Here is a 68,496-nt window from a genome sequence, read left to right as displayed (position 1 = left end):
TAACAAAAGTGAAAACAATTTCAAATATATTTTAGTTTTTAGTTTTTGTTTTCACTTTTGTTACTCTTCCCTTCCATCTCCCTTTCAATCTCATCTTCACTCTCATTCTCATTTATATTCTCCCTCTTTTCCCTCTATACTCTCGCACAAAAAATGAAAACTAAAACTAAAATTGAAATGGTTATCAAATGGGCAATTTGGACTTATACATGAAAAACTTGATCCGCGCATTTTGGAGTGGATTAGACAAGCTACTTTACTTGTTGTAAGTTAAATTTATACTATGCTCCTATTTTTATGTGATGTTATTTTGTGCTTTATTTTCCTATGAAAGAGAAACAATTCTATTGTGAGGAATACTGGAAGCACACACAACTACACCCCCTCTTTTTTCCCCAGTTTTAAATAGTTTTCCAAAATGATTTGGGCTTCTTAGATCTATGTCCAAAATGATTAGTTGTCATTAGGCTAAGTCGTCGCCGTTTTGATTTTAGATGCAAGTCCTTTGACTTTTATTACTTTTTTTGTTGTGTCAATTTTACCCTTTGAGGTAAATAAGGAAACACATTGAAAATCCAAATTTAATGCATTATTTCATTGTAATTGAATATACCAAAATCATTATGGTCATAAACACTTAATTTGTTAATTAATTATGGTCATAAACAATTCTTTCCGGTAATTATCACATAAATTACAGCTACCCGATTCAAGGCATAAGGGGCAACATTAGAATAAAAAATAATTTAAAATAAAAATAAAAAGATTACATCATAAAATATTTAAAAAGGAATGTAATCTTATGTGGCACAAAAGTCAAAGGACTTGTATGAAAGTCACCAACTCTGAGGATTAAAACCAACTTCTCAATGAAAATTTGGATGTATATCAACTTTTCTAAAATGATTTTTGTAGTGTTTGGTTTAAATAGACAGAAGTGCTTCTAGGGATGGAGAAGCACCTATATGAAGCTCTTGTAGGAAATGGCCACATTGAATATAGGGAAATAGCCCTTAATGCCACCGGTTTTTAAGTTTTAAGTGGAAATATCAGCCCTCCCCAAAAGTTTTATAACTACCATCTATATATATATATATATATATATATATATATATATTGTCCACTTATTGCTCACCTAACACTTTTTCTGAAATTTACCTCCCTCCAATCAGCTCTCTCTTGGCTCCGTCTCTCACAGTCTCTTGACTCTCTCGTCGCTCAGCTCTGACTCTCTCGTCTCTCGTCGCTCAGCTGTCACTCTCTCTTCTCTCTTCCTACCCCAGCTGAATCTATTCATCAAAGATCAACACCATCATTCACCTCAAACAGGTACTGTTCATTGACATTTTCTTACGGCTTAGGGTTTATGGGTTTGTATGAAATTGGTTTACGAGTTTGTTTGAAATTGGTTTAGGGTTTGGGGGTTTCTCTTAAATTGGTTTAGTGGGTTCTCTGAAATGGGTATAGGGTTTAGGGGTTTCTCAGAAATTGGTTTAGGGGTTTCACTGAAATTGATTTAGGGCTTAGGCATCATAGATGTATGATTGTTTTGAGGGTTATTAGGCATCATAGATGTATGATTGTTTCCTCGAATTTTTGTTCAGGTGCTGCTGTTTCTTTTGTTTCACTAGGTTTCAAATTTGGCGCTCTGATTTCATTCCAAAACCCTCTCCCTCTCTTTCCCTCAAACCATCTATCATCGTCCCTTTGTCAACCATTGTCATCTTTGTTCTCAACCTCTCACAACCTCCATCTCTTGTCAATTTCCTTCCTCCACAATCAATTTCTATCTATCATACTTAGAAACCCAAAAATCACCAAATTCCAAGACCTAAACTGCTGCTTTGCATCCATATTGGTCTCAATAGTTTGGCAAATTAAAAGGTGTGTTTTGATTGGCATTTAATTTGGTTGGTTTGCATTCAAGATTTAGAAAGAGAAGAGAGAAAACAAAAGAAATAGCAAGAGAGGTTTGAAGAGGATGAGGAGCCGTGAAGCACCTCTGTGTCTCATCTGGGTTTTTGTAGCAGTTATTAATTGGTATTTGGTGGCTTACTATGGGTCTTTATGACCAATGTATGTAACCTTCTTACAAGTCTAATCGGTATCTATTTTCTTTCTTGAAAATGATATCTAAAGTCAAAGACAATTAACCCGTGTATATCATTTATAACTTGTATGCTCCCAACCATATAATACTTTTTGTTTTAGAATAATGCTTGTTAATTTGACATATTTTTGCTTTTACTCTGTTTGCTAACTTTAGGGCTTGCATATTGGATATGGATAAGTTCTCTTTGTTTTTCATATTCTCTTGTGATTATTTGGAATTTCAGTTTGGGGATGAATATTCAATGTCTAAACAAAGCAAAGAACCATATGTGGTGTAATATGAGTTCTTTAAAAGTTTGTTGTTTTGTGCTTGATCATTGTCGACTTAAAACAAAGCAGAAAATGAGTGAAGATGGGAACATGTCACTAGCAGGTGTGGTTCTAGAGAAATGAGGCCATGGATTTTGCTATAAGCTAACTCTTTAAGCTTTTGCTTTTCTTTTTTGTGTATGGATACTTAGAGAACTCTAGTTTATGAGGTGAACTTTTAAGTGTTTTAATTGTACATGTGTAACAAACATTTTTTTACAGTTTTGATGGTTTATTTATTCATTTATCTTTGATATTGATAATGCAGACAATACATACAAATCTCTTATTTTGTTAAGAAAAATTGAAGGAATGGTGCCAATTTTATTAATTTCCTTACATTTGAAAGGAGGGCATATTGGAGTAATTATTGTGATTGCTACTGATTGATAGGATGTTCCATTACATTATACCTTGAAGTCAATAAATTGTTTCCGGATGTCTTCTTGTTGAATTGTTCTCAATTAGGCTTCTGCTACCACACATTCTTATTGTAGCTTAAGCTGTGTCATGATTATCTGGTGTTTGGAGATATGTCTTTAGATATTTAGTTAATTGTCAATGATCATGTAAGGTAAAGACTTAAATCCTTGTGAGATAGAAATTGGAGTGAGAGACAAGTAATTTGAAGGACACAATGAAAAACAGAGTGAGAGACAAGGGTTGAAAGCCAAAATTGAAATTGCCTCTGCCACTTCAATTATGGTATTCAAGGAATCTGATGAAATGGCCCAGCTGAAGCAACAACAAGTGGAAACCGGATTCAAACTATTTCGTAAGTTTGCAAAAATAGTGGATTCAAAAGGAAACTGGGACAACATCACTGTGGGCGGGGTCATGAATTTCATGGGTCGCGGTCGTTGCAATTGAAGAGTATGCAACTTTGAATGTGGCAACAGCAGCAAATTTGTGACACTTTAATATGACTTTGGACTGGCTGTAAAATGTAGTGAAAACAATATGTAAAATGGAATCATGTTCAGGTGGCCTCTTTTTGTATTAAGTAACTATGGGGTGGCCTCTACTTGTATTATGTAAGTTTGAAAAGTAGATTTTATGGAATTATGATGCCTCTTTTTGTATTTCTGCGTATACAGTTTATCCATGTCCAATACAATGGCGATATAGAGGCAATAAATCCGCAATATTCATGTGTTTAATGGCAATATGATGTTCAATAAGAGTACAATAGAGTTGCAATACGATCCTTTTGCAGTAGGTACTGCATCAGCATGGTTTGTAAAATATCTTAGACGAAAAAAATTAAAAAAAAGTAAACCAACATTAAATTAAAATTTGGAAAAGGGTTGAAGTATACATCCCTTAAAAGACAGATGGCTTATAGTACACACATTCAATATGGACTCTATATATACAAATCATGCCTTGCATCACCATCATATCCCCCCCTAAATTACATAAACATGCCACCACAAAACCTCATGCTTCTTCCTCTTTCAACCCCTAAATTCTCCATCGAATGCCCAATACTAGATGGCTGCTTGGGCGGTGGGATACCTTGCATCATCATCCTCAATCTTTATGTGCTTCCACTCATTCGAGGCCATCAAAACTGAGAACTTTAAGAAAACCATGTCTTCCATGTTTCTATTACCAATATGATGCACACGATCTAACAGTTCAGCAAATGTGATGGTCCGTGGTACTATTAAGCCTTTTGAGTCACCCCATTCGTATTTGCACATCTTCTTTGAGTTTACCCATTTTCCATTGTAGCAAACCAGAATAAGAATTGTCTCCATTTCTGACCATGACAAAACAACATTTCATTAATAGATATGAAGCCACGACCAAATCACTGCAATACAACCACAATAACCAGGCAATACAATAGCAATACAACAGCAATACAACAGCAATATAACAACAATATAACAACAACACAACAGCAATAAAACACCAATAACACAGCACTGAACAATGTATCATCACAATTACACTATACAAATCTAATACATTAAATGGAAAATCCCAAGTTTCAAGATTCACATATCCTGAGCAATCGCAATGTATTTGGTAAAAACCCAGACGGATGAGCATCAAGATTCAAAAACATTACCCAAAGCAATTAAAATAAAACCAATTTCACAGCAACCCAAGCAATCAAAATAAAACCTATTTCATAGAATCCCACAGATATTAACAACATGACTATCAACACCTCCTATTGGAGGTCAACAATGGAGTAGAGCTTCAAGGTTGCAAGCAGCTGCGACCTTACGTTATTTAGAAGACATACCTAGAAGATGGGGTCGATGAAGGGTTTCCAGATTCAGAACAAAGAGATGGGGATAATTCAGACCAAAGAGCGCTAGCGAGACAAAGCTGCGTGAGAGGGATACCTCTGCGAAAAGAGAAGGAGGCGGCATGAGAGAGATAAAGAGAGCGAGAAGAGAGAGAGAGGGAGAGAATACAGAGAGAGAGAGAAGAGAGAGAGAGAGAGAGAGAGAGAGAGAACGAATAGAGAGCTTAGAGAGAACTAAATTTCAGATAAAGTGTTATGTGGGCAATAACTGGACAATAAATATATATTTATAGGTGGTATTTGCAAAATTTTTGGGGAGAGCTGATATTTCCACTTAAAACTTAAAAACGGGTGGCATTAAGGGCTATTTCCCTTGAATATATAGGAAACACTTGGCTTTCAATGGAATTTTTTATCTTCATCTCGTAAAAAGACAATGAATTGATATTGTGCATTGCAAGGATAACAGATGTTGTTGGAGTGGATGAAATTTTGATGGAGGTAAAGTAATCTGCTGATGCAAGCATTTATGTTTCATCTTCTCTTAGGATTAAGATTCTTAATTTTGGGGTTTACCAGATAACAAATTAGTTGAAGTTAACCAATTACAATTACCAGTAGTGCACAGAATAATTTTAACAATACCGCTACATGCACCAACTTAAATTCTAACTTTTGGATACCAACACATGTGGCACATAACATGATAATACATTTCATTTGCCACATCATATTTAATTTCTCTTAAAGCTTTTGTCTTTCACATTAAAGTGAGTCAATATCCAGTCATGATTGACGGACCACCAAACCAGTGGCGGATCCACCATGGGGTCAATGGGGTCAGACGACCCCATGGCAGCCCTGAAAATGGCTTGGAGGTTCTTGGTTTCTCTTGCAACCATGGGAGACGACCCCTTATGGAGAAGAAGATGCAAGCTGCTAGGGAGAAGAAATAGGGAGGAAGAAGAAAGAGAAAGAGATGGGGAGGAAGAAGAAGAAGACTGAGGGAGAAGAAAAGAGAGGAGGGGAAGAAGAAGATGAAGACTGAGAGGGAGAAGAAGATGCGCCGACATAATTTTTTTTTAAAAAGAAGATATTTGTTAGTGTTTTTTTTAATATTATTTTAATTTTGTTGAGTAGACATATAAATACTATAAGTATAAATGAATAGCATAAAGACATCACTTACCATAGTGGTCTTTGAATAGAAATGGACCTTAAGGTTAATGGTTCAACACTCACTGGGTTTTTTGTATTTTTTTAATATTCAAGATATTTTATTTTTTGGGTTTTTTTGGGTGAGTTTATTTATTATTTAGGTTGGTGTTATTATTTTGATGAAATTTATGGCTTACATAATACATATATGAGCTTGATTTATTGAATGATGTTTTTGTTAGTTGGAATAAATTTGGTGTGTTTTTAAATTATTATTATTTTTGCATTATTTCATTTTAAAAAGAAAATCGGAACTTTAACATTATGACCCCATAGGGTAACAATCCTAGATCCGCCAATCCACAGCCACAAGTCAATTGCCCACCATACCATCACCACACCACCACAATGGAGCCGCGGTGATATGAAAGATTTGGTAAATCTGGAAATGACCCACTTTGCCTCGTTGATTGATGTTTTTTGTCTCACTTTATCCATAATTATTAAATCTATTAAAAATTCTGTTAAAAATGTTGACGTGATACTAATGGAACCCACTATTTTACTAAACTAAGTGCATGTGTGAAGAAAAAAAAATTAAAAATTAAAAATTATCTTTAAAAAAAATTTAATCAAACTATTAAAATAAAAATAATACTTTAAAATCTAAAAATCCCAAATTCCCGTCCTCCAACTCCATTATCCCTTCCCAGTCGTCATCACCACCACTACAACCAACCCCAACAGCTCCTCCCTCTTCCTCTCTCGCAGACCCAAAACCCAGCCCCCTCCCGAAGAATATGCAACGGTCATCAAATAGTGCTCCAAAGAAAAGAGGAATTGGGTTGGATCCTCGCTGGAGGTCGACGAAACGGACGGGTAGATTTGCTATCAGGTAAAGTTGTCGCAGTTAAGAGGCTTAATTTGTCGGACTCTAACGACATTCCAGCAATCAATCTCCAAAGTTAAGCCTCTTAACTGCGACAACTTGACCTGATAGCAACTCTGCCTTGTATACTCTTTCAAATCCTCCTTTTCCAATACAGTACTTCTCATGAAAACCATCTATGGCCTTTACAAAATCCCTGCAAAATAATCAAATGTTAAAACCTAGTCCCTTCAAGATCTGTTGCAGAGTGGTTTGATTTAAAATAACTCACGCCGTACCGGGTTCACCTGGTTCAAAGCTTATAACCCACATAGCAAGAAAGTGGTGAGTGTAGGTTTGAGTTCAACAATTGTTCAGAATATGAGATGAGTTTTAGAGGCAGGAGGATGGGTTAACGGGGATGAAATGGATGTGAAAGTGAAGTTTGGCTGGTATGTGATGGTGGAGAGTTTCTCCTTGAGAAGAATGGATGGAAATTTGGCTTGGAGATCTGATTTTAGGCACACTGATAGGATTCGATGTAAATGGGAATAAGGTTTTGTGATTGCTGTCAAGGTACCAAAAACATAGATTTTAAAGTATAAATAGTTACATTAAGTTTTTTAAAAGACAATTTTTAATTTTTAATTTTTTTTCTTCACACATGGCACTTAGTTTAGCAAAATAGTGGGTTCTATTAGTACCACGTCAACATTTTTAACAGATTTAATGGTGAGGGACAAAATGAGACATAAAATAAAACATCAATCAATGAGGCAAAATGAGTCCTCCAAACTACTTGCCCAACTGCCAGGCAGCACACTTGATGCCAAAAGTTTGATAAAATTTGCACTCAATTTGAAATGCTCTGAGTGGGATGACACTGCTGAAATTACCAAAAACCAGAACAGTACAGGCAAGATTCTAGGGATTTAAGGCTTAAGCTTGTAGAGTGTAGTTCTCTAACTAGGGTTAGTATTTTCTAAATCATCAGAGCACAATCAGCTAAACAAAGTATCGGAATAATGATCCATGACGTCAACTCACCCCTCTTCCGATTCTTCCTCAGCCAGGAGGGAGTCTCCTCAGGTCAGATTAGAGGAAGAGCAGAAGAGCAGAAGCCCAAGGAACATAAGAGAGAGAAGCTTGGCATGATAAGCGAAGCGATGTATTGGTTTAGGATTCTAAGCTCTTGAATATGATCGGTATTTTTAAGACAAGCTTTGGCTATATCTTGGCATTCCTGTATCTTTTTAAGCAAAACATTTGCAGTTAAAAGTTCTTTTCAAAAAAAAAGAAATGATATAAGCACAAGATCAATGTCAAAAATAACAGCAGAGGATAAGATACAGACTCCCTTTTCCTTGCTGTTCAAGAATAAACAGCAAAGGACACATCGCCGGTGTCTCATCCGTTACAACAAAAAGAAAACCCTATCAAGATGACCTCTAAGAAACATTCAAGAATTTAGGATGTGTTCATATGGAAAATTCTTGTGCTCATTTCATAATGCAGAATTGATGCGGATAACAGAACTTAACCCCCTGTTGTTTTAAATTATGTTCAATCTTTGCCAAGGACCAATATTCTTTTCATGCACATAATGCACATTTACTTATGCACAGAAAATAATCTCCATATCATTCTTCATGGGACCAGATCATTCACTCACTGGAGTTGCATATTCAAGGTAATTAGCTATCCACATAGTTATGGCATACATAACTCTCAGCTAAAAATGAAAACACTGGGCCAAATATTGAGCAATCTGTTACATGAAAGTGCCTCTGCCACTTCCTGAATATATATTTTAAGCCAAGAGCTGGTAAATTGTTCTCAGTATGAGAGAGAACAACAAAGCTACGCGTCAAAGATTTTAAAAATAGCATTAAACAAAACATAATAAAGCCATCTAACAATAGAATATCATAAAAAGCAACAAACCCCGTCTATGAGATGGCTAGAAACAATGTAAATCCAAATATAGAATGAAAAATCTACAATTAGTCTGCTTACCTGCTTAAACCATAAATTGTATTCTACTGATACATAATCATCCTAAGAGTAAACGAGTAGTAAAGTTTAGAAGCATACAAGGTAACTACTATCTGCTACTATGACTTCAGCTTGCCGCTCAATGCACGTTTACTGTGCCAACCACTCCTGTCACCAGTGACTGGATTCTTCTTGGCTGCAACTGAACATTGATCATTTCTACTGCCTTTGCTGCTATTTTCTAAATGGAGCTTACGCCGCCTCATCCGGTTCTCCAACCGTATTGCTTTTAAAGCACAAACCCTCCGCTCAATCTCCAAAGCTTCAGTGAAGTTCCAGATCCTAACAACACCTTCGTCGCCTCCACATACAATACGATCAGCACCAATGCCCACTGACATGAGATTCTTCCCAAATCCATGTAACATCCTCTGTGGGGGTTCCACGCTACTGCGGTCCACGAGCTTAACACATGAAAAACGTTTCCCTGAATCATGCTTTCTAGTCCTTAGAAGCTTTCTCACATCAATTAGTGCGAGTTTCCCATCAGCAGAAGCAGAAACAAGCCATGGAAACTCAAACGCAAGGGAATAGACACAACCTGAGTGAGGAACCCAAGTCGCAACAAGTAATGCATTAGTCTCAAGGCCATGACTAGTGATTTCGTACATGTGTATTGCACCATCATCCCCTCCGGTAAATAGAAAATCCCCTGTGTGGTTTCGTGCCAAAGAGTAGGTGTTACCAACATGAGCACTATGAATAATGGTCATCAGTCTCCCACTACTAGTATCCCAAATACAAACATCTGAACCCGATGTGCTAGCAACTGTAAGATCATGAGGAACAAGTGCCCAAACCCAATCACTATGTCTCAAAACCTTTATGCACTTCAGTGAAAATCGATCCCATACACGAACAGTCATGTCCCAGGAACCACTATAAATCCTGGTAAGATCCAAGGCAAGAGAAGTTATGGGCCCCTCATGCTCCCATAGTCGAAACTCGGTATTCTGGTTTTGAGGACCCTTAATATCAAACAAGTGTGGAAAGCCTTCCACTGCCTGCCAACACTGGATAAAGCCATCAGTACCACCAGCAACCAACAGTTTGGTATCTCCAGCAACTGCACGGATAGTGCAACCAAGAGATCTTGAAGATGCAATCAACAACCCTTCTTCCATGTTCCACATTTTTACAGTTTGGTCATACCCCGCAGTAAATATGAGCTTTGCGGAAGCCAAAAGGAAAACTGTAAGAACAGCTTCATTATGGCCATACATAACATCAATGCTATAACGTCCCATAAAAGTCTTACTCCTAAACTCCCTTTCCACAAAAAATTCCTTCCATGACTTCTCATCAGAAACTCCTGAACCCAAAGATGTTGGAACTGTTGAATTTCCCCATCTCTCACAATAAAAATCCTTCCAAACATGGTGTTCAGACGCAATCCTACAGAGATACGTTGATACACATGAAATCATACCTAGCTCTTTTGGGTCAAGGAAATTCAGAATTTCGGATAACAAGGCTGGTGGAAGGTCAGTGATTGACCTACGAGAATTAAGAACAACATCACTAGACAAAAACTGTTTTGAACCACAAGAGTCCGAGTTTGGTTTCTTGGTTAATGTAGGTTTCGAGAGTGCAATTTTTTCCTTTTCAGTATATGAATCTGATGTTTGTTCTGAAATGCCAAGGTTTTCAGCTTCCAGCTTGGAATTGAATTGATTTGGTTCCCCTTGTTGTCCAAACGAATTGTCTACGCAATCTACCAAATTCTTAGAAACCTCAGTACTCACCTGGCATTCAAATTCCATAAAAAGATATGACCTTAACCTTGAATGTAAGGAATGGAGACCCTCTTCAGCCCAACACCTTCAACAACACAATTTGATCAAAATCTTATACCTTAGGAAACCTAAAGAAGAACCCAAAAATCCAAAAATTACCTGCAAAATAAAAAGCTGTTAAAAATTGGAGAATGAACCTTATAAATCAAATTGGATCAATTGCACTAGCCAAATAAAACAAAACTAAATCAAAGAAAAGAAGAACCTGCAGTATTTAATGCAGATTAACAAAACCCAAGATGGATTTGATAGATAGAATGTTGTTGTTGGATCCAATGAAGACCCAGAAATCAAAAGAAGAAAAATATTGCCAAAAGTAAGTGTAAATGAGATATAGGTTATGAATATTGAGTTTCAAAAGTACCTTTCAAATTAACCGACGAAACTTTGACGTAGAGAGAGACAGAGAGAAAGAAGAAGGGCAGCTTTGGGACAGGGAACCAGGAGGAAGACACAGACAATACTTCGTTTGGGGACGGAGAATAGAGAAAAGGCATAGGGTGTTATGGTCCAAGAAGCGGGGATTAAGGGTTTGATCACCGTCCTATTGAGAAGGAATCGACGGTTGGGATGAGAGTCGTGAACTGCTCATAACAAGACGAACCCTACGAGTACAACGCTACAAATATCTACGCAACTCGCGTTTCGGACCATTGTGATCCAACGGTTCGTTCCATCCTCGCCCGCCTTTACAGCATCTCCAAGGAATATTGTCATGACAAATTAAAATCTTTTTTTGGTCTAGTTTGTCAAAAGAAAACCTAAAGCAAATTCACTATCGAGGCCCAAAAAATCTCAAAAAAGTTCTGTGCATATTTTTAGGCCCAATTCATTATTATGCTATGAAAGGGACACGGAGGTCCATCAAATACAACTACGAAATGTTTAAACAAGCTATGATATTAGCACTATGCCAAGCGAGACTACAATTTAGCACGTGGGGAGGTTATGATACGGGTTTACCAATTTCACATGCAAACCTATAAAGTTGAACAATGTCACATGCTCGAGCTCATTTAGCCCACTGCTTCGTCAAACATTATCTAACATAACCTCTAGTCACTGCAATACAACGTAGCCTAAGCATAAGCACGCAAATAGCATGTCATGCCAAGCGCTCCCTTTAGTGCCAAACCACTCGACAAGCATAAGTGGGCCCAAACCACATACATGTCTGGGGCTTGCTAAGCAGGTTATGGTATGAATGGGAACGAGGGTTTATAACGCCCATTGAGGGTTTAAAAGGTGGAGGTTTTAGGCTGCTTGGGAGCACCAAAACCCAAGCCCACTTTCTTGAGCCCAACACATGGGTAAGTAAGAGAGAAATTCTAGGGATCGAACTAGTCTTGCCCAATTCAAACAGAAACCCTTAAAATCCAGTTTACATAAATATATAGGCTGATGAAAGAGATAAGCCTCAACCTTTCTATTTGACCATCAAATTTACCTATCTTTACCACTATGAGCTCACGCAAGAAAAGAGAAAGGAAAGCCAAGCTGGAGCATTACGTGGAAAGGAAGCCTCTACAAGGTCCAGCTACAAGAAGGTTTTAGGGCACCAAAATATTTTATCTCAACAGCCATGGATTCAACTGATTTGAGGAGATTTCACTTATTAGGGCCATATTGGAGAAAGTGAAGGAAAAAGAAGGGAGAAGACTTGGCCAATTAAGAAGAAACCATCTAGGATTTTTGGGGTAAAGATGAATTCCAAAGCCTATAAAAGGAGGTCATGGGCTATCCAGCAAAGGGGACTCAACTCAGGCAAAGAGAGCAAGCCTTTCCTCCAACTGCTGGAAACATCAAGCCCAAGCACCATCCTTTCCATCTTGTTCTTCTCTCTCTCTCTCTCTCTCTCTCTCTCTCTCAGAAAGCCCTATATCATAAACACTCATCCTTTCAAGCCACGCTAAAATCATGGTGTAGGGGTAATGCATACCTAGGCTGCCGTAAAAAGCTAATTGTGATGCCCCTTTGCCTGAGTTTGAAACCAAGCACCAAAACACTCCGAGAAAATGTATATTTTCAGGGAATGCTCTGGTTCTTCTCACCAAGAAGGTGATGGTTGTGGTGAAAGAACTAGAAAGTTATGCTTGGCTTGAAAGGCTTGTTATGTAGGAGCTAAGTTTCCATGAGTTTAGCAAGAGAGAGAGTGAGGGTTTTTGCTGCTTGGGTTGGAACATAAGAACTTGTAGGAAAATATGAGTGATAGGGTGATATTTGAGGTTTGGAAGGATATAATCATGAAAAAGGTTAAGTCTGGTTTTTTAGGGTCTCCTCGATAGTAGATTCTTCTTGCCCTTTTATACACCTTATGAGCGCACTTCCTCACACGCATGCACTCCAGTATCAAGCTGGTCTAGCCTGCTCCTCCAACTTCGAGATGGTTGTTTCCTTTTGGTCGTTTTGCCTTCTAACTGAGATGACATGACTTCTTCAATCAATGTAGGTGTTGGATAAGGAGTTATTCTAGGTGTTGGCTAGTTAGTACGAGAAAAATATGGTAGTTTGTTTTGTTGTCCTATAGCTTTTTTTGTTGCCATACTTTGTTTTGTTGCCGTATGGCTTGTTTTGCTATCATATGGTTTGTTTTGTTGCCATATGGGTACTTCACGTGGGATATGGGTAGGTGTTGGGTGTGGGATAGATGAGACAAGTCCTCTCTCTCCGTACTCTTTTAATGACTCAAGAAAATGGCCCAAGTTTTGGTGCCCAGCCCAAAACCTCTATCTTTTGAGCCTCTAATGGGCTTTGTAAAACTTGTAACCATCCACACCACAAACCGATCAACAAGCCCCAAACATGTAATTAAGTGGCTTGGGCCCACTTAAACTTGTTGAGAGATTTGACACTAAAAGGAAGTTGCTTTGCATCGCGTGTTATTGCGTTCTTATGCTTGGGCTATATTGTATTACGGTGGCTTGGGCTTTGTGTTAGATAATTCTTGATAGTTGTTGGGGTATTTTTTTCATCAAAAGACTTATCCTGGCTTGTTCCTTTTAGGGCTACCATAGAGTGGTGAATCAAGCCTTCGTTGCCTATTTTTCTGAGTTTGCGAGAACAAAGCATCCTGAGGGATAAGCAAGTCTTAGGGGAGTACTCTGTTGTTCTTCCAGTGGCTCCGTGTTTTGTGTTGACGTTTCCAGCAGCTCTAAAAATGGGTGAAGATGATTTGCTGATGTTGAACTGAGATTATATGAGCTTGGCATGAGAGCTTAACGTGTGGGAGCTAAAGACCCACAAGTTTAGCAAATGAGAATGCTTGTGCTTGGCTTGGTGTTTGATATGCTTGAGTTTGGGTATTGAGAATTTGTTGTTTGAAACTATGGCTATGGTGATTTAAGAGTTTCAAGAGGAAGAGAATGGAAGGAAAAGTTTGAGGCTTAAAGGATATGGTGTTTATAGCTTGGTAGAGTATGAGGCGGAAGGAAAGGCTTGGATTTATGTTTGGTGAAGCTTTATAGGAGTTCGAGGATGAGAAGGTAGGAGACATGGTTGTGATGGCTGCTGGGAGTTTGCAGCAGCCGAGAGAATTGTTCGATGGTTGCTGAGATGCTTACAAAAGCCAAAGGATGGAGGTTGATGGCTTAGGAATGATTGTGATGGCTGCTGGAATGCTTGCAGCAGCTGAAGAAAGGTGAGTTCTCATGGTTGCTGATAGGCTTGCAACATCCAATAGGAGTTGGTTTTGTCTGGGCTATGCCTCCCAATTTATATAAGGTGAAGGCAGGGCTGTCCCTGAGATTTTGAGGGCCTTGTGCGAAACTTAAATTGGGGTCTCGCATAATCTAATACGAAAATACTATAAAAATTTGCCATAACTTAATGTCATAAACAATTTTTTTTATGACAAAAATTCACCATCAATAAATATGCAATGACAATTAGAAATCAAATTAATAAAAATTTAAATGTTTCCATTTGATAAAGTTAAATGTTTGGTACAAAAATAAGCTCCTTGTGCCCCTATAAGGTCATTTGCTGCCTCCAATAAGTAATTTGTGTCTAATAGGAAAAAAAAATTGGCAATCACAAATTAAAGAGTAGTTGCACACAAATGTCATTAACAAATTAGAGAAATTCATGAACAATGATGATTATTTACCAGAAAAATCAGAGTTTAAGAGAAAGAAGAAGCCATGAAGCTTTTTTTTTATGGTGTTTTGAATGAAGAAAGTTCTTTTCTTGGAGGAGAAAACCTTTTTTATTTTATTTTTAAGAACGTTTGGGGGATATATCATATATATTCCTCCTTTGGTGTGTTTAAGCTTCCACGTTGCCTGTTTGTAGAAGGCTTTAGTAGAATGACCTCAAGGAGCATCGAACTCGGGCCCTTTTGAGAAAGATACATGCGCTCCATCCAACTCCCCTGAACACGCTGTTGTGCAAATATCTAGACGCTATACTATATATACGATTCATATAATATTAATATATATATATATAATATAAAGAATTTTTTTTTTCGGGGGCCCTGTGCGGTGGCGTCACTTGCACCACTCCAAGGCCGCGTGAAGGCTCTCTTTGGTTTCCAATAGATAAAAGGAAGTGTTGGAGCTAGTCTATTTCCAACGGGTAAAAGGGAGCATTAAGACATTCTTATTTCCAACAGGTAAAGCTAGGCATTGGAAAATGACTATTTCCTATGGGTAAAAGGAAGTGTTGGAATTGGCTTGTTTTTAGCGAGTAATAGGGAGCATTGGGACATTCTTATTTCCAGCAGGTAAAGTTAGGCATTGGAAAATGACTATTTCCTATGGGTAAAAGGAAGTGCTTGAAGAATATCTCATTTGCTCATCTACATTGGAGAACTCCAAGTAATGGGCTTGGACTTTGGTGCTCCTAAGTAGATAGCCCAAAGTCTCTATTATCCAAGAGCTTCCGTGGGCCTTGTGGACCTCCGTAACCTTCCACACCACAATCCCTCGTACAAACCCCGTAAACCACATGACTTGGGTTCATGTGAGCTTGGTAGGTGATTGGCATATGAAAAATGTATTAGCGTAACATGGAGTTATTTGGCATGTGCTTGGAATGGTTGCGCATGTGTTATCAATATGCCATATTTTACTTTACACCACACTATATAGGCATCGACAAACCTAAAAACCGATGTTGTTAGTATATTAGGCATCAATTATATAAATAATCAGAATAAAAGTATATAAAGACATAAATTTCAGGCTTTGCCTACCGATGCCATTGATGCTACTTTAGCATATATGATTAAGGCCCAGTTTGGGATTGCTGTCACTTTTAAAAATGCTTTGAAAATAATTAGCTGTAATAGTAAAGCAGCTCCGTGTTTGGTAAACAATATTTTTAAAGTGCTGTTAGTACAAAAAGCAGTGTCAAAACCGTTTGGTAAGTTTTAATATAAAATTGTTGTAACTGTGAATAATGACTAAAATAGACATATGTTAAAAGTGTTATGTACTAATCATGTGGTAGTAGTGGTAGTAGTGGTAGTGATGGCGTTTGTGGAGGTAGTGGTAGTGACAGCATGGTGGTGGAGGTGGTAGCATGGTGGTGGTGGTGGTGTTGGTTGTGGAGGTTTTGAAGGAGGTGGTGGTTGTGGTGGTGGTGGTGGTGGTGGAGGTGAAGGTGGAGTTGGTGGTAGTGGTTGTGGTGGTAGGTGGTGAGTGGTGGAGGTGGAGGTGAAGGTGGAGTTAGTGGTGGTGGTGGTGGTGGTGGTGGTGGTTGTGGTGGGGTGGAGGTGAAGGTGGAGTTAGTGGTGGTGGTGGTGGTGGCGGTGGTTGTGGAGGTAGTAAATGTGGTGGTGTTATTTTTAAAATGAATGATGGTATTTTGGGAATTAAAAATTCATTAAAGTTAGTTCATCTCTGCTTCTTTTAGCACTTTGATCAAAAAGGCTTTTAAAATAATCGAGATATTTTATTTTTACCAAACACCTAAAATTGCTTAACTTTAAAGTGAAGCAGGTTTTTGGCGAAAAAAAGCAATCCCAAACGAGGCCTAAATATACCGATGCTTAAAATGGTGTTTCAACTTTTCTTAACATCACTTGCTTCCAAATGTATGTACTACTTGTTCTATTTTACATTTGCTTAAATAATATATCCAATCTCTCATAATCCCTTCAAATATTTAATTTCATCTTTATTATTAGTTTTTTTATATAATGATTCTATTATTAGTTGATAGTTAAATACATATCTTTTTCATTTTATTATTTGAGCGTGATAGGTGAGAATTATTAGCTAATAGTTAAATGCATATCCTTCAAAAAGTTGGTGACTAATTCTTATGGAGGATTCTTTCAGAAATATGGCTGCCTTGTAGAAGTATACATGCTCTGTAGGTGGGATCTATGTGCTTCTGCTTGTCAAGCACTCTGTTTGTGTTTGGATGTCTAGATTGGTTTGGGTTTTCGTGGATTTGAAATCCAGTGGTGACGAAGCAAAGAATTCTCTTATGTTCATAGGCTGAAAAAGGAATAATTTCAATTAGGAATACTTTTCGTTTATTTGGGATTGTGCGAAGGCTGAAAAAAGGAATACTTTTCAAAACTGAAAAAAAGTGACTGTCAATTATTTAACCATATCGATAGGGAACGTAGACACTTGGACTATGTTTGGTCTCTCTGCGTGTACTCGGACTGTCTTGCTCTTTTAGGGTCTGTTTAGTATTCAACTTGAATCCAACTTTTTAAACTCAAAAACAGAATTTGAGTTCAAAACAAAAAAAAACCTGTTTGGCAGCCATATTTTAAAAACCTCAAACTCAAGAACAACTAAAAAAGACCCCAATTATTAAAAATAAAAAATATATGCTTTTTCAATTTTTTTCTAACAACCCACAAATTCTCAAATTTTTAAGATTTGAAAATACTTTAATTTTGATTCATACCAGGAAATTGAAAGACTTGGTCTTTCTTTGTATACAAAATACTTAGTTGCGAATTAAATATATATATTTCCTTTTTGTTGAGCTAGTATTTTTTGTATGTTGGATTGGTTTGAGCATTCAATTCAAAATCAATTGACAATTAATGGCTAAAGAATTAAGTTCTAGATCTTTTAAAGACTGACACAACTTTCATACTTCAACGTTAAATGCTCTTAATTTTGTGACACACTTTGGAAAATTATTGTATAATTAACATCATCACGTGGTATAACAAATCAACTCAAATTACTATGTGACGGTGTTCTTGTCACAACCAAAAAATAATTCATAAGATCGTGGAAGTCACAAAGAAAGTGTTGGATGATAAGCGTAGTTACTATATATATTACACCCTTTGGGAGCCATGCTCTTGTAAAGAAACAATAAATTAAGTCATGATGCTACTTTTGGGAGCATAAACTAAAAGTTCACTTTTGATTTCCATGACTCGTTCAAGATGTTGAGATTATAGAACTTCATATTGGGGTTTTTTTAATATAAAAAAATTACTAGTGTGCATGTGCCAATTATTTTTATTTTTTAATTTTTATTTTATTTTTAGAATTAAGAAAAGATAACATGGGTAGTTATGTTTCATAAAAGTAGGACCTATTATCTGATTTTTTTTTTAATTTTAATCTTTTTTAATATGAAAAAAGTGAATTTACCATATTATCCTCATTTAATTAATAATTTCAATTCTTAATGTTTGATTTAACAAAGAGCATTTTCTGGTATTTTGAATGTTTCACCATTCTCTGCCTTTTACTTTATATATATAGATAAATAATTCATAATTGTCATTAATGAGATTTGAATATGTTAATTTTTTTTTGGTTGATAAAAAAGGGGGACAAGCCCCAAAACAAAACCCGAAAGCCTATTCAACACAAATCAAACGGCCCCGAGTGACCCCCAACAAATCATCAGCTAATGTAGAGCTAGCCCAGATAGGAGCTGAAGTAAAAAGCTGAATATCCAAGTCAAGATTCTGGCTCAAGGCAATCCGCCAAACCATTCTTCTCTCTGAAAATATGTTGGATATCCCAGCTCTCAAAATGTCTAAGCATCTGCCCACAGTTTGAAAGCAAAGCAGTTAGAGGATGGAAACAAAGAGAGTCCCTTTGTTGGAATAGATTCACAGCAATCTGAGAATCCATTTCTATGAGAATCTTGGTGAAGCCCTTTGCCACAGCTAATCGGAGGCCAAAAAACAAACCCCAGATTTCAGCATCCAAAATGCGTCCTTTCCCCAAGTTCACAGCAAAACCTGCACACCACTCCCCAACACAATCTTTAATCACGTAAATTTTAATTAATCATGATATATAATTTAACATAAGAAAAAGACGACGGTTATGGGACCAAATTGCTGCAAGGAGTTGACTTAGTCTTTCATTCATTGAGATGAGAGCATATCATCTACACCTTTCTATTATCTTAAAATGTAGAGGTGCACAAACTTCACGCAAGATCCCAAACGTGAAGACTTGGAGTTGACCAAGACAACAACAACAAAAAAAACACACAAACACACACACAAAGACTTGGAAATTAATTAATATTGGAGAGTTTGAATATATATATATATATATATATATATATAGAAATGTTGAGATCATAATTATATGCATAACTGTTTGATTTAACTAGCATTTTCGGTATTTTGAATGTTTCTTGCCTTTTACTTTATATATATAGATAAATAATTCATAATTGTCATTAATGAGATTTGAATATGTTAATTTTTTTTTCTTTAAGTTTTTTGTTTACATTTAAAATAAAATATTACTTAAATTTTAATTAATCATGATATATAATTTAACATAAGAAAAAGACGACGACCTAGTTATGGGACCAAATTGCTGCAAGGAGTTGACTTAGTCTTACATTCATTGAGATGAGAGCATATCATCTAGACCTTTCTATTATCTCAAAATGTAGAGGTGCACAAACTTTACGCAAGATCCCAAACGTGAAGACTTGGAGTTGACCAAGACAACAACAACAAAAAAAACACAAACACACACACAAAGACTTGGAAATTAATTAATATTGGAGAGTTTGAATATGTATATATATATAGAAAGCTTCCGTTGAGATCCCTTAATTATATGCATAACTGATATTCAGGATTCCTCTCTCAAAACCAAAGCCAAAATAAAGCACAGGCTATAGCAAGCTAAAACACTTTTCCTGTACAATATAGTTGGATTGCTTGCTATCACTAGCTATATATCTGGCAATGGAAGAACTACATGCAGCAGCTTATGCATACTATAACCGTGGCAACGAAGATACTCATCGTGTAGCATATGATTTCTTTCGGTCCATGGATACAGACGGTGATGGCAGAATCAGCTACGCCGAGTTCAACGACTTCGTCCAACAAAGTGGATACAACTGGATCCTCCATAATGACCCCAACTTGTTCGCTAAACTTGACCGCAATCGCGACGGTGGCCTAGATTTGCAGGAAGTACTTACGTTCTACTATATCATCAAAACGAGGTACATCACCTGCCAAGGCTGCCGAGCACACCTTTGTGGCTTGTATTTTACGTGCGTTGAGTGCTTTGACGGAGGAGCAGCTAATTATTATCATCATCATCATCATCATCAGTATCCAACGTATGACCTGTGTGCTGCTTGCTATGGTAATGCCAACTACACTCACCAGCACTCATACTTCTTGGATAACCACGTTTTGCTACGCTCCAAAAGAGGCCCTCCTCATGCTCCGCCAAATCTCGCCATGGTAATTGAATTACTAATTCTAACATCATATAACATGTTTATTTATTTCCCCGGGTTTGATTTTCGGATTCGAATTGCTATATGACTCATGTAGGCAGTCGCTCAACAGAATCCTCTAGTGATTACTAATTATTACTACGTCAATCAAGCTGCGCCTCAAATTCAAAGGGTGAGTTGAGCTTCAGATGCTTTTATTTGAATGTCGTGCCCTCTACGTTGAGATAAAAATGCATTAATTCTTCCACTGAATATGCTTTTGCTTATATATGTTTTCGACTTTTCAGAATAGATGGTACCAAGCATTTCAATCATTAGAGATGGCTCTTTCTATTTCAGCTTTGGCTTCCAACTGCACAATCATGTGATGTTACAAAAAAGGCCTTTCAGAGTTGTCCTATTTTCTTTCCATGTTGGTAAAGTTTCGTTGTCGATTGTATTAAACACAATAAGGAGTTGACTTGGGATGCAACTAGCCAACTAGCCAACTAGCCAGGAAAGAGCTTTTAATCATTAACTCCATCGAGAACGAACCTGTAGTCTCCTTGGACTCTGTCTTGGTCTTTCTGTCTTTGCCCTTTTCTTCTCCCCCGCTGTAATATTATTCTCACTAGCTGGTGAGTAAATCATTATTTAAGACTATTTCTATGTGAGTATCGTTTGTACTAAAAAAAAATAAAGAAACTATCGAATTGTTTTTCACTAAATGATGATGTCGTTATTTTACGTTTTGTCCAATCTAAAGATATTGACATGTGAAGCAACGCATCATTTGACGAACAGATTTAAAGACTCTAGCATTATTGTATACAATATTGATCGAGTATATATTAAGCTGTTAATTAGAATGCCAACCCAACAGCAATTTGATTTTATTTAAACATAAGACTCGGTCAGTACTAATATAGTACTTATATAATCCAAAATTACAAAAAGAAAACCAAAGAAGAGAAAAGCTGCCTATAGGCTATAGCTGTACTGTTCTAACTTCTATATGGAAATGGAAGAACTACATGCAGCAGCCTTAGCCTAATATTCCAATGGTTCTCTGGAACTTCAGTGTCTGGCATCGTCTTTCTTCCAATCCATGGATGCTAAAATATGAATATGGTTCTAATACTTTGGGTTATGTTTTATTCTTCTCCATAAGGAGGTATATATAGGAGTTTACATGAGTGCTTTACAATGAAATAAATACAGTAATCAATTAGGATAGTATCTCCTAATTATACAATGATTTGTCAACTATATAGAATAGAAAAGTAAATTCCTTAATTAATTAAGGAAATAAATCTTCTTGATTAATTAGGAGACTCACGTCAACACTCCTCCTCAAGTTGGTGCATATATATCACCAATGCCCAACTTGGTAAGTGAGTCATGAAATACTCTAGAACATACAACTTTTGTTAAGATATCTACCAGTTGATCTTCTAATTTTACGAACGGTAGGCAGATGATCTTCTTATCAATTTTTTCTTTGATAAAATGTTTATCCACCTCAACGTGTTTGGTTCGATCATGTTGAACTGGATTATGGGCAATATCGATAGTTGGTTTGTTGTCACAATGCAACTCCATTGGCTTTTCTGGCTTGAAGCCCAATTCTATCAAGAGTGTTCTAATCCACAATAATTCACAAACTCCATGAGCCATTCCTCAATACTCTGCTTCTGCACTAGACAGAGAAACCACATTTTGCTTTTACTCCGCCAAGTGACTAGGTTACCTCCCATGAATGTAAAGTAACCAGAAGTAGAGCGTCTATTTGTAATGGAACTAGCCCAATCAACATCTGTACATCCAACAACTTCAAGATCTCCATTTTTTGAGAACATTAATCATTTCCCAGGGGCTGATTTTAAGTATCTTAAGATCCGATCAACTGCATTCCTATGAGAAACACTGGGCGAATGCATAAACTGACTAACCATACTTACAACGTATGCAATATCTGGTCTTATGTGTGCCAGGTATATCAACCTTCTAACAAGGCGTTGGTACTGTTCCTTATTGGTTGGTTCTTGGTTCATGTCTTCACACAACTTGTGATTCATCTCAGTGGGTGTGTCAGCATGCTTACATCCAAGCATTCCTGTTTCGGTGAGTATATCCATTACATACTTCCTTTGAGACAGAAATATACTAGTTTTTGACACAGCTACTTCGATTCCAAGAAAGTACTTGGATCACCTAAATCCTTCATCTCAAATTCCTGAGACAAATACTTTTGCAACTTCAATTATTCTTCTGTGTCGTTTCCAGTTACGATTATGTCATCTACATAAACAATCAATGCAATAAATTTTCCTTCATCACGCTTCAAGAATAGGGTGTGATCTGAATTACTCTGTGTATATCAAAATTCTTCATAGATTTAGTAAATCTGCCAAACCATGAACTAGGAGATTGCTTTAACCCATATAATGACTTTTGGAGCTTGCAAACTTGATTTTTCTTGTCAGAAGCTGAATTACATCCAGGGGTAAGTCCATATATACTTCTTCTTCCAAGTCTCCATGTAAGAATGCATTTTTGACATCAAACTGATGTAGTGGCCTATCGAGATTTGCTGCTAGAGACAATAGGACTCTAATGGTGTTAATCTTAGCTACTGGGGCAAAGGTGATAAGTCCAAAAATATACTCATTTATGTACTCTTTTTACTTAGGTTTTGTAGGAGAATTAGATTTAAAAGGGGCTTATTACTTTACTTTTTTAATTTTCAACTTTTCTGCGCTCTTAGATGGTTTTTAAGGGAAAATCAACTTTTCGGAGGAATTTTAGCACAAGGCCAATTGGAGATGAAAGCTAACATTTGAAGTTCAATCTATGATTTTTGTAGAATTTTCTACCTAGCCAATTGGTATAGTATTACAAGTGAAGTTAGTCCATGTGCAGACAGGACAGTTTTGTACATGTTACGTGAATGTGAAGAAACGGAAGCCTTCCCGAATTTTTGAAGATGTGCTATATATGGTTGGAAATATAAGACATTTATCTTTATATAATATGTTTTTAATGATTTTTCTTGAAGGCTGAAGATCCCCAAATCGTGTGACAATTGGGTTGAGCTGTATTTCCCTATGGAGTTAGGAATTGTGATATTTACTTTCTTATTTGGATTCCTTGTTTACCAAGACTTCTTGGACGACTCTTTAGTCAATTTTAGGGTTTATAACTCTGATATAAGTGATATAAAAGGCCAGCCAAGGCCCTCATACAGGGGATTCACGTCTTAAGGAGATTAACCGCACAAGAGGAGAAAGCTGCCAACGAGTTCTTTCTTTTCCTTCCTTCTTTTAATTTTCAGTTCTTATGTATTTATTTTTGAGTTCATCCAAGAACATGAGTGACTAATTTCTTGTTAGTTAGGGCTTAATCTTGAAGCCCTAAACATGGTTTCAATTTTATAAACAAATTTGAATGGATTTTCAATTTCTACAAGCGTGATGATTTCAGTTTCTCTATGTTATGTGAATTCTAATACTTTGTTTCTTTGAGTAGCTAACTTGGAAGCATGTATTGGAATTAATTTGTTGTAGAACATAGGTCAATTGCCATATTGAATGTGTTCTTGTTCGCAACGAATAATTGGGTTAAGAACTAGTTATGAGAAATCGATTCTTGAATTCCTAATAACAAATGCCATATTTTAGGGTTTTTGTGACACTCATATTCTCTTTGATCTTAATGGATTCTTGATTGTTAATTTGAGTAAATGCCATACTAGATTTCAATTAAGAATACACGTATTGATGTAAATGTCATACACTTTACATACACTTAAGAGAGAATCATACAACTCGAGTCAAATGCCATGATCTTGTTGTGAGTGTCGTCATCATATGCTTGCTAGAAATTGATTATCTATTGTTGTTTATGGATTGATTGATTGTTTGGAGGTGGATAGTGAGTACTAGTTATTGCTCTTGATTGATTTTAAACCAATTTCCCTTAAACTCTAATTTGAATTCTGTTTTGTTTTGTTTTCCTTATTTTGTTTTATTCACAAAATCAAATCAAAAACCCCCTTGGTGTTGGCGTGTGTGTGGAAGTCCTTGTGGTTTCAATTTTTATTTTGTTTTCGTGTTTAATTGTGTTTTAGTTTTCATCATCTCTTTAGATCACAATCTCTGTGGGATCGACCCTTGCTTGCTTACTATCCTATCATTTAATTTGTGCACTTGCAAGGTTTTAATATTGTTGTTAAAAATTACCAACAAAAGGTCTCCTCATAGTCTATCCCATATCTCTGTATGTACCTCTTCGCCACCAATCTGGCTTTTTATCTTTCAACGGATCCATCTGCTTTGAGTTTCACAGTATAAATCCACCTGCATCCTACTATCTTCTTTCCATGAGGTAAAGGCACGAGTTCCCATGTGACATTCTTTTGGAGAGCTTGCATTTCTTCATTCATAGTTTCTTTCCATTTTGGGTTTTTTAGTGCTTCAGTTACACTGTTGGGGACAGATATGCTAGCCAACTTCTTCACATAGTGCACACGTGACTTTGATAATCTGTTGAGAGATATATAATTATTAATGAGATATTTCCCTTTGGCTTTAAGATCTGCTTCATATTGTAGTCGAGGTTTGCCACGGTTCTTCTTTTCTGGAAGTTGATATGTAGGCTCTGTGCCTTTTGAAATCAAATCATCATGGGATATTTCATTAATGTTATTAGGTTCAGGAAAAGATGTTACCCGAATGACTTCCTCAGCAAGTGATTGGTGAGATACTGGAGCGGGCAAAATCTCATAAAAAGCTTCAATTTCCTCCTCTTGATTTTGTGATTGTGGAGACAAGCTGATCGTTGTCTGCTGAGACGATCGTTTTAAGCGATTCTCTATAGTTGAAGAACTAAAGGCGACGATTGCTTTCTCTGGTGATCGGTCATTTTGATGCAGTGACATTCTAGAGAAAAAAAAAAGATATCAAGAATTGAAGCAGTGGTTGATTCTTAATTATCCTCTCGGGCTGTTGAAAAATATAAATTATGTTCTCGAAACACAACATCTATGGAGGTAAAGACCTTCTGATTAGGAGGATGATAACACCGGTATCCTTTTTGATGAGGTGCATAACCAATGAAAACACACTTTTTGGCTCGGGGATCCAATTTGCTTCGTTGGTGATCATGTAAGTGGACAAATACAACACACCAAATCTGGGGTTCCAGATTTGGGGTGTGAGGTGTTTGGATATGGTGGTGAAGTGTTTGAAGTGATGTTTGGAAATTTAGGACACTAGAGGGAATCTAATTGATAAGATATGCTGTGGAGATGACGGCTTCGCCCCAAAAGGATCGTGGCATATTGGCATCAAAGAGAGAGGCACAAATGACTTCCAATAAATGTCTATTCTTCCTTTCAGCCCCCTATTTTGTTGGGGAGTGTAAAGGCATGAGCATTGATGTATGATGCCATGATCTTGTAAGAACTGGTTAAGATCATGGTTGAGAAATTTTCGCCATTGTCAAAGCGAAGAACACAGATTCGGCATGGCGAGTCTCGACCATTTGTTAAAATGGTTGAAACACAACGACCTTGATGATATGATCTCGAGTTTTATGAATTTTCTGACCAAGCGGTTATATTGGATCGTCAGCGACCACAGTTTATTACGAAACTAGATCGAAACTGCAACTATAGCCTGGATTTTTATGAAGTGCTCACCTTCTCGCTATGCCAAATTTCACTTTCCGCAACACTACATAGGCATTGGCGAAATAAAATACCAATGCTGTTAGTATATTAGGCATCGGTTTTATGAATATTAAGACTAAAAATATATAAAGGCATCAACACAAATTTTTGGTTTTTCCTACCAATGCCATTGATTATACTTAGTATCTATGATAGAAATATACTGATGCGTAAAATTGTTGTGCGAAAAATAAATTTAAGCGCCACATTTAGCTCTGATGCCAAAAGCCTAGTTGACCACTATAGTGATTTTTCCCTAAAACATTTCAGTCCCTTGTGAATATTTCAAATTCCCTCTCTCACCAAAAATTTCCCTTTCTTCTTGATACCCACAGACAGTTACTGTAAGCTCTCATCTTTCTCACCTTCAAACTGCCACTCTTCTCTCTCACGATACCCTAGTCACCCTAAACCCTCTCTCACTATACCCACATCACAGTCACTCTCAGATCCAGTCACATCACAGTCACTCTACCGCCTTCCTCTCGAGGCTTCTTCTTTAGCTAGGGTTCATAACTCCGATCCTTTACTGGTATGTGCTTGCTTTTACGAGTCCAAGACTGTCGTTTTGTACACTTTATGTTGCATTTTTAGCTGATTTTACCGTCGTTTTTGTTCCATTTGTGGATATGATCTTTTTCTCTCCGCTTCCGCTCGTAAGTGTTTGCCTTTGCCTCTTGCACTCCATGTTTGCATTTTAATTGCTCTCTCTTTATCGCCATTGGAAATGATTGTGTGAAATTTCTGCTAGTTTCTGGGATCAATTTTTCTAGATGTTGATGGCTAGCCCTGTTCTTTGTTATGGCTCTAAGATTGCTCATGTTCTCTGTGTTGTGAATTACTTTCTATTTTCATAATTTTAGTAAAGTTAAAGTCATAGTTTGCTGATTCATACACGACATTTTTTGATTTGGGTAATTTGTTATAAATATGATTTTTAAGTTTAGGGTTTGATTATTCTTCATCTGAGATCTATTATTTTTCATGGATGTTGCATGTTGCAATTTGAAGCTTATTTTTCGGTTTATTAAGGTTTGTGGTTTTTTGACATTGTTTACTGAAAATGGCTGCCTTCTTTCAGAGATTGGGGAAGGCCACCGCAATAACCTTCAAGAACTCATTTGGAGGTCAGTTGAAGTCCAAATTTTGCATTCCTTTTGGAGCTCACGCAGATGCATTTGGTGGAGTCTCTTGTCTCTGCCTATACTGAATCTTGATAACTACAAGTAAGATAAAACATCTTCCTCTTCAATCTTGAGTGTATTTGTTTCTCACTATTTGAGTTCTGAGTTTCGTATGCTTCCATTTATGCTTTTACTATTTCTATTTGGATACCATTATGTTTAAAAATATTTGAATACTCTGGTTTGGTCTTTGAGTGTTAGTAAAAAAAAAAAAAAATTGGTTCTTTGTTGTCAACTGTGGGAAATATTGTGATGCAATTTTATTTAAATGATGGAAGGTCAATGTTGTGCCTGTAATTTCCATTGCAATGGATGGCTTAGAGTTTAAATTTGATGTTTTTTGTTTAGGGCTTTTTGTGTCTGCATGGTTTTTTACTCTGCGTGATTCATATTCTCAAACAGAGAATCCAATGGTTGGTTGATAAATGCATCACAATGGTATAGTTTTCAAATAATGGCTCACTCTCTAACATGATATAAAACTTAAGCCTTACTCTGTCTATTCTAAAACATGATGACGATAAAAGATTTTGAGCCCATTATTTTGTTTTAGGTTCAGTCACCAATATTAAAACGAAATTGAAGCTCTAAAATAAATTATTTAGTACAAATCATGCTTTTTAGGGGCCAAATTAATTATTGGCAGGCTAATGCAGATGATACAAAAATGATTATAAATGTTGGCAGCAAAACATCACAACTAATCACAACAAAATTTTACTAATTAGGGATTTTGGTCGTGCTGCCACCCAAACATGGTCAAGAAAAAATCTAAGCAATGCTGGCTTGCTTTCTTGCCTTGCCCCCTCCTCCCCTTCTCTCTCACCACCATTTTTTTTTCTTTTTGGGCTCTAAGTTTGATTTTGTGTTTGTGTCTTTCCAGCATTATATGATTTTTGGATGTGGCTCATTTTGAGAAGGGGGGGTCACTACTACTAGTCACAGTAATGGCTAATCTTTTTAATTATGTTAATCGTCATAATTAATAAATTAAGTGCCCTTTCGATCTAAAACATGACCTAATTTTCATACTTGACCTCAATTATTGTTGTTGGAGTGTAAAGTTATGTGAATGTGTTACTACTAGGTTCTATAATGTTCATTCTGATTTTGAAATAACAAGGCTTAAGTTAAATATGCATGTGGTATGTAATTCATGTAACATCATTGCAATTGAGCTTAATTGCATGCAATTGGTTCTTGCCCTTTTTGTTTTGAATATGGACTAGTGTTTCCTCTAACTTTATTATGTGTTGGTAAAAATGACGGGTTATGCAATTATGGAAAAATCTTGGATGCTTGCCGATAGGAGAAGTAAAGAGTATGAAGAAGGAGTTGAATAATTTCTAAGGATAGCATTAACAAATGCTATTGACCATGGACGCATTCGTTGTCCATGCCAGAAATGTGGGAATACAAGAAAGTTTACGATTAGAGTAATAAGGGAGCATATGTATTTTAATGGTTTTGACCAAATATATAAGGATTGGATATGGCATGCCAAGCCTATTGAAATAAATGCTAGTGAAACTGTAAATCAAGAACCACAACTGGAAGGTGATTTTTTTGGAGAAACGGTTGACATGTGCGAAGATGCACATGAACACTTCACTAAAAATTTAAAGGAATTTAAGAAGTTTGTGGAGGAAGCCGAGAAGCCTTTTTATCCTTGGTGTCATAAGCACACCAAGTTATCAGAATTGGTTAAGTTGTACAATCTTAAAGCAAGACATGGCATGACCATCAATTGTTTCGCGGATATGCTGATCGAAGTTAGTGATTTGCTCTCGATCGGTCAAGAGCTACCCTTGTCTATGTATGAGGCAAAGAAGATGTTGAATGCATTGGGATTGAAATATGAGAAGATACATGCATGCTCTAATGATTGCATTTTGTATAGGAAGAAGTATCATGATTTAACAAGCTGCCCTAAATGTGGCCTTTCAAGATGGAAGATGACAAAGAAGAACGTAGTGAAGAAAGGGGCCCCGACAAAGGTTTTATGGTACACTCCTCCTATCCCCAGGTTTAAAAGTATGTTTAAGTCCTTGGAAACATCTAAAAGTTTAACTTGGCATAATGAAGCTCAAATAAGGGATGGTCGATTGAGTCATCCAGCTAATTCGCCATAGTGGAAGATGATTGATTATAAGTGGCCAGATTTTGGGAGTGAACCAAGAAACCTTAGGTTAGCTCTTTCTTCAGATGAAATCAATCCACATAGTTCTCTTAGTAGTAGATATAGTTGCTGGCCAGTGATTTTGGTGACATATAACCTTCCTCCGGAGTTGTGCATGAAGAGGAAGTTTATGATGTTAACATTGTTAATTTCTGGCCCTAAACAACCTGGAAATTATATAGACATCTACTTGGAACATTTAGTTGATGATTTAGCATTATTACTATGGGATGGGTTGGAGGGAGTCTATGATGCTCCCTGGCAAGATTCATTCACTTTGAGAGCTATCCTATTATGGACAATCAATGATTTTCCGGCATATGGTAACTTGTATGGGTGCACTACGAAAGAGTATTATGCGGTGAATTAACCAAAGAATAAAATGGCATATGCGGAAAGGTTGGAACATGGAAATAAAATGGCATTCACTGGCCATCGAAGATTCTTATCACGTTATCATCCTTACAGAAAATTAACCGAAGAATTTAATGGTAAGGAAGAACTTGACCCGACACCAATGCCTCTAACCGGGGAGTAAGTATGGAAAGAAGTCAAGTCCATAAACTATGAGTGGGGGAAGAGAACTGGGAAGCGGAGAGATGTAGGTTGTACAAATTATTACAAGAAAAGATCAATTTTCTTTAACATTCCTTATTGGAAATCACACTATGTTCGACATTGCCTAGATGTTATGCACATTGAGAAGAATGTATGTGAGAGTATTTTCGGTATGATGTTGAACATTCCTGGGAAAACAAAAGATGATGTGGCAGCTCGTGAGGATCTTGTTAAATTGGGAGTAAGAATTGGTTTGGCCCCACAAGTTGGGGAGAAGAGAACTTTTTTGCCTCCATCAATGTGTACATTGAATAAGAAGGAGAAAATTTCAATGTGCAAAGCATTGATGGGTATAAAAGTTCCAGAAGGCTACTCTTCAAATAAAAGAAATGTTGTATGCATGAAAGAGTTGAAACTACTTGGTCTTAAGTCACATGATTGCCACGTATTAATGCAACAATTGCTACCCGTGGTTATACATGGTGTGTTGCCTAAACATGTTAGATATGCAATAACGAGATTTTGTTTCTTCTTCAATGATTTATGTAAAAAGGTGGTGGATGTACCTAACCTTGATAGGATACAATCATACCTTGTGGCAACATTGTGTTTTCTTAAGCAATTTTTTCCTCCATCTTTCTTTGATATAATGGTCCATCTAACTGTGCACCTTATTAAAGAGGTTTGTTTGTGTGGACCAGTTTTTTTTATAGATGGATGTACCCTTTTGAAAGATACATGAAGGTATTAAAGTGTTATGTACACAATCGTGTGTATCCGGAGGGTTGTATCACTGAACGCTTCCATGTGGAAGAATCTGTACAGTTTTGCTTAGAGTACATGGCTAATTTAAGTGCAATTAAGGTATCTATATCGCGGTTAGATCTAGCAAATACTATCACTGATTTATCAAGCGTTGTTATAGAATCAGTGCCGCATGACAAATGGGAGCAAGCACATCGAACTATCTTGGATAATACAATGGAAGTTGATCCTTACATAAAGTAATAAGTTATCTTTGAAAACAACTCTCTACTGTCTTTTTTTTTTTTGGTTATTAAGTCAGCTTAATAACAAAATTCTTATTTGTGCATTGTAATGTTTTACAGTGAACGACTAATCCTAGGAAAGAAGAAGATGAAAAATGGATACAAGACATGCACAACCGAAGGTTTATTAGCTAGTTTCATCATAGAGTCAGTTGTGTTTATAATACTAATTTGTTTTGAACATATTTAATTGGTATGACAAACAAATTTATTCTGTTTTATTATCGTAGGTGGGTGGTCAATTATGCATGAATATCAATGTGGTGACAGACATCGTAAAGTGGTTGGCTCAAGAACCTCGAAAAAGAGTTATGAAATATAGAGGTTATGCCATAGATGGATATTGACACCACACCAAAGCACAAGACAATGAGCGTGCTGTCCAAAATAGTGGGGTTTGCTCCGTAGCAAGTACTATGCAAGTTTCGAGTGCAAAGGATAAAAATCTAATTGTTTCAAACATGAAATTTTATGGGGCTATTGAAGAAATATGGGAGCTTACTTATCATCAGTTTAGAGTGCCTTTATTTAAGTGTGCGTGGGTTGAGAATGAGAAATGTATCAAATATGACGATGACACCGGGTTGACTATGGTGAACCTTAATGGGAGAGGTTATAGAAATGATGAATTTGTTATGGCCACTCACGTGAGTCAAGTATTTTACATTGATGACCCTGAAAACGATGGCTAGTCAATTGTGCTTCCAATGTCGAATAGAGTCTACTTTCATGGTGATGAGTTAGAAGATGCTGTACTTGAACACCAATCCTTTACCAATGGACTACCACCAGTTGAAGAATTTAAATATGTATTGGGTGAGGGAGATGTGAATTACATTCGAATAGATTGCGAGGGTATATGGGTCACTAATCGAAAAAAGGAGCATAGATGTTGGTTTATGTGTATGTGGAATTCCAAAAGTACTGCTCAATTTTCTTAAGTAAGAATTTTCTTTCTTGACATCATATTAGAATGCTTTTATAATCTGAATTTTTTTTTTCTGTCATTATAAAATTCCAGTTTGTAAGTTGGTGTTATGATTTGTTTACATGAATTAATTGTTTCCATGTTGGTGTTATGATTTGGTAAGTTGGGGCTTTTATAATTTTTCTTAATCTATCTTGCTATGGGTTCATATATAATCAGCCTTAATCTGTTTGTCTATATTTGTCTTGCTATACGTTCATATAATCTGTCCATTTTGGTGCATATATACAATTCACTAATAATGTTTTGCTTTTAGGTGTTTAGGTTTGCCTTAATCAATCTTGCTATGGATTCACCAAAGAAGACACTAGTGAAACCCTCAAAAGAGAAACTAGAGAACTACTCAGATATACCCCAGTCAAATGAAGCTTCTTCATCACAAACAACTGTTACCACCATGAGTGAAGCTAAAAGAAAGCGTGGTCCAACAGAAATGCATAAAATTCAAAAGAAAAAAAAGAAAGGGAAAAAGTTAGTAGTTGAGTTTAGCCCAAAAGGAGAAGCAATGGGGAAGGTGGGCAAACAATATGCATCATACACAGGTGTAATTGCTCGAACAATAATCCCTATTCATTTAAGCAATTGGGCAGCAGTGGATGACCATTTAAAGGAGAAAATCTGGATAGAAATGACGGTAATTTTAATTAATGTATATTGAATAATTCTTTTATACTTATTTTAATCATTTCTCATAAGATCAAGCTTTCTAGTTTCTCTATCTTCTATTGCATAATTTCTGGGCAGCATATTTGAAGCAGAAGACTGTGGCACTGAATCAAAGTCTAACTTTTTTTTTTTATACTTTTGTTTTTTTGGTGCCGTCCATCTTTGAATTACCACTTGAAAGCAAACAGTCTACTTTGCAATCTGCTTCAACTAAATGGAGGCAATTCAAAAGTACATTAACAAGGGAGTACGTACTTCCACATAGAAATGACCCAAAAGCCTTGAAGGAGCCTCCTGAAATGCATGACTTCATTGAATTATCAAATTGGCAAAGTTTTGTAATCTCTAGATTGAGTGAAAATTGGCAGGTATGATCAGATTTGTAAATGCCATCATATAACTGTAAATATGACACAAACTTTCATAGATTTGTAAATATGATATAAACTTCTTGTTTATAATGTAGGAAATCCATGAACTCCAAAAGAAGAGGGACAATAAATGTAAATACCATCATAGAACTGGCCGTAAAGGATATATTGGAGTGGTAGAAGAGTTAGTAAGTATATATATGGAGAATATGTATATAGTTGGGAAGTAGATCGAGCTCTTTTATGGAAGGTAGCATGTGAAGATAAGAACAGGAAGATTGTTGATGAAGAGGTAACTGAATTGGCTGGAACAATTGTAAGTATATATGTAAAATAATCAGTCAATTGTAAGACAAAAATATATCTTTCTAATATATATATGTGTGTGTGTGTGTGTGTGTATCTTTCTAAATCAGGAAAAATTGCTGAAGGAGAAAGAAGAAGGCCTTATAACCATATCTGGTTATAATGATGTCTTAGCTATGGTTTTGGAGACCCTTGAACATGTTGGAAGGGTGAGGGGTATGGGAGGCTTTGTGAAGCCAAGTGTGTTCTTCAACTTTCCTAGGAAAAAGAGGAAGTGTGTGTCAAATGGAATGTTGAAAGAACGAGAAGCTTTGCTGCAAGAGACAAAAAAGATTATGGAAGAACAACACAAAAGCACAAAGCTGCGCAAGAACTTCTTCAAAAGCAAATAGAGATGTTGAAGGTGGCGATTTCCGGTCAACCCTGTATTGTATCTACCTCAGCCCATATTCCAAATATTTCTCCCATGTCCAAGAAAGCATCAACAAACATACCATCAAAATTTGTGGAAGTTGTTGTTGGTAAGAAGTTTGTGAGGATGCTTGTGATGATGTGGTGGAGCAAACTGAAGTTGAGGCGAACAAGGTAATGTTTAGTTGAATTTACTTTGATATTATGCACTTATTAATATTGCAGTATTAGATTTAGGCATTGCAAATTAAAAAACAGATTTTAAACTTGATATTAAGACTGAATATATGCTTGCTGAATTTCATGTCGTTTTGTAATATGCATATGCTTAATTTGGTTTATGGCTAAGGTATGCTTGATTATTATTATTTTTTACGTGCCTTTTATATGTGTATTAGGTAAGGATTGCAAATTGGCTTTTGGCTCAAAGGACAATATTGTTGCAAGTGCCACAATTGTTGACATCAATGTGCCTCAACAGCTGCTTCATAAAGTTCCTTTAGGAGAGGGAAATATAAGAGTCTCTGTTAATTATGTCATAAATGGAGCTTCTCCACTACCGATACCAGTGAAAGGAGTGTTGAATACTGTTGAGGATGCTGTTGGATCTCAAGTAGCTTGGCCAGAGGATCTTATAGTTTTTATAGACGATATAGTGGTAAACAACCTTACTTTTGAACTTGTTTTATTTCATATTATCCCTAATATATATGTGACCTTTTGGTATATGTGATAGGAGAAGAAAAAAAAAACTACAAAGGAAAAATTAGCAAAGTCATTGTTTTAGTCTATCCCGGAAACAGTACCAAAGTCTTGCAAGATTTTATACGGCTTTGCACAGAAACTGATGTCCCAAGGCCAGACCCTCGCTTCATATATTGAAGAGGACATATTTGGTGTAGAAAAGATGATATACGTCCTAAAAGAAGATGAATTAGCTTCATTCAAATGAATGAAATAGGACAAGCTGTAATAACCACTTACATTAGGTAATAGTCACTTTGTGTTTTATAATTTTACGTTTATATTTGGATATTAATCATGTGTTTCAATTTACTGACTCTATGATAATGGCTAACAGATATTTATATAAGTTGGCAAAAGACCAAGAATGGGAAAGAATGATTGCATTTATGGACCCAAGTCGTACCACACATGATCCGAAGTCACCGGATGAGGCAGGGAGGGTTCAATACATTGTGAAAGCTTTGAACCAAGCTAGTATTGACAACATCTTTTTGATCCCATACAATCTTGGGTAAGTAAAGTGGTTTTTTTTTTTTAGAATATATATTTATGACTATTACTAATATATTTCCAATTAATATGTAGGTCCTTACTATCATTAACGAAGAGAGAGACAATGTGTATATCATGGATCCTCTTGGGGCTCGTCACCCTCATGATGTGTGGAAACGTATTGTAAACACGTAAGTCGTTCTTTTTTAATTATTTCCTTAATATGTCAACCTTTTCATTTGTATTATAGCCTGAAATCTTCTATGATTTATGTGCTAAAGTGGAATAAAACAATTTAATGCTGAAAAGGGGAGAGACCTGCGTAGACCACCAACATGGATTATGCTTTCGGTATGTGTGTATTTGACTATTTAGAAAGATTAATTTTAGAGAACGTAAGTACTAAATGCTGAACGTGTTTTGTGCATAATATAGGGTGCTCCTAGACAAGCTGATGGAAAGACGTGTGGTTATTGTGTGATGCGGTACATGAAGGAAATTTGTGAAGATTCATCCCTTGCATTTCAAACTAAGGTACTTATACAAATTATATATAGCTTCTGATTTTTTGAGTCTTTCTTATGGATTGGATGATTGGGTTCAGCTGGAATACCAAATATTTTTTATTCCTTTGTTTGATGTTGCTCCTTTTCGACTTTGGCAATGTTTCTAATGTTGAGGTGACTTCTTTTTTTTTTTTTTTGGTGTGTGGATGAATGTTAAATATAAAACCTTATTGTAGTATTTTCATATACCATTCTGTTTGGTCAATCTACTGCAGAATGTGCATGATTCTTTCTTACAGTTTCTGTTTCCTTGGCATAGTTGTTGTTTGAAGATAAGTTTACTTAGATGTTTTTTCTAGCAAATTTTAGGGGGTGTAGCTTCAGTGGTTTTTTTCTTGATTCTAGTTTCTTGCTTTTAATTAAGTAGTGTTTGCTCTTGTTGTTTAGTCGAGGACATCTTGTCCTCTTGATTATCAATACAATCGTTTCTATTCAAAAATAAAAATAAAAACAAAAAGTTGCTGTATGAAATCTTCAAACAATTGAAGTTGAATTCCCTTTTTTTTTTTAATTTTATGGTATTTTTGTTTTTCTTTAGCTTCTTGTTAAAGATTGTGCATAACTTCTTGTTAAAGATTTTATATAGTTTTTCTTAATCTTATAGATTTTATATAGCTTCTTGGGTACCTTTAGCAACGGATATTATCCAAAGCTAAAAGTCAATTTTCGCATAGTGTATAGTGACTTAGGCTTTTGTGACCAACCTTAGTGACATATCGAAATTAAAGGAATAGGTTTTTGGCATGACATGGATGCTATTGGAATTTGTATAAAAGCTTGTGTACATATTTATTTTGTCAAATTAATTCCCGAAAATATAATTGGATTTAATACATGACCAATTTATCCCTATTTTGTATGTCATATTGGGTTTGAATGTTTTTGGGCTTATCGTGACTTTTTCGGCCTCAACAACAGTGCATTGGACTAGGTGGGCTTGTGCTTGTGAAACTTTTGCAATTATTACAAGTTTGCATGTGAAAGTGGTAAACTCATACCACCACCTCCCCACGTGCCAAATAGCCTTGTTGGGCATGGCATGTATGTATCGGCTAGGCTGCTTTTATAATATGAGAGTGCATTGTGCTTTAAAATATGCGTGGGTCTTTCTTAAGATTTTTTGGGCTTTAACATTAGCCCCCTTAATTATTGGGGCCATAAAAGGTACCTAAAATGGGCCAAATAATCAATTTCAGCCCCAAAGCAAAGCCACGATGAGGTATTATTTCTTTTCTTTCTGCAGTGTTTCGAAATAATATCTTATGCAAAGCCTTTAATGCTGGGAATGATTCAAATAACCCATATGACTATTATTTGATAGTGTGCAATGACGCATGCTAAGTAACAATACAAAATTTGAAGTGATCAATATAATGCATAAAGTGGCTTGCGTATGGTTATAATGCCAACCAAGCTTGTACAACATCAATACACCATCTCCAACTCCTTCCAAAGCTGCTGGAAGCCCATCCAAACAAGCAGCATCTATTGAAACACCTATTCTAGCACCTGTTCCACTGTGTTTCAAGCAGAATCCTTCCAGCACTTGCACCACTCTATTGTGAAGCAATGTCCTTACAACAGCTGTTGTATCCTTCTCATCAAAACTTGCAATGTACTAAGGAGTCATTGAAGAAGACCAAAGCACTCCCTAAGGCTTCGATTCTTTCGAGGTGTTTTGGGGCCTAGTGCCGCAAACTCAGACATGGATGAAAGAGAGCTCAGCCTCCCTCTCAGCAATCCAGTAAGTCCATTGCAGCTCTCAACAAAATTGATCCTAATAGAAGAGTTTTGCACATGCATTAAACTGTTATTCGTTATGAGTTAAGAATTAGTGATTCCTTAATAGATTTTTAGTGCAAATAATTGATAGATATTTGATAGGTTTAAAGGGAATATTGCCCTAATCACATTTATGTTGAAAAAATTTCTTTGTTAGGTTTAGAAACTACTTTGGTATGTGTGGGAGTAAATATTCGCATGTAAATAACAGGCATGCAGTTATTCCAAAAATTCTATAGTGAGGGCCTTATCTAAAAGCCCATAGATGAGAGCTTATCTCTTAACCAATTCGATCCAACGATTAAGAGATATGACTTTAACATGACTGCAAAAGTAACAACCCAAAAGGAAACCAAATCGGACAAAATCCACCTAAACAACTATTATTTGGGATTGGTATAGTGACTTGGCCTCGATTGGATTTATGCACTTGTTTGGGATTGTATGATTTTTTTATTTTTTTTTGGACGAAGTTTGGAATTGCTTTAATACACTTATGCTTGCAAACACTTTTTCTAGAAGTACTTCAATTAGAACGTCAAATTTTGTGTATAAAATCAAAATGCTTCCTGAAAAATACTTTTCTTGTTTTATTGTCAAACACCATCAAACATGCCCTATTTCCATTAAATTGGAGTAATACTTCGACCAAGATTTGATGAACTTACAAAACTTGAGACCTTAGAGCGATTCGGTGGAGAGTGAGCCCAAGGTTTGGGTGGGAAAAAATGGTTTCTAGCGGAGCGGTTAAGCTCGGTGGGAGTGGGTCCCACAGTCGGGCTAGCCCTCGGGCAGTTCAGCCCGAGGGCTATTGCTGGCGTCATCGCTCTGATGCCCCACGTGCTCTGATTGCCACTAAAGTCCACGTGTCGCGCTCGGGCTCTTGATCGATTTTTTCTCAATCCAGCGGTAGCCAATTTGTGTGCAATAAAAAAATAAAAAAAAATCAAATTTTTTTTTAAAAAATACCAAAAAATTTACTGATTTTTTTTCTTCTATAAATACCAAAATTTTATCCGATTGAGATATGAATTTTATATTAAATATTGACACGTACGAACCCAAAAATCGTATCCGAAAATATTATCCAAATTAATTGCTTAGGTAAACAAATTTGTGAAAAAAACCAAAAAAATAAATAGTAATTACCTTTGGCCATGGCAACGGGTAGAAACACACAATACTATTTGTAAGGCAACCACTATTCACGTGAATAGTGGTTGCCCTAGCTCCCACAAATGGGTGGAGTTGCTCTTGTTAAATTGGATATGTTTTTGGGAAATAAGCTGATATAATCACAAATCAGAAATAGTGTGCTGAAATAATCAGGCTACAAATTGTATTCTAATATAATCACTTGGGGACGTGAAATGACCGAAGTGCCCTCCATATAAAAACATATCTATTGGGGAGTTATTGGCCATGGATTGGCGACCTAACACTTCTGTCTTTCTCAGCTCTGTGTGACGGTCGTCTCTTCCTCTCTGGCGGCGCTTTCTCTCTCCAGCGGCCACCACCACTCTATGTCTCCCTCTGTCCCCAAAACCTAAGCAGCACTCTCTCGTTCTCTCTCTGCCGTCAATGTTAGGGTTTGGGGAGGCGGTTATTGACGTTTAGGGTTTCTTCGTTAAATGGTATCTCCCTTAAACGATTTCTCAGTTCCCTCTCTTTTCATGTCTTGAATCGAAGTCTTTCTCTTCTCCTCTGCTCCTTCAGGGCCTCAAAAAACCCTAAATCCTGGTTTCGGTTCAGACTTAGTTCACATACTTCCTCCTCCTGCTCAATCCTGTCAGAGACAAAAATCGCGATTTTCTGTAGGTGTTGCTCGGATTTCCAATTCGGTTCTGTGCACAAAACGAGTGATTCTAAGGTTGGTTATGTATTTGTTATTGACTAGTTTGTGCATTTGTATGGTTTTCATTTGAGAAGGATAATTTCAGTAACCTGTGACTGATGTTGTGAAGTTTAGTAATTACAGAGATTGCAATAATAATGTATTTTAACTGTGAATTATTTCATGCTTGGATGAAACTTGTATTGGTGTATTGATTTTGCTCTGTGGACGATGAAGTGCCTTAAGTTGGTATTTGTCATCTGGGATTGGTTCGTTTGTGATGCGTGTTTTCACTTCCATTTGATGATGCATAATTAGTGTGGGAATTTATTCTGGTGGCAATGGCTATTCCATTATAACACAGGTTTACCTCACTAGGCCCTAAATTAGCTGTTGAGTAATAATGCATAAGTAAATTTGTTGGTATCATTGCTGTTTCAGCACCTAGTAGCATAGTTTTGCACCCTTCCAGTCTTAATGGTTAATTATGTGAATTTGAAATACTAATGTAAGTTGGCGTGGGATGTTTCTTTTCCCTGTGCTATAAAACCTTCTAAATTTTGTTCTTAGTCCTTGCTTGCAGCTTGTCATATATGTATGAAAATGGTATTTTCTTGGGCTTTAGTATCTGTTTAGAAATTTCATGTTCATCCAGCTATGTTTAGCGATTGCAATTTGATAACATTTTGCGTGTCTAGTTTGTACACGAGTCCATAACTGCCAATCTTGATGTTCCATGAGTAGACATGTATATGACTATGGTAATGAGTAGATTTTAGTACGCATTGATGCATTTGGAGTAATTGTTGTAGCCATTTCGCCAAAACCCTGTATGAAGTGGATCCGTGGTTCATGAACTTGTTTTCACACTTGGGTGGTATTTGGTTTTTGGATGGAATCGAATATAGATTTTGTAGAAGGGAATGTAGATAACAGCAGAGTGTGGGAGAGTTGGAGAGTAGAAAAGAGGCTTCAAAACAATTCTGGTTTTGTCATATGTATATACATATATTAAATGACTTGAAAGTATTAGTTTGAGTAATGTACGTATGAAATATGGGTAACCAATGATCCATATGTATGATGTTGTTGTGCAAGGAACTCTAGAATGGCTTGTAAAGCAAAGCTTATGATTCCTGAGGATGAGAAGTACGAAGGAAAGCCATTTGCCCTTTCACACGCAAGGACCGCCATTACAACAATAAAGCGAAGTTCAATACGGCGATTCAGAGGTTCGAGGAGTTGTTTTGGTCATCTATTACTGATAGAGGACCTGAAGTGGAATTCACAAGTTGTCCACGGGCTGTTGATGAGGAAGCTGATCCTAAGACAGTTACACAGGTGAACGGGATAAAATTCATTGTGGGTAACAAGTTGATACAATTCACATAACACTTTCGCCTCATCACGGGCCTAAGGTTCGGAGCTCCCTTTCATTCCGAAGGCGACAAATGAAAACTGCTCCTTGAAGCGAAAATACTTCAGTAGCAATAAACCTCCCACCCTTTTGGACCTACACACTGCCTTCATTGAGTGCACAGATGATGACGATGCGTTAAAGCTTGGAATGGTCTATTTTGCCATTTTTGTGCTATTGGGTACTGAAAAGCATGTGCTTATTGACATGCGCTATTTGAAGTTGGCCGAAGACTTAGAAGAGTTTGACAAGTATCCATGGGGTGCCGTGTCATATGCGATGACAAATGCTTCACTTTTGAGGGCAGTTTCTCCGGATTACCAACGAGTGAAGGTGCCCCAAAGCAGAAAAAAGCCCAACAAGCGTGGAAGAAGAGAGCGAGACAAGAATGGAATGCAGTAGAGCCAGAGAGTACATCATAAGGGGGTTTGGCTTCGCTCTTCAGGTGAACACATATCCAACAATGTTTTAGTTCATTTAAATACATGTACAGATTTTGATGTTTGATTGTTGTCAACAGATTTGGGCTTTTGAAGTCTTCCCAGCATTGGAAGCATTGCATTTCACGGTCCATGAAGACAATAGGCACATCCCTCGAATATTACATTGGAGGAGCAACACGGTGGCCCGTTTTCGGGAGGTTATGAGTCAGGTTTATGAAAACTTTGAGGTTAGTTCAGTTTGTATTACTCAGGTTATGATTAGGAACAAGTAAAAAGTTCACTGATTTATTAGATGTGTTTCAAATGGAGGTTGATGTGCAACTTCTCCGGCCGACTGATATTGAGAAGCAACAACCTTACTGGAGTTGGGGTGATGATGAGAACAATGAAGAAATTGTTCAATTGTTTGGGGATGAGGGCGAAGACAAAACCAGCACTTCTAGTGAAGAAAAAGAGGCGGATGTTGAGGAAACAACTACCCTTCCCTCCTCTTCTAAGGTGAGCATGACCTTTTTCCAATGTTGTGAACATGTAGAGAATACGATACGAAAGAAGTGGAAATAGTTTTCTTAGCTTTTGTAAGATTTCTAACTGTTGCATTATAACTTTATGCAGGGCAAAGGGTCTTTTAATGACTTTGGCAGGTTGAAGCATCAATTAGAAAGCACTAAGGATGAGTTAGCAAAGCTACGTAGTTCAAATCGGGGCCTTAGGAACAGAGTTCGTGACTTGGAAGCTATTGTAGACAAGAACTGTTTGAAGCATGAGAAGGAGTGTGACAGAAATAAAAAGGCTATTGGGGATTTGACCCTAACAATTGCTTCAGTGGAACATTATTTTAAATTGGAGATGGAGGAGTTAAAAAAATTATATGGTGGACAAGGGCATGAGGAAGTGTGGACTGCTCAGATGAATGAAGGAGGGCAGAATGAAATGTCACCCTTGAATGAACTTACTACTCCGACTACAGCAGGGCCTAAAATGGACGCACAAGTTGCAGGTGATGGAGTGGAAGCCTTCCCAGGCATGCATACTGAACGGGCTGAAATGGAAACAACAGTCTATGGTGGAGTGGAAGGGGCTGAAAGGGAAGCGGAAGTCCCTGCTGATGGAGTGGAAGCTTTTCTAGCCATGCATATACAAGGGGCTAAAAGGGAAGCCGAAGTCCCTGCTGATATTGTGGAAGGCTTCCCAGCCATGGAAGTCGAAGCCGCTGAAATTGACACTTCAGTTTGTAACAAACAAGTGCACCAACAACCTCACAAGGTTCCTACTTCGGAAGATGTGAAGGTTCCTAGTCTTGAAGAACCCCTCATTCCTAGTCCGGAAGATAGGGAAGGGTACAGAGTTATTTGTAAAACAATGTTAAATTTGTTAGAGGATTGGAATAAGAAAGAAATTCAGGGGGTGGGACGGAAGGCGAGGCCTCCCATGGAAACTAGTATAAATCTGGTTGGTGATGAAGGGGACAAGGAGGCTAATGTCACGGTTCAGAAACCAGATGCGGAAGGCAAAGGATGCAGACTGAAGCGGCCCTTGGCTGAAAACATTATTGAGTCCATTCACGATCCCTCCAGGAAAAAGAGGCCGACTACTGGTTTTCATGCACAGACACCTGAGGCCCGTTTTGATCCAACACAACCCGTGGCCATGGACGATGTGAAGGCTATGATACAAGTTTGCAAGGCTTGGAAAAGTGACATCAGGTTAGGAATTGTAACTTGGCAAAACCAATATACATGTTTTTTGATGTATGCAGTCATGTACAATAACAATATCTACGTAGCTAATTGTTCGTGTGTGTGTCATTGTCATATTATGCAAGGTGTCCATTAGTTTTTTTTATGGTTGAATTTACCTTTGCAAGTTTATTTTTTTGTAGTGCGGAGCTGGAGCTCGAACCATTTGTAGTTGGGGCAGATTTTTTTTACAAACTTGTAGATGAAACTGCATGGATGAGCTCGAGGGTAATACTTTTGAACCGTGCTTTATTTCGAAAAATTTCTGAATTGATCACTTTGAGTATGTGGCCATTTTTTTAATATTGAGGTCGTTGTTGTGTTGTGAAATGTCAGCACCTTGACATGGCCATGTTTCTAATACGCAAAAGACAACTCTCTCATCCTCAAGTATTTGGAACGAAGTGGACAACTGCCGAGTTTTGTCTGCAGGTATTATTGTATTCATATTATGTGTCATTCAATTTGTTGCATTGGTAGGAGTAATGTTGTTGGCTGTGTTTGGTGCATTGGATCCTGTTCATGTAACGTGTCTTTCACACTTGTTTGCAGCAATTTTTACAGCCATTTACACATAAGTGCGAAAGCGATTCTGAGAAACAAATTGCTTCAATATTGACCCTCCCTAACTACCTCAGAAATATACACCACTTTGTCTGCAGGGTTCATGGCAACATGGTTATGCACAAGCATGGGCGAAAATCCAAAGTCTATCTCGTATAATGTTCGCAGTCCCATTGGGTGGCTGTGAAATTGACTTTGTCGGTTATCTGCCCTTGTCTCGACTCATATCTTATTTTACCTCCAACACAATGCTTATCCGACAGATGGAGCCTATTACCCAGACGCTTGCAAAGGTGTTGTATGACATGAGGTTTTATGAGAAATCGGAGGTTGAAGCGGTGAAGAAAAAGGGGATTGACATGCCAACGTTTAACCCATTCACAATTTGCAGAATTTCCGATGTTCCTCAGCAAAGTGATGGGTAAGCTGTGTTCATTTAAAGCACTTTGTGCATGTTGTCAGTATGTGCACTTCTAACTTCTGTACTTCTCGGGTGGACAGTACCTCATGTGGCATTATGACCGTCAAATTTATTGAGTATCTCAGTGCTGGCATTCCTTTTAATACCATTGACCCAGCCAAGTTTGGCTACTACCGATTGAAGCTTGCAATCGAGGCTCTCAGGGGAGAGGCCTATGTATGAGGTAAAAGTCCATATCTGACCTCATATGAATTCACTGTTAAGGGCCTTCAGAATTGCCTAGTTATTTACCTACTTTGAATTATGTCGTACGTACAGAGTTGTGCTTTCAGTCTTCATTTCAGACAACTTACAGTATGTTGGCATCTTTTCCAAGTTTTATGAATGCGAATGGCGACTATTGTTAATCAAAGTTTAGGGTATTGGGGATTTCAACACCGTAGATGGTAATGTACATGTTTTGCAACTGGCATCTGATTTAAGTATGGCATATGTTCTGAACTCTGACTGTGTATCATCCAAAACTTGTATCATGTTGTTTATGAAATCTCAATAGAATTACTTCTTAAAATTGCTCCAATTATTAAGACGTTCAAGTTTCCCTTTCTATGAATGCTAACTCTCGGCACATTTGGCCTTCTTATGCAGGTGGTCCTTTCAGGTTCATACCCATATTGACATCACAGATTCTGTACATGTATGTCACAGAAGTTGCAGGCTGTTTCGTCGTTTTGTCAATCCTGAAAATGAATGCGATGTTTTGCCTTACATGGCACCATTTTTGACTTTGTGTACAGATGGCAATAAAGGGTGCTGATTTTGTACTATGTTGCAGGGTGTTAATTTGTGTAACGTAATTCGCCAGTACTTGTATTCCATAGTAGAAGGGCTGTACTCACGTTTCCTTTCTGACAATGCGGTTATTGACCTTCTGTACTTGACATGTTTTGTACAGGCATATAACAAAATATCCTTCATTTGGCCGAAGTTGCAGCCATATCAATTTTTTTGCCCCACCCACATTGTAGCCGTTTTGTTTTGTGTGGTTCGGTGTAATACTTACTTTCGTATATTAATTATTTTCATCCAATCTGGACAGAAATGTTTGGGGTTGTTAGCCGAAACAATATCCCTAACCCTCTGCTGGGGCATTTACAAAGCATTATACGATTTGATCAGGACATTTGATCAATGATTTGATCAGGGAATTTGTCAGCAAATTGGATGACTTTGTCAATTTGATGAATTTGGGAGTGGCTTATGTTAAAACCAAGAAATCTAACATTGGTTGCAAACAACTTCATTTTCTTGGCAGAGACAACTACACCATTTTGGCTAACTTTCTGAAGCAACTTATGCATATGTTTCCATTCATGTTCTATGGACTCAGAGAAGATAACAACAGCATCAATGTAGACTATAGAGAAATGACTATGCCAAAAAGCATTAGAAAGGCCATGTTTCAAATATCAAACTTCATTTGTTCTTCAAATGTTCGAATTTATTTTATTTTAAACTTAACTTATTCTTGAAGAGATTTCAACTATCGAGCTTTGTTTTGAATTATACTAACTGTTTTTGCAACAATATTATTTCCAAGGATTCTGCAGTTAGGTAACTCAAGCTTAGTTCAAAAAATCAAATTTGAGTCTTTCTCCTACATAAATAGAACTAACACCATCATGTTCAACCTAGAGCGGATATACTAAACCTATAAAGGGTAATCCTAATATTACTTCATCGGTGATGTTTTTTACTAAAACAAAGGCAGTATTAAAACAGATTTTATTTTCAATTTTAGCTTTTGGAATCTCATAATTCAACTGTAAGGCTTTTCCCGACGCAGTACTTAAAGACTGTGGATTTCTTATAATACTTTGTCGGGAAAGGCCTTCTTTAATACAGTTCAGGTCGCCTCCTGAATCAAAAAGTGCGACTCTGTGAAACGTATAAATGTGGACAACTCTTTTCACTGTACAATACCACTTTCTAAACTTCACTTGTTTTACTAATTTGAAGGGCTTGCTCTCATTAATTACATGGCTCATCTTCAAAATTGGTTGGACTTTCATATTGACTATTAGATGCAGAATCATCCTTTGCTAGACGAGTTATGAAATTCTGTTTTATTTCATAATTCTTAGTTTCAACTTTATGACTCATTTGCTTTAACTCAATGATTTCCCTGTTGACTAATTTTATCTCAGATTGTAGGTGTTGAAGGGTGACTTCTTTTCTCTTCCTAGCCTTTTCTACTGTTGTATTTAGACTTATTTCATTAGGGATAGTTGATGGACTAGGACTTTCTTGGCTAATGAGTTTTCTTGGTTTCTTTAGGTACTCCGATTTGAGCTCAGGATTTGATACGTTACTTATTAATTCTATGAATAACTCTTCTTGCTCTTCTTGCTTAGTAAGGACTCTAAGTGATTTTGAATTACAACAGTTATCTTGCCAACAAAATTGGACTCCAGCTGAACTAGACTGGGAATCAGAGGACTGGTAGGGTTCTGACTCATAATTGTTTACTACTGTTTCTATCTCACTTGTTTCAGAGTCTCACATCTCTAAACCTATAATTAAATTGTCTTTTTCCTCATCCGTGATTTTCAACTGTTGCATAGTTTCTTTGGCTTATGCACTCTGAGCCATAATGTCCGAACTTTTTACATTTTTAACATTTAACTTTGCTATTGTCTTCACTTGTCATAAAGCGACTATGTTTCGGTGGTTTGGACCTATTTTTCTTACGGTAAACTTTGTTTTTCCTATACAACTCATGATTATCTTTATTCCGTTCAAAGGCTTGTTTTCTTCGTGAGTAATGACGACTTTTCCTAATGTCACTCGGGTAATTGGACTTATTTTTCCTAGACAAGAGGTACTGACGTAAGACCATATTGTTGACAGAAGAGTCCTAACGCATATTTAGCACATTTGTGCTCAGATTGTATTTGTCGACCAATTTTCATAGGTACCCACATTTTCATACCAACTTCGTTAATTGTACTAATTGTATTTCCATAGGTTAAATTATTCCAATCAATTTGACCTTGCTCATTGCTGAACTCAGTTCTTCTTTTATGGCCGAATAAGTTTGGAAGAGCGGTAATGAATTTTTCTTTCCAAAACGGTTGATTACTAGCTTCACGAGTTATGACTCTACAACTTAAAATATGTGTATACCATCTAAAATAAGACAGATTAGAACATCTCAGATTACTTAGTTGATCAAGTATTCTAGCATTAGTATGAGTATGGGTTCCAATAAAATGCTGACTTATAGTATAGAACAAAGTATTAACACCATATTCATCAAACCTCTTCCATTACATCCATAACCTAACCACCTTTAACCTGCCAACTGTAGATGAACAAACCTCCTATTACATTTGGAACACAACAAATAAATGACCATTCCAAACATGAAAACAGAGACCCAAAACCAGGGGTTTTTCATCTTCCCTTTTCCAGCGTTTCTTTCTTCTTCCAAGCGGTTTATTTTCCTAAGTAAGCCTGGAATTATGTGCTTCGATCTGTCACACATCTCTGGGTCAGCCCATTCCCAAAATGTACATCCATTCCTCTGCATAAACGGAAACAATATTTCCGTTACAAAGAGGCGCAGCATCACAAATGGAATCCACGAAAATGCCAAATTTGGGTCAAACTTACAGAGAAATAAACTTACCCTTGCACATACTTGAAACCTCCTTCCCGGATGAGAAACCGTCCAGGTTGTATGCGTTTTGACAACGTTCCCACAGTAGCACAGCCGTGAACATACCGAACTCGCGTCTTCCATTTCCCACCGAGACCTTGAAGGCCACTCTTGAGAGTGGCATGGAGACCTCACTGACTCAGCCGCACCGCTACGGAGGCTCCTCCTACTCATCTCCTTGTTTTCTCTGTATGAATTGTTGTTCAACTTGTGCGCTATTTGGAGAGGTCAAGAGGCTCATCTTGTAGTCAATGGGTTTCACTTGCATGTGCGAAATTTGGATAATAAAACCGTGTGAGCGCACCAACATGAAACTTGGAGTTTATGGGGTGGTTTTTACACAACATATCAAACTTTACCATAGGCAAACTGAGGGCAGGGGCGGCCCTGGGGTGGTGCAAGTGGCGCTCACACAGGGCCCGATTCTTGAGGGCCCCGGAAAAAAAATTTCTTTAAATTATATATTAATATTATAGGAAGTGTATATATACTATAGCGTGCTAAATATTTGCACAGAAGTGTTCGTGGTGGAGTTGGCTTCCCGTGAAACTCCATAACAGCATACGAGTTAATTTAATTAATGCCAATCTATTCGCCCTTTTTTTCTATTATTTTTTATTATAACAAGTTAACAACAAATTTTACATAATTATAAAATTTCAACAAAAAAAAAAACCAAAACAAAAGCACACCTTTAAAATATATATATATATATATATTCTCCTCCAAGAAAAGTACTTTCTTTATTCAAAACAAAAAAAAAATATTCATGGCTTCTTCTTTCTCTCAAACTCTGATTTTCTAATAAGTAATCATCATCATTCATCAATGTCTCTTTGGTTCTTTTTTCAATCCTTTGACAATTTTTGTAATTCTTTCAATTTCAAGAATTTCAACCCCAAAAAGAGAAAATCATAATTCCTAAATTCATAAAGACCACTCAAAATCAAATAGTCAGATTCAAAGCTCATTTCAAATTCATTTCTTGCTGGGGTTTTCTTCCAGGTTACAAGGTTTTGGAATTTTTCTTTGTAATCTAAACATGCCACCTACTAGAAAATACATTTTTGGATATACAAAAAGACATAAAAAAAAATAATAATAATCGAGGAATTGACTCAATCTCAAAGAGGAGCTTTTGAATCTTGATAGATTCATTGTTAAAGAATCACATGCTACATAGATTGCCAATTTGTTTTTACTATTAAGCACAGATTGCTTAGAGGAGGTAGAAAGGGATCTTATAGGGGCACAAGGAGCTTATTTTTGTATCAAACATACCAATATTTAACTTTATCAAATGGAAACATTTAAATTTTTATGAATTTGATTTTTGATTGTCATTACATGTTTATTGATGGTGACTTTTAGTTATAAAAAAATTGTTTATGACATTAAGTTATGGCAAATTGTATTTATAGTATTTTCGTATTAAATTATGTGAGGCCCCAATTTAAGTTTCGCACAGGCCCTCTACAAACTCAGGGACGGCCCTGATTGAGGGCCTAATCCAATTGGAATGTTATTCGAACCCTTATTTTGGAATCCACATACGGCATGGTATACACTTGGAAATACAGTACATGTTAATTCTTCGTTGCGTGTATATTGGTTTTTTACTGACGTATTGGTGTTATTGTGCAACTTATTGGTTTGCTATTGCCTCTTTATTGAGTTTGTAATGGTCTTTATTGGTTTTCTAATGCATGATATTGCACGTATATTGGCATTGCAATGTAACCTGTGCATTATTTTCTGTTGGTACTGCTATTCAAAATTGTTTGTTTTATACTGTCTTCAGGTATTGGTTTTGCAATGTCATTTGACAAGTGTACAAAGTTGAACTATGTGGAAGGTAATTACGTTATAATTTGGATCTGAAATGAATGCATCCACATTACATCAACTGCTGTTTTAAAACTTCCAGCATACTTAATATAAAGAAGGCCAACAGGAACAATCAGAATACGAAGGCCTCCTCAAACGGGCAGAATACAAAATAAAATAACACCCCAGCGTGAACTTACATAAAACAACATATTAAACAAACAAAACAACACAAAAGATGACCACAAACTTACTAAATACAATGTTAACAAAGATGGCACCTTAAGATTACATTATACATATGAAAAAAAGAGGCCCCCTCAAACTTACCTAATACAAAATAAATACATAAACAGGGCACCTCATCCGCACATAATTAAAAAAGAGGCCAAGTCATACTTCCATTCCACTGTACAAAGTTTGTCCTAAACCGTTGACATGGTCATATTACAAGTCATACCTTCCGTCTGTGGATACATTTCGAGTTGCATACCCTTCACATGCGGCGACCGCGACCCATTAAATTCATGACCCTCCCGATGATGTCCACTTTCATACGCATCCACAATTTTAAACTTCTAAATAGTTGAAACAGATTGCGATTGTTTTGCTTCAGCTTAGCCATTTAAATCGATTCCTTGAATACAAGAGCTGCGATGGCGAGGCATTTTCAATTTTAGCTCTGACAGCCTTTATATGTAGGAGATGCATCCGGGCTTCATAACGCGCCCGAATTGTGCAGTTTTTTATGATACCCCACCTAGCTTGGCCCTCTTTAATTTTTAACACTATGTCTGCATGGAGATTTTTCCAGAACATGGTATTGGCTCGACATTGCTGCAGTCCTTGGACCCAGTCTTCAGTGTCTTCTGTTGCTGATTTGGCAGGTGTGTCATTCATGTCCCCTCCTTGATAATGGCAAAGGTTAGGTTGGTGTATTTGCAGGTTGCATTAGTTTACCCATAGGTGTGATATGGTTGAAATTGTTGCGCAAGCAGGGCGGGTTTTGACGGAGTAAATGTGATGGAAATGTTGGGTGGATGCAGCTGGGTTACAATTAAATAGTGGGAGGTAATAATCAGCAGGAGAAAATGATAGTCAGCAACTGGCGGGAGTTATTGGCGGGAGTTGTTGGCTCCAATTTTTGACGGGAGTGGTTGGCTCCAATTGTTGGCCAACACGTTACACTTGGGGTTTGTGTAATTAGGTTATTGGTTGGTGTTTGTTGTATGGGACCGTTGTTGTATTTGCAAATTATTCCTATTGTCCTATTTGACCAATTTCCCTCCTGTATGAGGTACAAATGTCCCAAAAGTACAAAATGTCCCAAATTTATAAGTACGGTCAATTCACAAAGTACAAATGCAGATGTTTACAAAAACGGACCATGAAAGTATATGTGTTTCGAATTTATTTGTTGCTATCTTCCAAATAACGGATGTAGATGAGTTCCATTTTTAAATATATCGGTAAAATCCGAATTGTGAATTTTGATACTTGCAAATAAGTTCATGTGTATTCCGCCCACTTGACGTTAACTTCCCCTTGAAATGTGGGTCGGGACTGTATATGACTGTTTTCATGTTATTTAATTTTCTCATATGGTCAACATATAGTATCGTCATTTGTAGGGAATACTGAATAATTTATAAACATTTATGTATATTTCGTTATTTGGATAATTAGGGAACTTGGTCGTCATTTGTAGTATTACTATGTGAAGACCTTGAATATTCAGATAGTATACAGTTTTTTAGTAAGGTTGTGTTTATTGTGTATTCACAGTTGTTTAGGTGTGTATATTTGTACGGGCGATTATTCCACCGTTGACATACCTTTATTCGTATTTGGTAAGGCTGTAATGGGCATCTTACAATGCTCTCATTAATTACAAAGAGGACAGGGTGCAGACTGAGCTGTAATGACCAATTTGAAATAAATATAAAACACACAACTTCCTTTATATAAGAGGGTTTAACGTACTCATTGAATTCCATATCAAACATAGTACTCCATATATAGCAGAGCGCAAAGCTATACTAAAGCTCACCCTATTGTTGGTTACGAAGAAAAAAAACTGCCTAGTTATTTACCTAATGTTAAGTGTTTTGCACGGTGCATGTGTGCAATTTCCCCATCCATAGTTGAAGATGATTTAATCCTCCAACGACTATGGTAGTTACCCGAGACCCGCATGGCATGTCCTTTCCCATCTCCACTGACTCCAAATAACGATCCCACGCCATCCGAAGTGAGGTCGACAACAATGATCCACTAGACAAAATTATCAAGTGAAGCAGACTCCAATATTTGTAGGCTACGGATTGGTGGGAAACGAAATGTGATATTCATGGCAGTGATGGGAAACTTGATTTAACAAGTGAACAATGCATATGCTAGAGAAGTGAAGCAAACAATGAAAGCCAAAAGTCGGAGGGCAAAGTTAGAGTGGTTGAAGGTCAAATTGGAAGAAACAAAGAGAGATGCTGTTCAAAAATTCACTAAATCTAAAGAATTTAACCATGAAATGGTTGAATCTTTTAATAATGGGTTCGAGATGTTCCAAGATTATGCTTCCGTCATCTCACCATACTACAATTGGAGCCAAATAGATGTTGCCGGTGTCCGCAGGGCCGAATAGTTGTGGCCAAGGAATGGCTGATCATAGCCTTGTGCATGCAGCGAGGAAGAAGAACAAGGACATGGATCTAATGATGGACGTATAACCGTTTGGATTTTGGTAGGATCTGTGTAGCTGGGTCAGGGTAAGTACGGGTTCAAAGCATTTTGTGGACACGAAATGAATTTTGTATGAATGTGGTGCCTTGTTTACGCCATGCTCTTATTCTCACGGTTGAGTGGCAAATTAGTAAGTTTGTATAAACGTAAAGTGTTGTGTACTGAATGTGTGCTTATTGTATGTTTATTGCCCTCATATTGGAAGCGTCAAGTACTTATATTGTTTGTGTATTGGTATATTATTGTCTCATATTGGAATCGTAGAGTACTTATATTGTTGTTTTATTGTTTTTGTATTGCTACTGTATTGTGTCATATTGTGATCGTAGGGTAGGTATATTGTGCTTGTATTGATGCTTTATTGATTGCGCTATAGCATATAGCTTTTCCAATTGAGTAATGGTAAAGAGGTACTGTAGCAAAGGTCGTAACGATGGCGGGTTTAGGAAAGTTTGGTGGTTCTGAAGCACGAAAATATCCATGGAAAGATCGGAAAGATATCGATTCCATACAAACCACGGACAGTATACATACATGCAAATTTTTACGTGGAACAAAAATACAGTTATGAAAGGAAGAATTAAATACGAAATAAAAAAGGAGGGTGTTCATTTAAGTAAACAAGCAAACAATTTGAAGGGATAGTAATTTCAGTACTTATAATGAACCTTCGAATTACAGAAGCAATAACATGAAATGGATTAAAAAGGGTTTGTAATGAATGACATCAAGTAATGAAATAATTGAGCAACAATATAGAACACTAAGTAAATAGTTGTCATTTTACAAAACAGGTTCGAACACTTATAAATACCAGAGTCCATAGTCAATAATCAAAAAGCGATGATCATGCTGTGGTTAAGTAGCTCGTAACCTAGAAGGGGGGAAAGGTTTCATCCTCTGTGTGTGTGACTTCAAGTGAATAATGCTTTTGTATTTAAAGTTCACATCACAATAGATCGCGATATTATAGATAATATCGCGATCTGTTGACCATGTGTAGTTGCATGTATACTTTCCCAAAAATTCTCTATATATTCTGTTCTGTGTCGATGAGAAGAATGAGCAATCATGAAGTACTACCAGTATCACAGTAATTGCGTAAGCTTTGCATTTGAAGGAGTTTTATGTACGAGATGCAATTGTAGTTAGCCTTCTAGGCCCTTTCATTTTGGACGCAACAAAAGGACAGCAGCATGACGATAGTGTGAATATACAGACAGGAATACATGACGTTGTCTAGGAAAGGAAAGCAATTTATGAGAATTTGACTACAATCACAATAGAGAACACCAAATCAAATTCAATTAAATTTCAAATGAAAGGTACATAACAAACGAACAGAAATGCTAATCTGAAACACACATTGGCCAGTGGAACATTGTTAATTTACAGCTGGTTTCACTGTGGTGATGGCACTGTATGTTCACCAATTTCTACTAATAATAGGCTGTCATTGCAAAGGACTTGTTACCTTGTTCCATATGCTTCACATGACCGTTGAGTGGACCGACTTCCATCCCTGCAGCATCACCGAAGCTATTCATCAACTTCAGCGTTGACCAAAACAGAGGTAGAAACTAAACAAGTGTAACATCTACGCAACGTGCTGCTTGTTGGTGAGAGGGACAGATTGTTTGCATGTACTTCGGTAGTGGCCCTTCACACCACACCTTGATCATTTTTTACGGAACTCCTCTCCTCTCGGCTATTCTTTGCGCTTATGACGGCCCGCACAACCTTACAAAGAGGAGGGAGGATTTTGACCTTCTTCAAATTTTGGGAATAACCCATGTGCCTTTAGGTGGTACAGGATAAATAGATTCAGCATATGCAGCTGCCCATGTAGCTCGTGTATAATAAGAAGAGGCAAAGGAGTAGGGGTTCAATTCCAAGTGCCGACATACCGCAATAGCGTGCTTGCACGGGAGTTGCTCCAAGTCAAACTTCCTGCATGTACAACTACGGTTTTGCAAGTGCACCAGACCGTTCAAATCACCATCCAGAACATTATACTCGACGTCATTGATTTTGACCACATTCATCCTTGACGCAGCGTCTAACCTCTTCCTTAACTTAATTTCCCCTAAATCAGGGCACAACGTAGAATGAGATTTCATTGCTAACTCTCGACGTTGCCTAAACCAACAGACAAGTAGATTTGTAATTTCATCAATCAAGTGTAGCACCGGAAGCATCCTTGCAAACCGAAGAACTGAATTAATGGACTCCACAATATTCGTTGTCATCACATTATATCGTCGTCCATCACAATGGGCCCGAGACCACTTCTGGACGCCTGCACGTAGTAAATAAGTTCGCACTCGGTCATTGTTTATCCTGGAAAAGTGACGATTGAACTCCGCTAGACGATAAGACTTAGCTGCCCTTACAAAATACCCCAATATCGGATCCCGCTGCTTCAACTTAAATGAGGCTTTGATATTGCCTTTCAAGTGATAAAAGCAAATACCATGGCTTGCCCCAGGAAAAACTCTACGCAACCCATTCTGTATGCTAACATTGCGATCTGATATGACAACGAGATTCGAGCAATCACCAATTGCACAATGTAGTTTTCTCAAAAACCACTCCCAAGCTGCATCCGTCTCCAAATCTCCAATCCCAAAGGCAACAGGATATATGTTCCGATTTCCATCAAATGCGGTCGCAACAAACAAAACACCTCTATACTTGCACTTCAAATGAGTAGCATCAACAGCAATCACGGGCCGCATTGACGACTTAAATCCTCGTATGCATGCACCAATTGCCATAAAAATATAAGAAGTGATCAGCTGCATCAGCCTCAATGTATGTCAAAGTTCCTGGATTTGTACGCTCCAATTCATAACAATAGGAAGGGAGAAGGGAATACGACTCTTCTGCAGACCCCCTAATTCTTTTGAAAGCTAACTCGCTTCTCCACAGAGTAGCTTATGCTCACATCGAATTTTGTTTCACATCTTTCTTGATATCACCGTCAGATAAATGTCGCATTAACTCAAATCTCCACTTAACACAATGTGACAGCTAGCCACTGTAGCTTGAGGATGATGACTACTTATATACGTTATATCACATTCATGAAGTGGATCGTATTTAACAACCTTAAACTCATGTAATCCAACTTTATATGCCCGAACTTTCCAAGGGCAAGGAAGCTGCCAACAGCGAACACACAACCGATGCTTCCTAGATTGGACAGTTCTCAATCGAAAGTGGCCTGTAATAACTGCTAAACTGATGGTTTTTAAAAGGGAAATCTTATTTGGATAAACTCGGCCAACCTTCAAATTTGCTTCCCAATTTATGCACGAAACGCCTCCACCATACTGAATATATTCCAAACTCTGACTATGCTTCAAATCACCCCGACTTGTATGCATTTCAGTTGAACTTGATTGTCGAGGAGGTTCGGATTGCACCGCCTACACCGCATGCTGGACGGTTCGACATTGCTGTCCTCATGAGGATGCGAATCGAGCAGATCATGTTCCTCTTCGTTGCTAGGTTCATTGAAATCAGCAACTATGTTTTCACCACTTTCAAAATTCACTTCAACCCAATCACTCCAATTAAAATCATTCCCACCATTTTCGCCATTGTCCCGACTACTTCTTTGTTCCACAACAAAGTCGCAGGAGCATTGCTACTCTCAACGCTTACAATGCCATTGCACCCTTCAATACCATGACCTTCAATATTTTTCAAGCTTGCTACTAAAGGGGTTACTTTAGAGGCCATAACATCTGTGTTGTACTTTACAAAATATTTAACATCATCATTGTCTTCAACCCTTATATGCTTACAGACGATGAGGATACAGGAACTGAATATTTCAGTGTGACAATATATTTCGTGGGATCTGCATCCATGATCTTATAAATGCGCTGAACAAGGTCGGAAAACGTTACATTCCGTGACACTATTATGCCTTTAGCCTCCCCACCTTCATAACTCTCAATGTTATCCTTCTTAACCCAACTTCCATTGTAGCATACCAATATTCCAACAGTATCCATTTCTGCAAATAACATAGATAATTACTACAACAATGAATAAAACTAAAAATGATACATTCAAACAAATAAAAACATACCACTACACGTATCATTTTATAAATCTTCCAAACTCAAATTCTAGCTGCTTCAACAAGGAACTTTTATTCATTTCTGTCTTTTCTCTGATTTTGTACATAGCTATGGGTTCCAAGTTATTCACAAACTCACATAAACATACCATGGCAGCAATATGAACCCTCTAACCTCTAAGGGTTTTCAACAAATGTAAACAACTTCAACAAAAGGCTCAGGTTGTGATACTGAACATATTATGTGGTATAAGCTCAATTACCAAATTGGAAACCAAAACACACAAACTTTACTTACCAAAACAAACCTAATGCCAATAAATTCTACATTAGCATCTACATTCACTTAAAACTACCCTAACAAACCTACTTTTAGGCCGCATAAAGTAAATAACATATGATTTTTCGTGTCGTTATTTTGCCCATTATCAAACACATTGCACTACATTATACAAGCATTCCACAATTTTAACTAAAATTCAAGTTTACCACATACATCCCATCATAGATAATAACACAAACTATGAATTTCAACATATCATAACGCTTTGAAATCAAAACTTAAGCTCTTCTCGCTCTTCAGGTGAAAAGGGGATGCATGATTTTATAATACATACACTACCAAACTAATATCCAACTCACCTCCGCTCAACGACGCCAAGTCGCACTTTCGCTTCTCCATGGAGTCGCAATATACTCGATCCGAGGTCAACATGGAGGCGGTGCGCTCACGGCCGCATACGGCCAAACTAGGGTTCGAAAGTTTAGGACATCCGGTTGTGACTATGGATGGGTTGCGAATCGGATTGCTCAGCGCCAAAATGTTCGCAACCTAGAGTTCCCCATTTTGCCAAATCAAAACATAGAAGAAAGAGGCGCTATGCCAAATCGCTAAACACGTAAGAAAGAGGCGCCAAAGGGTTGATACATCTGCTTTTATATGGAGGCACTTCGGTCTTTTCACGTCCCCAAGTGATTATATTAGAATACAATTTGTAGCCTGATTATTTCAGCACACTATTTCTGATTTGTGATTATACCAGCTTATTTCCCTATGTTTTTGGTCGTTATTAAATTGGATGAATACAGGTGTTCCATCCTAAAACCTCTAGCAGCGACGCGGTCTGAGTTTTTATCCTAATACCCTAAACCCCAAATAAGCTCTGCCTTCAGACTCTGTACAATGGCGTCCACGCTCAAACTACCAGCCAATTGTGTCGTTGTTCAGCAACAGAGGCGGGCAGTCTTAGCTGGAGCGGGAACCAGTAGATTAGATGCTATTGGTTTCAATTGGAAGCAAAGAGTTTCATCATCATCATCATCGGCTATGAATATGATCCCAAAGATGTCAATTTCAGCCATACCCAATCAAAGTCTTGATAAGTCTTTGCCCAAGAACAAGATTGACATCCCTATCATGGTATTTTGTTGTATCTTTCTGTTTCTAGTAGCTACATTGCTTGCTGCGTTCATAATTTGAGTTCTTATAATGAGCCAACGAAAATTTCGAATTTGGATGTATGGATTATTGTAATTGCTGCTGCGAAATTCATGAATTTGTGTTCAATTTATCGAACAGGTAAACTCATGTAGTGGCAAAATGGGGAAGGCCATTATACAAGCAGCAGATTCTGCAGGACTGAGTGTGGTTCCCGCATCATTTGGCTCTGCCGAAGAATCGGGGCAAACCGTCCAAGTCGGCTCAAACGAGATTCTGATCCATGGTCCTTCTGAAAGAGAAAGAGCCCTTGCATCACTTCTCGAGAAATATCCCAATTTGATTGTGGTGGACTTCACTGTGCCTTCGGCAGTAAATGGTAAATAAATAACACAGGTTTGGAACTCTATTTTGACTTATTTTTGCTTAAAATCTTTTCCATTGCATGGTTAGTAAATATTGTGGCTGGCTTTGTGTCTTCATTCATTTGGATATTTTTCTATCATGTTCAGATAATGCAGAACTATATTGCAAAGTTGGAGTGCCATTTGTGATGGGAACAACCGGTGGAGACAGGGATCGGTTGTACAAGACTGTAGAAGACTCACAAGTCTATGCAGTAATTTCACCACAAATGGGAAAACAGGTGCTCAGAATTTTGTGCTTTAATGGTTTCTAATATTGTTTACTACCGTGGGGGCTTACCTTCCATATCCTAATAGTCGTTTGGTATGAATAGGTTGTGGCATTTCTTGCAGCCATGGAAATTATGGCCGAGCAATTCCCTGGAGCTTTCTCTGGGTATTCTCTACAGGTATTCACTTTTTTCTTGTAATTTGTTACTAATGAAAACTATAGAAGTAGAGATAGTCTAAACATTTGACCAAGTTCATATTTCAGTATATAGACATTCATTTATCTGGTGTACTATATTTTTCTTTTTTTATCATAACTAGTATTTATCTTATCCTTCCTATCTACGAAACCTGCATTTCTTTCCCTTCCAAATGAACTCTTAACGAAGAAAAGGATTACTTTCATGTCTCAGTTAAACCTTTTGTTTTTCTAGCGGTATCTTTTTATTCAATGGAGAACTTTTTGTCCATTGGAACTCCAGCAGTTAGTGTTCATTCTTCTAGCGGTTCATTTTTCTGTTTTCATTTTCTGCGTGCTTTTCCCCTCCCTTGAATTGCATAAACTAATCGTGCAACTCTGCACACTTTTATTCATTGTTAATATCTTTGAAAACAGAAAAATGTTATAAATTTTCAAGGTGCTTGTTTTCTATGCCTTATTCATGTTGCTTGATGCGGCTTAATCATGTTTTTAAATTTCAGGTTATGGAATCCCATCAAGCCAGTAAAGTTGACACATCTGGAACTGCAAAGGCTGTTATTTCTTGCTTCCAGAAGTTGGGTGTGTCCTTTGATATGGAGCAGGTATGTTACAGGATGCATGGTTAATTATACCTTCGGATAATTAGAAATAGTTAACCATAGCATCTGTTTTTCTCATCCTTTTCCCTTGCGTTCCTCACTTTCTGTTTGTTCGTCTGAAGCTATTCAATGTAGCCATTAACTTGAGTATCTTTATGTCTGGCAAGGATACTGCGAATGATAATGTTATAGCTGCATTTCACTACTTGTGTTTGGGATACATGCGTTTTAATAGGTGCGATGAAGAAGAAATAATGGCATTAATGCAGGACAAAGAGGGATAAGTGTAGAAAAGATTGATTCTGGTTTAACATTAAATCTTTGAAGGCTGTAAGATTGTAGTGAGAAAGAACAACAATGTTTTTATGAAACGAAGAGAGAAAATTATAAGGAAAGGATAGAAACTACTAGAATCACAGAAGTAGGGTTCCAGGAATCACACCTAGAGGCCTTAGGCATGACACTTAGGCAGGTTGCATCACACAAACCAAGAAAGAGGCAAATCTCCAACTGAAAGCAGATTAGTAACAGTGGTGGCTATATGTATTTATATTAGTACAAGATGGGATATCAAAGAATTAAATCTAAGACATAGAAATTCAAAACAACAATAGAAGCAGTCACAAAGTTTCAAATATTTTTACTTAAATCTTATCAGTAACAACCTGTCTTGGTTGATTATCAGGCCAGTCCCCTTACATGAAATACCAAATACTTAGAAAGTTTTATATAATCCTTCAGCATTTCATTTTTATCTTCAATCTTTGACAATTTTATCAGGTCCAATTGGTCCGGGATCCCCAGCAACAATTAGAGATGGTGGGAGTTCCAGAGGAGCATTTGTCTGGTCATGCATTTCATATGTATCATCTCAGTTCACCTGATGAAACGTAATACAGAATATTCCCTCTCTCTCTCTCTCAAATTAGTTTTAATTCTATTCCATTGACTTAATTCCCCCTCATTTTTGCAGAGTTTCTTTTGAGTTTCAGCATAATGTTTGTGGTAGATCAATATATGCAGAGGGCACAATTGATTCTGTAATTTTCCTTGCTAAGAAGGTGTTTAAGCTTTTCCATCTCTCTTTTATTCTACTACTTGTTACAGTGCTTATAATGGATAAATTCTTTCTCAAATTATCATCTGATATCGATTATTTGGCAAGAATACTGTTAACATACATTTTTTGGTTAGTTATAGTACTTGTAGGACAATGCACTCCTTCACTTCTGATATGAAATCTTGCATCGATGCAGGTCCATTCGAAGGCAGAGAAGCGGTTATACAATATGATAGATGTCCTGCGAGAGGGTAACATGCGATGATAGTTGGCTTTGTATGAAGGACGTTGTCTGTATTAGTATATTTATTAGCTCACAACAGTTAGATTCTGGTTGAGTAAGATAGGGATGCAAGTTTCGGATTAGCAATTTCAACCTTATCTATGTACTGTTGTTATTTTCCTTCCAGCTTGTGTTTGGAGCATGAAAATTTGTAGTTTGGTCGAAGGAAATACAAATATAACAAGCTTTACTGATAAATTATAAGGCCCAATTGAAATTAAAGGCCAACAGAACCTTAATAGAGAAGCAAACGCAACCTTGATGGTGTGGCATTTATTAAGACATAAAATTTCTGAAATTTGTTAGAACCCAACCCAAACCGACTGGTGATGTATACAGAGCTTTTCCCCTTTCTCTCTCATATACAAAATTCTTAACTGTCTCACATGGTGGTTGATAAATGTTATTGACACATACATCAGTCCCTGTTCCTCCTCCCCGATTATCGACCAAAAAAGAACATAAAAAGGGAAACTTCCCCCTCAATTATCTCCTCTGACCATATAGATCACATCTGTTTTAACATACTTTGAAACGCCCCCCATTTAATCTCTCCCTCTCAAGCAATGTCCAACGACCCCTCCACTTCCTCCATCATAGAAGATGATCAAGATACCATCAATTCCACCACCACCTCCACCATCACCCCAACCCCAACAACTACCACTTCAGCCTCAGCCTCAGCTTCATCACATGACTCATCCCTCTCCAAATGCCAATCAGCAATCCAATCCCTCTCAACCATCCTCCCCTCTCTCCCTCCTTCCCTCTCCTCCTCCTCCAACCCCGCCCACTCCCTCCTCCATGACCACCACACAGCATCCCACATCTCCTCCCTTCTCCGCCAACCCGACTCCGGCGCAGGCGACAACAACCTCTGCCGCTGGCTCTACGACACCTTCCAATCCTCTGATCCCGACCTCCAACTCCTCGTCCTTCGCTTCCTTCCCATCATCGTGGGCATCTACATATCCCGTGCCGCTCTCCGGGTACCCGTAGCCGGCTTTGAGGCCGTCCTTTTAGCCCTTTATGCCCACGAAACCGCAACACGTTCTGGCCACTCCATAACCGTCAGTGTCCCCGACTTGTCTCATCCCAGTCTCTACCACGAAACCAAAACACCCGCTAAAAACAACTCCACAGGCCTAAACTTGGCTGTCATATCTCCAAGTTTGGAACCCTACGGTACAGTGAGGTCCACAAGGAGGGCTAGGATTGTTGGGGTTGCACTGGAGCTGTACTACAGCAAGATACATGAAATGCCGGTGCAGTCAAAGATTGAATTTTGCGAGTTTTGTAGGGTTTGGGCTGGCCAAGACGGAGAAATGTACAAGGAGATGACTGGTAGTAGCTGTAGCAGTAGGAGTGAACGCAAAGAAGAGGATGGAAATGGAGAAAAGGTGGGGAGCATTCCTTTGCCATGGGAATTGATGCAACCGGTTTTCAGGATTTTGGGTCACTGCCTTTTGTGTCCAAATCAAAACAAGGAGTTGGTTGATAAGGGCAGTGAGGCTTGTAGGAGTTTGTATGCCAGGTCTATGCATGATATCAATCCCAAAGCTATTTTGGCCACTGGGAGTCTTCTTAGGCTCACTAAGCAAGCATTGGACTCTAACGATGATTTTGATCCAACTGAGATTCCTAAATCTCGAATTATTAGTATCTAGGTTCTCATTCTCCTCCTGATAATCTCTTTATTTTCTCATTGTCAATAAATTATAAGTTGAGTTCATTTCTAAAACTTTATTCTAAAACAATATCAAATTCCAAGTTTTATTTCCCCATCCAAATGCACCGTACGTACTTTATTCTCTCTTGTAGGGTCTTGATCAGTGTTTCTATCTATACATATATATTGAGCTGACTTGGTGGAACACAACAAGATTGATGGAATAATATGGGAAAATGATTTCTGTTGACGTCTTATGATCAATTCTGACATGTTTTGGGTTCCTTGTAATTATATTTGTTGAAGTGTTCTTTTTTATTTATTTATATAAGCGATAGTCTAAATTACTCTAATTCTTGTTATTATATTGAAATGATTGTTGATTTGTTGATGTGTTTTTTTTTTGAAGTCATCTTCTAACCTTTACCTACGCTACCTCCTCTCCTGCAGTATCTCTATATATTTTCAGCAATTCCATTTTCCCTTGATCAGTTTTGGAATTTCGATGCGAGTATATGATAAACGTATATTAATGTTGATTGACATCACATATTTACATTGATGTAAACACCTCCAAGCATCTCTATTATCTATAAAGGCATCAAAATTGTACCATGGTGAGTTACCCCATTGCACATTGTTAAGATATGGATTTTGGATTATCAAGGAAGCTCAAGATCTAGAGAGTGAGAGGTAGCTAAGAGAAAACAGAATTTGGAAATGTTCTCTGGTGCGATCTACAAAACCGTTGCAGAGATCACACCTTTTGTATTCTTTCTCATTCTCTCATTACATCAGCCAATCAGTACCATTCTATTACAAGGGCCAATGTGAATGTGACACATGGCAGTACAAGGCCTAAGAGCCGTTGAAAACTAGCTAACTGCTTTACACCTTACACTTGGCATATGAGTTCTAGTCACTTAACTAACATAATGCTTAATGAAGCTAAGAGTAAAAACAAACCAAGTAAATTACTAACTAACAAGAAATTAGATAGTCAATTTACATTTCAACACTCCCTTCTAAAGTGCTAGCTGATTTCACACCAAGTAGACTTCTTAAGTAGAAGAATTTGTCTCTGTGTAGAGCCTTGGTGAATATGTCGGCAATTTGCTCCTCCTTTGCAGTAGATCAACTCAATCACACCTTTTTGAATTGCATCTCTAATGAAATGAAATTTCCTGTCAATATGCTTGCTCTTTTGATGAAATACCGGATTTTTAGCCATTGCTATAGCTGAGGTACTGTCACAGAACAATGTAGTTGCAGTGGTTTGTTCCCTTCCAAAGTCTTCAAGCACAAATATAAGCCAAATAGCCTGTGAGGTTGCTTCAACTGCGCTCATATACCCTTCTTCTGCAGTTGACAATGCTACACTTTGTTGTTTGACCGAAGCCCATGAGAAAGCACCACTTCCAAATGAAAAGGCATTCCCTGAGGTGCTTTTTCTATCCTCAGATCCACTCCAGTCACTGTCATAATAGCCAATCAATAGTGCAGATTTTCCAACCACATACTCAATTCCATAGTCAATTGTTCCTTGTATGTACCTTAGAACTCTTTTGGCTGCTCTATAGTGCTTCTTAGAAGGGTTATGCATGAACCTTGCAAGCAGACTAGCTGAGAACATAATATTTGGTCTAGTTGTAGTTAGATATAGCAGGCTTCCAACAATTTTCTTGTACAAGCTTTCATCTGTAGCTTCACTTCCATCCTCTCTTTGCAATTTATCAGTGGCAACCAATGGAGTGCTCACTAATTTGCAATCCTTGAGCCCAAATTTATACAAGAGAGTAAGAGCATACTTTTTCTGATGTATAAAAATACTCCCTTCAGTTTGAGTTACCCCCATTCCAAGAAAGTGGTGAAGTAAACCCAAGTCTGACATTTCATATTTGCACATCATCTCTGTTTTAAACTCTTCCATCATTCTTGTACTACTCCCTGTGTAGACTATATCATCTACATAGATTGATACTATCAAAACACCAATTCCTTCTTTGTTTCTCACATATAGAGTTGCTTCACTTGAGCTTCTATGAAAACCATAGTGAATGAGATATGTATCAATCTCACTATACTAGGCCCTTGGTGCTTGTTTTAGACCATAGAGAGCCTTTCTTAATCTATACACTTTATCTTCAGCCTCTTCAACCATAAAACCATCCGGTTGATCCACATATACTTCCTCTTCAAGCACACCGTTCAAAAATGTTGATTTAACATCCAATTGCCACAGCTTCCAACCTTTCTATGTAGCTAGTGCAATGAGTGTTCTAATGGTGTGTAACCTTGCTATGGGTGCAAAGGTTTCATTGAAATCAACCCTTGGTTTCTGTGTGTAACCTTTGGCTACAAGCCTTGCTTTGTGCTTTTGAATGGAGCCATCAAGGTTTAGCTTGGTTTTGTAGACCCACTTCACTCCCATAATTGGTTTTTTGCTTGGTCTATCAACCAACTTCCCAAGTGGAATTCTTCTCTATCATCAATATTTCTTCTATCATAGCCTTTTTCCGGGCTTCATCCTTAACTGCTTCAGTAAAATTTTCAGGTTCAATGATGCTCATCTTACATTGAGCATACACATCATCCAAAATTTTCCATTTCCTTGGAGTATGGTCATAAGTTTCAGAGGTTGAAATTGATGAATCAGGTGGAACTGAATCCATAGTTACTTGCAGGTCACTGATAGCTTGTGTTCTCAGAGGAGATTGCACAGACTGAGGTGAGTCACTTGCTTCTGAATAAAACTCAGATGTCATTGAGTTTTTTTCATCATTCCAAGGAATTGTAACCTCCGCTTGTACTGCCTCATTCGATTCCCAATCCCACATGGCTTTCTCATAAAAAAAATAAAACTCCTAGATAGTTCAATCTTTTGAATTCTCAAATTGAGTACTTTATATCCTTTTTCACAAATTCCATAACCTACAAATACTCCATTCTCACTAGTTTCCTCTAGTTTATGCCTTTTCTGTGAAGGGTTGTGAATGTAGCATAGAGAGCCAAAGATTCTCAAGTGTTTGACACCTGGTTTCATTCCACTAAACTTCTCAAATGGTGTTGTGTTGTCCAAAGCACTTGTTGACTTCGATTCTGCAAATAAACTGCTGATTCACACTTCCGCCCAAAACTTCAATGGAATCTTCTTCTCATGCATCATTGTTCTTGCCATTTCTACCACTGACGATTCTCTCTCTGCAACACCATTCTGTTGTGGAGAGTAAGCTACAGTCAATTGCTTTTCTAAACCCATCTCTTCACAAAACTTTGAAAATTCCAGGGAAGTATACTCTCCACCTCTGTCACTTCTGAGTTTCTTGATTTGGTAGCCACTTTGAAGTTCAACCATGGACTTGAATCTTTTAAAAATATTGAAGATGTGAGGCTTGTGCTGCAAGAAGAATACTCAACACATTCTAGTGTGATCATCTATAAAGGTGAGAAAGAATCTGTTGCCTGCAGGAGTAGTAATCTGCATTGGACCACAGATGTCAGAGTGTATCAGTTCTAAGGGCTGTGATGCTCTCCAAACTTTCTCCTTGTCAAAAGGTTCTCTGTGACCTTTTCCTGTAGCACAACCAGAGCACACATGCTTTGTGACTTGTAATCTAGGCAGACCTTGCACCATTTCTTTGTCTTGCAGGAGAATCAAACTAGTATAGTTTAGATGTCCATACTTTTATGCCACAACCAAGATGACTCCTCAACTATTACTTTATTAGCCATAGAAGATTTGACATATTCTAAGCTTAAAGGAAAACATCTATTTCCCTTCATTGGTACACTTGCAATCAAATCCTGCATCTGCCTATCCCCATAAATATCAACCACATTATCACCAAAGACAAGCCAATATCCATGTTCTACCATTTGACCTACACTTAACAGGTTCTCATCCAAGCCAGGGACAATCATAACTTCCTTAATGTATCTAGTCACACCTTGCATTTCTATGACCATAGTGCCTTTGCCAGTTGACTATACCAAATCACCAGTACCCATTTTGACTCTACATTTCACATTCTTATCAATCTTCACAAGCAAAGACTCATGAGAGGTCATATGATTACTACATGCACTGTCAACATACCACATATTCATATTCTTTCCAATAGTAGCAGAATGGCATGCATAAAACATTGTTGTAGGTTCTATTACTTGATTAGCAAGATTTGCTACTTTTCTAGCCTTGTTTGCTTGATCACATTCCTTAATGTAGTGACCAAATCGATTGCAACCATAGCATTTTGGCTTCCCTTTAAACCAACACTCTCCATAGTGTAGTTTATCACAATGCTTGCATTTTCCCTTAGCCTCATCTGGTTTTCCTCATTGATTGAAAGAGTTCTGAGGTTTAGAATCCCATTTCTTACCCTTCGATTTCCAGTTCTTCTTTGGCTTAGCATCACCAGTAAGAAGAACTTGACTGGGTTCCTTTCGATTCACACTCATACTATCAAAGCTCTTTCAATGGTACTCTCAGATGCCTATCAAGCCTTTGAGCAAAACCTTTTAGTGCAGCAATGACTTCTTGCACCCCAATAAATTCAATGTCTTTAGTTTGCTCAATTACATAACACACTGGATCAAACTCTTTGGTCAGACTTATAAGCAATTTCTGAACCAATCTTCCTCTTGATAAATCTTCTCCATACCCCTTCATTTGATTCACCAACTCAAGCAAACTAGTGAGATACACAGACAAGGTTTCATCATCCTTCATTCTTGTGTACTCAAAATCTCGACTGAGACCCTGTAGCTTAATAGATCTCACTTGCTTATCACCATGAAACTCTTGATGCAAAACATCCCAAGCAACTTTTGAGGTTTCTTCATTTGAGATTATGGGGAAAATGTCATCTGAGACAACTCCTTGGATAATACCAAGTGCCTTAGCATCCTTCATTAATAAAGACACCTTCTCTGACTCCGATGACCCTTCTTCATCAATCTTCTTCCCTTTCGCTTTAGAAATCCCAAGACCCTTTTCAACTAGATCCCAGATTCCATGCGACTTAAAGATAGTGCTCATTCGGATCTTCCAAAATTCATAGTTATCACCATTGAATATTGGAGCCCGAAGATCATTACCACCTGACCCAGCCATTTGAGACCGGAATCAATGAACTGAGTCAAATTTCACATTGGATTTCAGAGCTCAACTTCGACACCCATTTCCAGATCCAACCTTCGCTCTTAATACCATGTTAAGATATGGATTTTGGATTATCAAGGAAGCTCAAGATCTAGAGAGTGAGAGGTAGCTAGGAGAATACAGAATTTGGAAATGTTCTCAAAGCGATCTACAAAACCATTGCAGAGATCACACCTTTTGTATTCTTTCTCATTCTCTCATTACATCAGCCAATCTGCCATTCTATTACAAGGGCCAATGTGAATGTGACACATGGCAGTACAAGGCCTAAGAGCCGTTGAAAACTAGCTGACTGCTTTACACCTTACACTTGGCATATGAGCTCAAGTCACTTAACTAACATAATGCTTAATGAAGCTAAGAGTAAAAACAAACTAAGTAAATTACTAACTAACAAGAAATTAGCTAGTCAATTTACATTTCAACTAGTTTCTTGACCATCTGCCAGAATTTGCAAGCCAAGTTCATTGTCTGCTGCAGATTTGCAGTGAATGTTCTGCTTTCGAGTATGCTCATGTTATTTATTGAAACCTTTGTTTGTTCGTTATTTTTGTTTATTATTACGTACCTATCTGTGAGTTATATGTTTTGGAATTTAATTCTTAACATGTTTAAGAATACCAAGCTAATTTACTTTTTTTGTTTGAATTATCAATAGTAACGTCTGGTCCTTTTGGCATAATTTGTGTAGTTATCACTCTTGAATTAGTCTACGAGCTATGAAACTTTTTAATGTTTTCCGTGAAAGTTGAAACCCATGATGCAGGCAAAGCGTATATGATGATGCAGATGATGCATTCCACTTCATCTATTTTGAGGTAAAATATTACATTTATAATTGAGGCATACAAGGTTGTCAGCTACAAGAGCCGGTATAAATGCAGATAACTATACAAGGTTATTATAAATACAGAAGCACAGTAACCAAGGTTACTACAATTCCACTTCATCTTAGCAAAGGGATATCACTCACCGGTCCAATCTTATATATAAAAACAAAGCAGGATATGTCAATTAAAAACTATGCATAGCTCACATGCATTCATATTTATTATGTACTGTGGGAGCATATATTTTCGTCTCCAATCACAGCACGCCACGTGGAAAAGAAGATTATCTCTTTTAATTAATTAATTGAACCAGTTTATCTGGGCAATTAATTAATTGAGATAAATATCTTAATTAAATGATATTATCTTTATTTAATAAGATAATATCATTAATTAAGATATTATCCTAATAAAGAGAAGATAATATCATTATCTTAGATATTATCTTCATAAAAAGAGATAATATCATTTAATTCAGATATTATCTCCATAAAAAGAGATAATATCATTAAATCAGATATTATCTCAGTCCGACTCGATCCCTAATTTGGGTAGAGAATAAACTCAGCATATTCTCTACGAAAC

General features: G+C 37.3%; 8 protein-coding genes and 2 pseudogenes across 9 annotated transcripts; 7 read left to right on the top strand and 3 right to left on the bottom strand.

Moving 5' to 3' along the window:
- Positions 1-8,665: 8,665 nt before the first annotated feature.
- On the bottom strand, positions 8,666-11,107 carry LOC103330228 (F-box/WD-40 repeat-containing protein At5g21040). Of its 2 annotated transcripts, none has more exons than XM_008232774.3 (2): positions 10,929-11,107; positions 8,666-10,663 (listed from the first exon to the last, which is right to left on the bottom strand). In XM_008232774.3, the coding sequence occupies exon 2, from the start codon at positions 10,529-10,531 to the stop codon at positions 8,828-8,830; it is 1,704 nt and encodes a 567-aa protein (XP_008230996.2). In that variant the 5' UTR covers positions 10,532-10,663; positions 10,929-11,107; the 3' UTR covers positions 8,666-8,827. The 2 variants fall into 2 exon arrangements, with proteins under 2 accessions (XP_008230996.2, XP_008231001.2); XM_008232779.3 differs by having other exon boundaries at positions 8,666-10,589.
- An 8,475-nt stretch (positions 11,108-19,582) lies between these two features.
- On the top strand, positions 19,583-20,726 carry LOC148914280 (uncharacterized). Its single transcript, XM_089043760.1, has 3 exons — positions 19,583-20,231; positions 20,325-20,399; positions 20,515-20,726. Exons 1-3 carry the CDS (start codon positions 19,719-19,721, stop codon positions 20,593-20,595), a joined length of 669 nt encoding a protein of 222 aa, XP_088899886.1. The 5' UTR covers positions 19,583-19,718; the 3' UTR covers positions 20,596-20,726.
- An 8,131-nt stretch (positions 20,727-28,857) lies between these two features.
- Positions 28,858-31,599, top strand: LOC148914279 (uncharacterized; annotated as a pseudogene).
- A 724-nt stretch (positions 31,600-32,323) lies between these two features.
- LOC148914278 (uncharacterized) lies at positions 32,324-41,202 on the top strand. Its single transcript, XM_089043764.1, has 12 exons — positions 32,324-32,527; positions 32,715-32,929; positions 33,028-33,120; positions 33,183-33,248; positions 33,349-33,514; positions 34,048-34,307; positions 34,982-35,079; positions 35,170-35,239; positions 35,324-35,422; positions 40,301-40,411; positions 40,515-40,820; positions 41,008-41,202. Exons 1-12 carry the CDS (start codon positions 32,329-32,331, stop codon positions 41,200-41,202), a joined length of 1,878 nt encoding a protein of 625 aa, XP_088899890.1. The 5' UTR covers positions 32,324-32,328.
- Positions 40,918-43,392, top strand: LOC148914277 (uncharacterized). The gene is made up of 5 exons (XM_089043763.1): positions 40,918-41,428; positions 41,546-42,636; positions 42,813-42,897; positions 43,006-43,101; positions 43,222-43,392. The coding sequence occupies exons 1-5, from the start codon at positions 41,234-41,236 to the stop codon at positions 43,390-43,392; spliced, it is 1,638 nt and encodes a 545-aa protein (XP_088899889.1). The 5' UTR covers positions 40,918-41,233.
- An 85-nt stretch (positions 43,393-43,477) lies between these two features.
- On the top strand, positions 43,478-44,653 carry LOC148914276 (uncharacterized). Its single transcript, XM_089043766.1, has 3 exons — positions 43,478-43,654; positions 43,735-43,877; positions 44,303-44,653. Exons 1-2 carry the CDS (start codon positions 43,482-43,484, stop codon positions 43,874-43,876), a joined length of 315 nt encoding a protein of 104 aa, XP_088899892.1. The 5' UTR covers positions 43,478-43,481; the 3' UTR covers position 43,877; positions 44,303-44,653.
- A 9,060-nt stretch (positions 44,654-53,713) lies between these two features.
- LOC148914275 (uncharacterized) lies at positions 53,714-56,716 on the bottom strand (annotated as a pseudogene).
- Positions 56,717-57,090: 374 nt separating this feature from the next.
- Positions 57,091-60,377, top strand: LOC148914274 (4-hydroxy-tetrahydrodipicolinate reductase 2, chloroplastic-like). The gene is made up of 8 exons (XM_089043767.1): positions 57,091-57,454; positions 57,614-57,851; positions 57,985-58,118; positions 58,212-58,286; positions 58,810-58,911; positions 59,689-59,798; positions 59,882-59,969; positions 60,165-60,377. The coding sequence occupies exons 1-8, from the start codon at positions 57,218-57,220 to the stop codon at positions 60,231-60,233; spliced, it is 1,053 nt and encodes a 350-aa protein (XP_088899893.1). The 5' UTR covers positions 57,091-57,217; the 3' UTR covers positions 60,234-60,377.
- A 185-nt stretch (positions 60,378-60,562) lies between these two features.
- On the top strand, positions 60,563-62,035 carry LOC103330453 (uncharacterized). The gene has a single exon (XM_008233044.3). It carries the CDS (start codon positions 60,818-60,820, stop codon positions 61,916-61,918), a length of 1,101 nt encoding a protein of 366 aa, XP_008231266.2. The 5' UTR covers positions 60,563-60,817; the 3' UTR covers positions 61,919-62,035.
- Positions 62,036-66,382: 4,347 nt separating this feature from the next.
- Positions 66,383-67,033, bottom strand: LOC148914273 (uncharacterized). Its single transcript, XM_089043761.1, has one exon. The coding sequence runs from the start codon at positions 67,031-67,033 to the stop codon at positions 66,383-66,385; it is 651 nt and encodes a 216-aa protein (XP_088899887.1).
- Positions 67,034-68,496: the final 1,463 nt, after the last annotated feature.

This window comes from Prunus mume, unplaced genomic scaffold (assembly GCF_029339155.1).
Source record: "Prunus mume cultivar Tortuosa unplaced genomic scaffold, ASM2933915v1 scaffold25, whole genome shotgun sequence".
NCBI classification, from domain to species: domain Eukaryota; kingdom Viridiplantae; phylum Streptophyta; class Magnoliopsida; order Rosales; family Rosaceae; genus Prunus; species Prunus mume.
The sequence above is the reverse complement of the archived record's forward strand: the minus strand, read 5'-3'. Positions and strand labels throughout refer to the sequence as shown.

Coding starts and splice junctions, on each gene's coding strand:
- LOC103330453 (XM_008233044.3), top strand. CDS start 60,818: ATGTCCAACGACCCCTCCACTTCCTCCATCATAGAAGATGATCAAGAT.
- LOC148914278 (XM_089043764.1), top strand. CDS start 32,329: ATGCATAAAATTCAAAAGAAAAAAAAGAAAGGGAAAAAGTTAGTAGTT. Junction 32,930..33,027: donor GATTGAGTGAAAATTGGCAG/GTATGATCAGAT, acceptor TTTATAATGTAG/GAAATCCATGAACTCCAAAA. Junction 34,308..34,981: donor TTTTTATAGACGATATAGTG/GTAAACAACCTT, acceptor ATTAATATGTAG/GTCCTTACTATCATTAACGA.
- LOC148914276 (XM_089043766.1), top strand. CDS start 43,482: ATGCTTATCCGACAGATGGAGCCTATTACCCAGACGCTTGCAAAGGTG. Junction 43,655..43,734: donor GTTCCTCAGCAAAGTGATGG/GTAAGCTGTGTT, acceptor TCGGGTGGACAG/TACCTCATGTGGCATTATGA.
- LOC148914274 (XM_089043767.1), top strand. CDS start 57,218: ATGGCGTCCACGCTCAAACTACCAGCCAATTGTGTCGTTGTTCAGCAA. Junction 59,799..59,881: donor CTCAGTTCACCTGATGAAAC/GTAATACAGAAT, acceptor TCATTTTTGCAG/AGTTTCTTTTGAGTTTCAGC. Junction 59,970..60,164: donor TAATTTTCCTTGCTAAGAAG/GTGTTTAAGCTT, acceptor GCATCGATGCAG/GTCCATTCGAAGGCAGAGAA.
- LOC148914277 (XM_089043763.1), top strand. CDS start 41,234: ATGGAGGTTGATGTGCAACTTCTCCGGCCGACTGATATTGAGAAGCAA. Junction 41,429..41,545: donor CCCTTCCCTCCTCTTCTAAG/GTGAGCATGACC, acceptor AACTTTATGCAG/GGCAAAGGGTCTTTTAATGA. Junction 43,102..43,221: donor CTGCCGAGTTTTGTCTGCAG/GTATTATTGTAT, acceptor ACTTGTTTGCAG/CAATTTTTACAGCCATTTAC.
- LOC148914280 (XM_089043760.1), top strand. CDS start 19,719: ATGGAAGAACTACATGCAGCAGCTTATGCATACTATAACCGTGGCAAC. Junction 20,232..20,324: donor CTCCGCCAAATCTCGCCATG/GTAATTGAATTA, acceptor TGACTCATGTAG/GCAGTCGCTCAACAGAATCC. Junction 20,400..20,514: donor CTGCGCCTCAAATTCAAAGG/GTGAGTTGAGCT, acceptor TCGACTTTTCAG/AATAGATGGTACCAAGCATT.
- LOC103330228 (XM_008232774.3), bottom strand. CDS start 10,531: ATGGAATTTGAATGCCAGGTGAGTACTGAGGTTTCTAAGAATTTGGTA.
- LOC148914273 (XM_089043761.1), bottom strand. CDS start 67,033: ATGGCTGGGTCAGGTGGTAATGATCTTCGGGCTCCAATATTCAATGGT.